This window comes from Rutidosis leptorrhynchoides, chromosome 9, assembly GCF_046630445.1.
Source record: "Rutidosis leptorrhynchoides isolate AG116_Rl617_1_P2 chromosome 9, CSIRO_AGI_Rlap_v1, whole genome shotgun sequence".
Taxonomy (NCBI): domain Eukaryota; kingdom Viridiplantae; phylum Streptophyta; class Magnoliopsida; order Asterales; family Asteraceae; genus Rutidosis; species Rutidosis leptorrhynchoides.
In genome coordinates this window covers 9,088,008-9,160,096 of record NC_092341.1, presented here as the reverse complement: position 1 = coordinate 9,160,096, position 72,089 = coordinate 9,088,008, and the positions used below count along the sequence as shown (strand labels likewise).

Below are 72,089 nucleotides of genomic sequence, written 5' to 3'. Positions count from 1 at the left end.
GCCACTGAAAAATTTCAAGCGTATGCCCAAGCAGCAAAACTTGCCACCCGCTGTGAGTGGTACGATTTATTATGCAAGCTTGGCGATCTTTTTCAACCTCTACCTTCTGACATGGCGAAAGAAATATGCGCCACAGATGATGCTCGCGAAGCACTTGAGAGAGCGAAGAAGGAGGTCGAGAAAGTTAGCATACCTGCCCTGGAGGAACTTAGTCAGCGCGAGGGAGTTTCATTCGCAGATATTGAAGCATTAGAGCTTTAAATTTGGCTTAGCTAGCTTTTGAATGTATTCTCGCAATCTTGAATTGCGTTATTTGTAATGACCAGCATTGTTTACACGTTTAATATTAATGACTTACTAACAATTCGCAGTTGCAACTTCTTTTATTTATATAGCGCTTTACATTATCGTATATTCATAATTCAGACTTGCCCTTTGCCATTTTCACATTCGTTATTGTGCACATAACAAAGCGTACTTTATGCGAAACAATCTTTTAATCATTATGAATCTTCTAAGCCCGACAAATCGATCCTTAGGCAAATTTAGCATTGCGAAGCATCTAAGTATTGGCAAGATCAAATACTTAGGAAATTTTATCCTTTCGCAATTATTAACACAAGTGGGCAATTTCATCACTTTGTTTTTAACAAATTATTTCGCAATGCATTTTTGCATTATTATAACATTTAAGTAGGCCATATTTAGCGAAGACCATGCCACTTTACTTAAAGTATCCGCAGAACAAACATTAACTTAGTGTTATAAAAGATAAGTAATTGTATGCTGTGAAATTATCACTACGTGTGGCCACATGCAATGCATTCGCTTTGTTAAAGAAACAACTACTAACACTGAAATTAACTTTGCCTCATTCATTATTGTTTCGCATTACAAAGTTCAAAAATAAACGCAACAATCATATTCACATTATTATATCATACATTGATGAAGTTTGCCTTAGCATCTCATTATAACTTTTAAGATTTCGCACTTATTCAGGATTAACTGAATGTCCTTCAAGACCCATATTCGCATTTGCCATGAACATAGCGCAGAATGGCTCCACCTCCGCAGAAATTAGCGTGCCAATTCCTTTATTTGCAAAAAATTTAACCATGCCATGTATAGTAGAAGGAATAGCGCCAAACATGCGCAGAGCAGTGCGCCCCAGTATCATATTGAATCGCGATTGATTTCGCATTATGTACAGATTCAATAAAGCTTGGCGCATTAGTGACTCATCGCTTTCATCAACTAGCTCCATTTGCAATTCCAACTGGCCAAAAGGCCAGGATGACTCTCCTAAGAACCCAGCAAGTGAAACCGCAGTAGGTTTCATCAAAGCTTGAATGTTCGCGAGCAGCTTGCTAAAACATTGTTCGTACATGACATCGACACTGCTACCAGTATCCACATGTACCTTCATTATCATTATACCAGTGTTCGCAATGCGGCATGAAACCACCACAGGTTTATCAACATTCGCGGTCAAGCTTGCAGGAGGAAAAGTAATGGAGGGGCACCTCCAACTTACAATCTGCTCAGAAATTTGAAGTACTGACAGTTCGCCCTGCACTTCTACCACATTAATTACTTGAATTCCGCGCTGATTTTTTTTCTTATTCACCATCTTTACTCCCAGATTTCTCACTGCGGGAGCCTTTCGCTCAACCGCATTTGATGCATTTGAGGTGTTAGCTTCTGTAGGCATTATAATCGCATTTGTGGTGTTCTGTGCAATTAAATGGTCCAGCTTGCCTTGCTCGTATGCTTCTGCAATAAATTCCGCCAAATCTCTACAGCGATTAGTGTCATGACCATAATCATCATGGAAAACACAAAACTTTGACCGATCGCGCCTGCTATTCTCGCCCAAAGGCTGCGGATCAGGGAAAGACTTAGCGACTCTTTCTTGTAACAAAATTTCCTTAGGCGTTTTTGTTAGCATCTGAATGATATTGAAAGATTCATTGTTCCACTTTCTCGTAGAATAGCGATCACGACGGCCATACCCATGGTTATCATTTTGCCCTTGAAACCTGTCATTTCGCGGGTATGCACCGCCGCTATTTTTCCGCGGAAAACTTGGTCCACGATAATTGTCACTGTTACCATCACGAAAAGAATCATTGTCATCTCGCCAACTTTTGTCTCTACCCCACCCACATGCAGGGGTTATAGTGCTATCCTCTCCACCGCGGAGATAATCATATGTTTCATGTTGAACTTTAGTAAAAATGTGCGGGACATCTCTTCGCAGCCTTCGCACCAGAGTTGGATGTCACTGCGGATTAATAGCATGCAAAAATCCAGAGATTTTTTGATGTTCGTGCAGGCTTGGAATCTTTTGACATTCGTAGATGTACCGCGTAAGTAACGCATTCAAGTTTCCTTGTTGCCTTGTTTAATATCGTGACATTCGATATGCGTCTTTTTCTGCGGTAGTAGATTTTGGAATTGTAACAAGAATTTTTCGCGAAGATCAACTAAGCCAATAATACTGCGAGATTGCAGACAATGAAACCACTCCCTTGCTGACCTTTGCAAAGCCATGGGGAATACTCTACACGCAACTGGTTCATCCCAGTTATAGGTGCTTACCACCTCTTCAAAGCGTTGCAGAAAATCTAAAGGATCGGTTAAACCCGAATAGACTCCCAGAGTTACCGGCACGATCGGCGGAGAAACAATTGGATAGTCAGAAATATGCTGGGCAAACTTGTCCGCAGCAGTAGTGATTTCTGTTGCCTTCTTTGTGCGAGTATCTGCATTCTCCGACAAAACTTGGTAATCATGTCTTGCAAAAAATTTGGCTGATCAAACTTATGTTGCATTGATTTTGGCGCAATGCTTCTGAAAGCATCCGCCAAAAAATTTTGAGCATTTTCTCTGCGGGCAGCATCATATGCTTCACCTTCTTCTCCATAACGAGGGAAAGGTATTGGTGGGCGTTTTCGCTTAATATGTGGAACTTTAACAAATTCTTCCACACTATTCGAATCATCAGAAAATTCGCTTTCCTCTCTTGGCGCCTTAGCCATTTTTGAGTTATATGCAGAATTCAAATTAACGCGCTCTTCTGCATTATCACTATCACTATCGTTTCGCTCAATAACTAGGCGATCGACCTGTGATCCTGAATCATTTAACGGCCATAGGTAAGTTCGCGGTATACGGGACTCGCGACTACATTTAGCATCTTTCTTAGCTTGTTCAATGGCGGTGCCACCAATTTTTTCAGTTCGCAGACTAGATTTTCCAGCCAAAGCCCTCATTCGCTTTCCTTCAGTAATTGTTTCATCGCGATTTTGCAGCAAAGTTCTGCGCGCAATCATTTTCTCAGCAGCAATTTCTGGCTGCGAATCACTAGCGTTGTTTACAGTGGATGTTTTAACAATCGGTTCCTGAACCGATTTTCCCGCGGTTATACAAGCATTTGTTTGCAACAGAAATACCATGACGTTCTGCAAATCGCCAGGCAGTTCATCAGCATTCGCAGAAATGCCAGTTTGCTTTGCATTTGTCATCGTGACTGTCAATCAGATCAACTGATTGCATATTCAAAAATTACCTGTAAATCATCACAACAAAAACACGATTGAAATTAAACCGACGAATTAGTTGTTTGATGGCTCGAAACAAAAAAATTTCAGTTTAATTTGTAAAACATGTCCCACGGATGGCGCCAATTGATCAATCCTTAATTAGCGGTTACTTAATTACGGATTGAGTGCAATAAGATTATAATGAAGGATGGAATTTTTGATGATTATTTTGGGCCCCGATGATCGTCTTTCACTTTAACTATCAAGTGATCAACCACCCCGACCCGGTCTTGATTGTTAATTAGCATAATTCACCTTTGCGCGATGTAAGAATCCCTTGGGCAAGATCACAAGTGGAAATTACAAAGGCCTGGGCAAAATGGCAGAGAATCAACAACCTATAAATGAGAGGCCATGCTCCATATTTATAGTATTCAAGATATCCGCGGTCTGCGAATTACCTAACCATCCACGAAAACTCAGCGGATTAAACCGCAGTCTCTTATTAACGTGGATACATAACTACTGCACTTTATTTTTAACGAATATTGCATATCTTGGCTTTAGGGTCCGCGTAATTCTGCTCTTGGCCTGTAGCAAATAAAATATACATATACAACCTATGTATATGATCACTTATCACTTCCTGAAGGCAGTGACGATTTTGTCATTTATTGCGATGCTTCGAAAAGTGGTTTTGGTTGTGTACTGATGCAACGCACAAAGGTTATCGCTTACGCCTCCCGACAACTAAAGATTCACGAGTAAAATTATACAACGCACGATCTCGAGCTTGGAGCCGTTGTCTTTGCATTAAAGCTGTGAAGACACTATCTTTATGGAACTAAGAGCACTATTTTCACCGATCATAAAAGCCTCCAACACATCTTTGATCAGAAGCAACTGAATATGAGACAGCATCGATGGATCGAGACACTGAACGACTACGATTGTGAACTTCGTTATCACCCTGGCAAGGCCAATGTTGTAGCTGATGCTTTGAGCCGAAAGGAGAGGATGGCACCTCTTCGTGTCCGAGCCTTGAACATCACCATTCATTCGAACCTCAATAGCCAGATCCGAGTAGCCCAAGACGAGGCTCTCAAGGAGGAGAATATATCTCATGAATACTTGAATATTCTCGTCTCATGATTCGAAGTTAAGGAGACTGGACTCCGATGCTATACCAGAAGAATTTGGGTACCTCGTTATGGAGATCTACGGAACCTTATATTAGATGAAGCCCACAAGTCGAGATATTCGATTCATCCCAGAACGGGTAAAATGTACCACGATCTTAAGGAACAGTATTGGTGGCCTAATCTTAAGAAGGATGTTGCAACTTATGTCGGCAAGTGTTTGACTTGCTCGAAAGTTAAGGCCGAACATCAGAAACCTTCTGGGTTACTTCAACAATCGGAAATCCCGCAATGGAAATAGGAAAGGATGACAATGGATTTCATTACGAAGCTACCAAAGACGGTGGGCGAATACGATACCATCTGGGTTATCGTTGACCGTCTTACCAAATCTGTACACTTTTTAGCCATGAAGTAAACGGATACGATGGAAAGACTCGCTCAACTATACATAAAAGAGGTTGTATCTCGTCATGGTTTGCCCTTATCGATCATATCAGAACGCGATCCCCGTTTTGCTTCCAGATTTTGGCGTTCTTTACAAGAAGCCTTGGGAACTCGTCTCGACATGAGCACTGCCTATCACTCGCAGACCGATGGACAAAGCGAACGCACGATTCAGACTTTGAAAGACATGTTGCGTGCATGTGTCATTGATTTCGGAAAGGCTTGGGAAAGGCATTTGCCGCTAGCCGAATTCTCTTATAACAATAGTTATCATTCGAGTATTAATGTCGCACCTTTTGAAGTGTTGTATGGCATCAAGTGCCTATTCCTATTTGTTGGGCCGAAGTAGGCGAAACGCAAATCACCGGACCCGAGATAGTCCATGAAACAACTGAGAAGATTGTCCAAATCCAAGCGAGACTAAAGACGGCCCGGGATCGCCAAAATAGTTATGCCAACCTTAAACGTAAAGACTTTGAATTCAACATGGGTGACTGTGTAATGTTGAAGGTCGCGCCTTGGAAAGGTGTGATCCGTTTTGAAAAACGTGGGAAGCTCTACCCGCGATACATTGGTCCTTTCGATATCTTAGAGCGTGTTGGACCCATTGCTTACCGTTTGGATCTTCCAACTCAATTGAGCTCAGTTCATCCTACCTTTCATGTATCGAATTTGAAGAAGTGTCTTGCAGAACCGTAACATGTCATACCATTGGAGGAACTTACAATTGACGACAAACTCCACTTCGTGGAAGAACCTGTCAAAATTATGGACCGTGAGGTCAAAACTTTGAAACACAACAAGATTCCGATCGTCCGAGTACGATGGAATGCCAAACGAGGACCTGCGTTTACTTGGGAACGAGAGGATCAAATGATGCAGAAGTATCCTCACCTTTTCCCGACTCCTCCGTCTACCTCAGCTTAAAATTTCGGGACGAAATTTTCTTTAATAGCTGGGTAATGTAACGACCCTGGATTTTCCAACGTTAAATTATTAATAATTTATTATTAATGCTTGTGTTTTAATAAACGTGTTCTTGTACGTGTTACTTGTTACCGTATTTAACTTTTCATAGCCCGACTTGTCTTTGTGACACGTGTACTTTTCACGAATAATATTTTGAATATTATTTACGTTCATGATTATTTATTATTAATCATTTTTAATTAACGAATGTTAATAGTTAATTACTTGGGCTTTGTTTATTTATTTGTTACATACTTACATACTTGGGCTTTATAAATGTACATGGACTTGGAAGCCCACCCTACTTCTCTTAATGGATTAATTAGAAGCCCATTTTGTTACAAGTGACTATTAAGGCTTAAGCAAGATTAATTAAGCCTATGAGAAGACTTGTCACAAGCATGCTTGCACCAAGCTCCCATGCACTTTAACTTTAATATATTTTGAGCTTACACCTTCTCCCCATGTATGAAAGTTAGCTTGTGACTTACCCCTTTGAGACCTCCATGACCGTCGGCCATCAAGGAGTGGGAGGGTCATTTTATTTTCAAATTTTGATTACTTATTCACTTGTATTTCCTCACTTTTACACACACTTTCATTTCTCTCTCATTTTCTCTCAAACTTGTAAGTAACAAAGCTTGGTTTTCTTTCTTTTTCTTGTCCAAAAACCGCCACCATCAATCATCATTTACTTGTCTTTGTTTGTTGTTTAATTACTTGTAGGTGTTTGTTGTTGTTAAGAATCAAACTTTCTAGTTTTATTCTTCATATTATCTTGTTATTTCAAGAATAAACAAGAACCAAGTGAGGATCAAGTTTATAGTTTGATTCCTCCATAACACTTGTTAAAAAGAAAGTTCATGAGTTTTATAAGCATACTTGTGTTCATGTTAGTAAACTTGAGGTTTACTTTCTTAAAGATCAAAGCCTTGGCTTGAACCTTTCTAAGTATGAACAACCATGAACTTATTACTTGTAGATTTAGTTTATATCTTCATTTTATGTACTTTAAAGTTGTGATGTTGTTAATTTGGTCAAGTATTACTAGTTAATCTTGATCTCATATTTCTTGAAACTAAAAGTTAACTTTATAAGTTCAAGAACATGGAAGTATAACTTTTTAATTATAACTTCATATACTTATGTTAGATCTAAGTTTATATAACTTATGGTCTTCTAATTTTGTTGTAAACAAGAGCTTATAAGCTTACATACACATTACAAGATTTAAAACCAAAGTTTCATGACTTATGGTTTCATTAAAGTTAAGATCCAAGTTATATAACTTAGGATCTAACTTAAGAACACTAGATCTAGACTTTCTAGTCTAGGATCTTTAAGATCTAGATAAGATCTAAGTTCTACAACTTAAGATCTTGTTCATTTAGTTTACTTTCAAGTTTATAGCTTAATATTACTAGTAGAACTCATGTATGTGTCGAATATAAGATCTTGATGTAACTTTAGTTCATCAAACTACATACAACTCTTAAGTGAGTTGTGCTACATATCTTAGACTTACACTAGTATTATGATGGTCAAACCTTGGTTAAAATGATGCAAACCCATCAACGAGTTGTACACTTGAGGCTATACGCATCAAGGATGAGAACCCACCGGAACACCTTTACTACTGTTTCTGGAACTGATCATACTACCTGGGCTACTGAAAAGTTGATTTTCAGTTATTTCGGTTCGAGTAAATGATTTTCTGTTTAGACCTCATCTTAATCCGAGTTACGGTTTAGGATCTATGGCCTCCCGAAAGTCACTACACCCAATTAACGTTGTGCTGAAATTTCTGACCTACTCGCACTTAAACTGTCACCACGGTCAAACAAGACGAGTTTGGTTATGGAAATTGGTCAGCCTATAGGGGACTCATATACGGATCCGTGGCCACTGGTCTCACCTCATTTCAGTTTGTATAGAGGCCGTGGCGACTGAACGAAGTCAGCCTTTATTTTAAACCCTAGTCTTGACTTAAAACTTATTTTACACTTTTTGTTTAATGATGAATGATGATGGTACTTAAGACCTAATTTACATACTTTTAAACCTTTGGGAATGATTTACTGACTTAGTAACTTTTGACTTAGGTTGAGGACCTTCCGGACCAACAATTTGCTTACTATTCCCGCGTATCGACTTTTACTACTTTCCACTGTGAGTTATTGCATCCCTTTTTTACTTTAACTATTTTGGGAACTGAGAATACATGCGCATTTTACATTTTACATACTAGGCACGAGTACTTAAACTTTATATATGTGTGGGTTATACAACGGCATAAACTTTCCCCTTAGCTCGGTAACGTTTAGTCATTGGTCTTTGAACCGGTGAACGCGAATCTTAGATATGGATCCATAGGGTTTGACATCCCCACTCGGGCTAGTAGCGCTAGCATTTAATGGGTGTTTAATACTTCGTAAACTTACGCACTCGCCAAGTGTACTTTTAGGGGGTGTTAATTACGTTAAGTTAGTTACCAAGTGCCCACGGTTATACATATACTTTTCATACTGTTTTGAAACGCTGTTTGAAGCACTGAAATCTCGTGGCCTACCTTACATTACTGTTATACTTAAACTATAGCTCACCAACCTTTGTATTGACGTTTTTAAGCATGTTTTTCTCAGGTGCTTAAGGTTTGCTTGCTTCCGCTGTACTAGTCATGCTTTGTAGACACCCGCTGCGCTAATTAGAGATGTCACCGCTTGAAACATTTATTTTGCATTCAAACTATATTACTTTTGAAACGATGTATTTGTAACGACCTATGGGTCACATACAATTATTGCTTGCTATTCGTAGAAGCATCCTTTTGGTTGTTAAACATTTGACGTTGGTTAAAACGTCACTTCATTTTATGAATGCAAACTTATTTTGAAACAGCATATAGTATTTGACCTTGTAATGATCATGTTGTTGATGATTCGTACACGATGGTTTTGTATGGGGCATCACAAACATTCTCAAATCCGTTTTCTTGTCCAAGACCCAATTTTGCCCGGAGTATGTCGGGAATGATAAAATGTTGAAGGAAGACTTCTATCGAATCTTGAACGATAGTTATCAAGATAAGATTAGTGTAAATGTGGTGAAGAGTTTTGATGAGTTGTTCAATATGGCCAAAGGTTTTGAGGCGCTTGTGTTGAGAAAGAGTGGCTTTACTTTTGGCAAAAGGAAGTTTGAAGCTACTAGTCATTCGAACTTTTCAAACAAGAAGAACAAGAAGGGCTCCGAGAGTGTTGGTAGTGTGAAGAAAGGTGCTTCCGGAGATTTTCCTTATTCTTATCACAATTGTGGACGAAAGGGGCATATGGCCCGTGATTGCACCAAACCATCTACTACAACCAAACTTACTTGTTACAATTGTGGTAAAGAAGGGCATCGAAGGCCGGAGTGTCCCGATTTGAATAATGATAATGTTAAGAGGTTGGAGCAGGCGGCGGGCACGGCTAAGGGGTGAAACTATTTGATGACCAATGATGAGGCCAAGCAATCCAATGAAGTTGTCTGAGGTACTTTCATGGTTAACTCTAATCCGGCAAGGATATTATTTGATAGCAGTGCTAATTTGTCTTTTGTGTCGCCTCGATTTGTGCCTAAGCTTAATAAACCACTAGCTAAGTTAAGTCATCTGGTAGAAGTTAAAATAGCGGATGGTAAGACGGTGCTAGGGGTTGATGTGTGTAAAGATTGTAATGTTGTGTTTGGTACCGAAACGTTTAAAATCGATCTCTTTCCGATGACCTTGGGTGAGTTTGATATTGCTGTTGGTATGGATTGGCTCGATCGTTATAGAGCTGATATTGCATGTCATGAAAAGTTTATTCATGTCAAGACCCCAAGTGGGGGAGAGTTGATTATTCATGGTGATAAACGAAGAAGACTCGTACCACAATGCATTTATGCACGGGCAAGACGTTTTCTTAAGACTGGTGGTATGGTTTTTCTTGCCCATGTCATTGATACTCGTGATGAGCTACCATCCATTCATGAAATTCCGGTGGTTAATGAATTTGAAGATGTTTTTCCAGATGAGTTACCGGGTGTTTCGGCTGAAAGACAAATCGAATTTCGCATTGAGTTGGTTCCGGGAGCTACTCCCATTGCTAAAACTCCTTATCGTTTAGCGTCGACGGAAATGCAAGAGTTGTTAAATCAAACCCAAGAGTTACTTGAAAAGGGTTTTATTCGACCGAGTTCCTCGCCATAGGGTCCTCCGATTTTTTTTGTTAAAAAGAAAGATGGTAGTATGCGGATGTGTATCGATTATCGGGAGTTGAACAAAGTGACGATCAAGAATCGTTATCCATTGCCTCGGATTGACCATTTGTTTGACCAACTCCAAGGTGCAACGTATTTTTCTAAGATTGACTTACGGTCCGGCTATCATCAAGTGCGGGTCCGTGAGGAAGACATAGAGAAAACGGCTTTCTGAACTCGTTACGAGCATTTTGAGTTTGTAGTTATGCCTTTTGGTCTTACGAATGCACCGACGGCATTCATGGATCTTATGAACCGAGTGTGCCAACCTATGTTGGACAAGTCGGTAATTGTGTTCATTGATGACATACTTGTTTATTCTAAGAGTATGAAGGAACATGAGCACCATTTGCATGAAGTGTTGAAGAAGTTGCGGAAGGAGAAGTTGTATGCTAAATTCTCCAAATGTGAATTTTGGCTAAGGGAAGTTCAATTCCTTGGCCATATTGTGAATAAAGAAGGTATTCAAGTAGATCCCGGGAAGATAGAAATGGTGAAGAATTGGGTAAAACCGACTACGCCTACGGAAATTCGAAGTTTTCTCAAGTCGGCCGGTTATTATCGTCGGTTTATCCAAGACTTTTCTAAAATTGCTTCTCCTTTGACGAAGTTAACAAGGAAGAACGTGAGGTTTAATTGGAAAAACGAGCATGAACTTGCTTTCCAATTATTGAAGGAGAAATTGTGTCAAGCTCCAGTGTTGGTATTACCGGAAGGAATTGAAGATATGACGGTTTATTGTGATGCTTCGTTAAATGGAATCGGGTGTGTTCTAATGCAAAGAAGTAAAGTCATTGTTTACGCCTCTCGACAATTAAAGGAACACGAAAAGAGATACCCGACTCATGATCTTGAATTGGCGGCGGTGGTACATGCGTTGAAAATTTGGTGCCACTACTTGTATGGTGTCAAGTGTACGATTTATTCGGATCATAAGAGTTTGAAACACCTCTTTAACCAACGAGATTTGAATTATTGTCAACGTAGGTGGATGGATGTGGTAAAGGATTATGATTGCGAAATACTTTATCATCCGGGTAAGGCGAACGTGGTCGCGGATGTGTTAAGTCGAAAGAGTCAACATCCGGAAATACGAGTAGGGTCGTTACGCATGATCATTACTAATGATTTTCTTGTAAAGCTTGGTGAGATTCAAATAGAAGTGTACGTTCACAACAAACATGAAGAGCGGATTGTGGGGCAAACGGAGTCTATTACTTTAGGGCCGCATGGTTTGTTGTCTTTTCAAGGAAGAGTGTGGGTGCCTAAGATGGGTGGCTACCGACAAGTGCTACTTGATGAAGCACATAAGTCAAAGTATTCCATTCATCCGGGTGCAACAAAGATGTACTATGACTTGAAGAAAGAGTATTGGTGGCCCGACATGAAACGTGATGTTGTTAAGTATGTTGAACAATGCGTCACGTGTTTGCAAGTTAAAGCCGTATGGTAAGTTACAACCATTGGAAGTTCCAAAATGAAAATGGGAGCACATTACCATGGACTTCATTACCAAGTTACCAAAGAAGGTGAGAACCCAATATGATACGATTTGGGTGATAGTTGATAGATTGACGAAGAGTGCTTTGTTTCTTCCCATTCGGGAAACGATATCGTCGGAGACTTTGTCCAAGTTGTTTATCAAGGAGGTGATATCGAGACATGGGGTTCCTATATCTATTGTTTCGGATCAAGATACTCGTTTCACTTCTCGGTTTTGGAATAAGTTTCATGAAGATATGGGTACTCAATTGAAAATGAGCACGACGTATCATCCTCAAACGAATGGTCAAACCGAATGTACGAATCAAATGTTGGAGAATATGTTAAGGGCGTGTGTTATTGATTTCGGTGGTAGTTGGGATGAGCACTTACCATTGGTGGAATTCTCGCACAATAATAGTTACCACACTAGTATTGGAATGCCACCTTATGAGATGCTTTATGGGCGTAGGTGTCAAACTCGTATTTGTTGGGGTGAAATGGGTCAAAGAGAAATCGGGAGTACCAATTTGGTTTTAGAGACGAATAATAAGATTGAGATGATTCGGGCTCTACTAAAGGCGGCGCAAGATAGACAAAAATCTTATGCCGATAAAGGTAGGAGACCGATTGAGTTTCAAGAAGGTGACATGGTGATGCTTAAGGTATCTCTATGGAAGGGTATTATCCGGTTTCAAAAGCGAGGAAAGTTAGCTCCTCGGTTTATTGGACCCTTCAAGGTTTTGGCTCATGTTGGTGAGGTTGCTTATCGACTAGAGTTACCCGAAGAACTTGCGGGAATTCATAACACATTTCATGTTTCCCATCTCCGTAAGTGTCTTGCGGATGACTCGACTTGGGTGCCATTAGATGAGATTACCTTGAACAACAAGCTAGAGTACGTTGAAGAACCGATAACTATTCTTGATGAGAAGGTTAAGATGTTGCGAAACAAGGAAGTTAAAACTTACAAAGTGCAATGGCGACATCGAAAGGGTTCCGAGTTTATGTGGGAATCCGAAGAGTTTGTTTTGGTTTATCTTCCGGCTTGTCATGCGGCTTGGACCGCGAGGACGCGCTCCGATTCAAGTGGGGGAGAGTTGTAACATCCCGTTTCCCCATACATGGTTAAAAGGTACGTATTTTACCTTGTAAACGTTTAATATTAACCGAGAATGAGTGTGCATGGTTTAAATGTAGAAAACGTTGAAAAATGGTTTGATCAGACGATCTGTCGCGTTTTAGTGTGTCCCATCGCGTTCTGGTTTGTCGCGAACCGCGACAAAGCTGTCTGGGACGTGACAGCTCCAGAACCCCACTTCTGTCAAGGTTATCGCATTTGAAACATGTTTGTCACGGAACGCGACACTGTGTCGCGAAACGCGACAAATGTCGCTGAAATGACTTTTTAGCCATTTTAAATGGCATCTTTTGGAGGCATATTAGTCTTTTCACTATGGCCGGTTTTGGGGAGTCTAAAACTGGTTCAACCTTATCCCATCCTCATTTATCACTTTCTCATCTACCCAAATTAAATCTAGAGAGAGATAAGGTTTTAGAGTGAGAGAGCTCACTTTGGTGAAGAAGAAGGCCAAATCTCACCCGAACCCAAGCTTTAAAGTTGTTCCCTACGTCACTAGCTACATTGTGGTTGTATTGGTAAGTCTTAACTCTATGTTTTGAGTTTTAATTGGTTTATGGTTAGGGTTTTGTTTACTTGAGTCTTGTATGACCCATTTGGGGGTTAAATGGGTGAATTTGGGTTATATTGATGAAAGGAAACCCAAATGGCTATAATATAGGGTTTGGTCATGTAAATTGAGATTTGTAAATGTTAATTGTGTTGTTAGGCACTAATACACTTGTTAAATGTTGAAAGATTGTAAATGGGTTAAGTTTGACCAAATTTTTAAGTCTAAGTGTTAAAATGGTTCAAATGGGTAATGTTGACCTAATTGGGTGAAATGGGTATGAAATACCCAAAGTTTGTGTTAGTTAGAGTTAGTAGACTTTAAATCACTAGCTTTAATGATTAAAGATGAGTCTTGGCCATTTATGGGCAGTTTTGGTGTAGTTGAGTTATTTAATGCAATTGGGTCATTAAATGCTCAAGTGTAAGTATTGTGGTTGGTTCCACAAGTTGCGTATTGAATGTGTACTTAACGTATTAGGTACGTTGCTTTGAAGTTTCGGAAGTGCATAATCATCATCTTGGTGTTAAGGTGAGTGGAATAATTATGCGTGTACGTATATAATGTATTTATTTGTGTAGCGTGGAATGTGGAATTGTCGCAGTGTTTAAGACACCACATTCTATGTAACGAGTGGAATTGTCGCGGTGTTCAAGACACCACTCATTGAATTGATTTACATGTGGAATTGTCGCGGTGTTCAAGACACCACATTGTCATGGGAGTGGAATTGTCGCGGTGTTCAAGACACCACTCATTGGTTGATTGACATGTGGAATTGCCGCGGTGTTCAAGACACCACATTGTCATGGGGTGAGTTAGTCGCGGTGTTCAAGACATCACCCGTGGGATTAGTAAATACGCGGAGTAATGTACATTAATGGATGTTACGAACTCCGACGGTCTTTCAAGTACCGTTCCCTTGTTCGATTGGTTAACCATGGTTGTGTGAAATTGTATTTAGCATATTAAATTGTGAACCATATGCTATTGTTATTGCTAGCTTATTGTGAATCGCGGATAGTAGTTTATGCATGATGTTTGTCTGGTTGTCGAATTGCTAGCTTGTATGCGGTATTGTGTTTGAGATTGCAAGTAAGTAGGTTTTATATGCATGTGTATACTTATTACACTCACTAAGCGTTAGCTTACCCCTCTTGTTGTTTATCTTTTTAGATGCAGGTGCGGAGAAGGGAAACGGGGTTGTTGGATACTAGTTCCCCATGTTGGATTTGTGTTGAAGCTTTTGAAGCCGACCTAGCGTTTTGGGTAGTTTAGCCCCAAACCATGCTCGGGTGTAGTTTGGATTAAAACTATCATTTTAAGTGGGTCAAACTTGTATTACATTTGATTAATGGCATTCTTGCCTTTTGTAAACATTAAACTTGTGATATTGTTAAATGGGATATATGTAACCGTTTAATTGGGTGCTAATGGTTTTTATTTTTTTTTTAAAAAAAATTACTCGTGTTTAATACGGGTTGGGTTGTTTCATTTAGTTATGCTTACTGTAAGATTTTCATCTCATTCTGAAAATTTTGGGAAAAAAATCATTTTCAGTTTTTAGTATCCAGTTTCAATTTCGCGTTTCAGTTTCATATTCCAGTTTTTAGTTTCGCTTTTCAGTTTACTTTCTGTTTAAGTTTCACGATTCAGTTTTAAATTTCACGTTTCTATTTTCAGTGTTGCGTTTAAGTTTTAGCTTCGCGTATTCAGTTTTCAATTTCAATTTCCAGTTTCAGTTTTTAGTTTCGCATTTCAATTTTCAGTTTTCAGTTTCGCGTTTTAGTTTCAGTTTCAGTTTCCAGTTTCGCGTTTTAGTTTCAGTTTATGTTTCAAATTTACGGGTTCATATTTGAGTTTTCATTTTCAGTTTCGCGTTTCAGCTTCAGTTTTCATTTTTGCATTTCAGATTCGCTTTTCGGTTCCAGCTTTCTGTTTCGCGTTTCAATTTCAGTTTTGAGATTCATGTTTCATTTTTAGTTTAGTGTTTCAGTTACAGTTTTCAGTTTTGCATTTTAGTTTTGCGTTTCAGTTTTAGTTTTTAGTTTCCCGTTTCAGTTCTTGTTTTGTCGTTTCAATTTCAATGTGCAGTTTAAGTTTAAAGTTGCGCGTTTTAGCTTTCAAATTTTCCTTTCAAATTATGTATTCAGTTTTAGTTTTCAGTTTTCAGTTTTGCATTTCAATTTTTGTTTTCAGTTTCGCGATTCAATTCAAGTTTTCAGTTTCGCATTTCAGTTTTTATTTTCACAATTTCGTTGGCAGTTTTTGGTTTTTCTCGTTTCAATTTTTATTTTTAGTTATGCTTGTTGAAAGATTATTATCTCATTTTGAAAAATATAGGGGGAAATGGATCTCGACCCAAACCCGACCCTGTCCAATTGGGTTCGACCCGTTTGAACCCGTTTTAAAAAGCTGACTCATTTGGGTTCGATCTAAACTCAACCCGGCCCGATTGCCAGATACATCTTACAACTCATATTAAGTCTAACTAGCTCGGAAAAAGTATATTAGCTACACCTAGCTAACCATGAGAAAACTTCATTACACAAAAGTGTGATACATAGTGAAGGTAGAGAGGGTTAACCGGCTCATAAAATTTGATTACTTCAAGGCAAGGTTGTAAAAGACGTGAGTCGGGCACGCATCGGCCATACCTAAAAAACGACGCGTCGGACGCAACAGTGACGCAACGGGCGTTGACTAACGTTGAATTTTTAAAATATTTTTATTAAATATATTTATATATAATATTATATAAACCGAATCTTAAAATATAAATTATATTTACTATAAACATGAACAATTAACAATTATTAACAATATTACAAAAAAATAAAAATAAAAAATTTGACCGACTTTGACCGACTTTTTCCGAATTTGACCGACTTTTGCCGACTTTGATCGACTTTTTACCTTTGACCGACTTTTTAGCAACGATGCATTGGCCATGCCTAAAAAACGACGCGTCGGCCAAGTCGAACGACTTTTGCAACAATGCTTCTAGGTATATATAATAATTTATGGGGCTTTGCAATCACAACAACAATCAATACTACGTTTTTGATAACGGGAATACAACCAATTAAAAGGCGAAACAACTATTCTATCGTAAATGTGGGGCTTTTTGAACATAGTTATTGCGAAGACACCAAATATTTCATAGCACCGAAATGACAATAACTCTGATAAATAACATGTTGAAAAAAAAACAAATAACTTATATAAATAAAATGATTTGCCCTTAAAATTTTGTACCTAATATATTTTACTTATATATCGGACCAGTGTTGTAAAAAACCTCATTACTCGCCGATCAATCTCCGATTAATCATTTGTAAGAGCAATTCGTTCCGATTTCTAAAAATCCATTTAATTAAACGGTCAACGTCAATTGATGGGTCAAAATCGAATTTAGTAATCAAAGTCGGTCAAAGTAAAAAATGGTTATCATTTTAACATGAATTTAAACTATAACTTTATATGAATAATTTTAGACAAATATGTTAAAGTTTATTTATATAATTATGTGTTTTTTTTCTATATTTACATATATAGTTTTTAAAATTTAATATTTAAATGTATAAAGTATAATCCGATTAATCCCCGATTAATCTCCGAATTACCGATTAATCATTCTAAAGTCCCGACCGATTAATTCTCGAATATCGAATTTTGCAACCTTGTATCGGACCATTCGGACGCTGATTACAGAAATTGTTGATCTATTATATTTATTGTTTCTAAAGTCTATGATTTTTTATTTTTTTTTTGTTTAAATAAAAAGACAAGGATGATGGTCCACTGTTACCCCTCGCAATCAGGAATTCAAAATCTCAAATAAATGTATTGCACTGCTGTTTTTTTCAACCCGTGTGTTTGCTAGGTTGTACACAATCCCTCACGATGTGGTGTGACCCTCTTAACACGTGAACCGCATGCTTTTATATACACATGTCTTAATCGTATAGGTTCATTCTCTACCCATTTATCTACGTGGCGTATCTGTTATTAGTTTTTTATGCTTCAATATTTTTTTTTATGCTTCAATATTATTGTAATCAAATTTTTTTAATCCCATGTTACCATGTATGCGCTCAGGCTTGGGACCAAACATCCTCTGCACCAATTCCAATACAAATACATACGGAGTAGATAATACTCCCTCCGTCCCAGATTAATTGTCCCCAGACAAAAAACACACAGTTTAAGAAATGTCATTATCACACTGTACTTTTTCTATACTTTTTTCTTACTTTACTGTTTTACCCTCAACTAATTAATTAAAAATCTCTCTCACCTTTGTAATTTAATTAATTCATTAGGGACAATATTGTAAACTTTATCAGATTTACTTTCCATATTTGGAAGTGGACAATTAATCTGGGACGTCCCAAAAAGGAATACTGGACAATTAATTCGGGACGGAGGGAGTAATAAATAACTAAAAACATGATGAAATAATGAAAATAATCACGATGCGCATAGTGGCAAACTTGACAAATAGATTACTATAGGGTGTTGTTACTAGATTAAATTAAAAGGAATACCGTTAATATATCTACAATCATGTACATTTAAGCAAATCATGAATGACGAGAATAATTTCGTTTTAACAAAAAGAAACAATCAATGTAATTTCATGAACACACAATGACGATTATCGTTGGGGTAATTTTCAAAAGATAATGACTATTGAAATAATTTCATTAAATATTACAAAGACCACTGTACATGTTGTATAGTTAAAGCGATGAAGCTGTAAAACTCGCAAATTTCCAATTCCCACATGTATATTAATTTCCAATTCCCAATTCCCAATTCCCACATGTATATTAATTAGATTATATAGTTATGGAGTAATATTCATGGAAACTTTGAAAGTTTGAATTCATTAAACACCCTTAATTTGTGCCCTTAGGGCACAAGTTAGCTTTTCCTCATTGGTTTCCCTAGAGTTACAATCATACATTTGTTTCTTTCATTTTTCGATGTGGGACACAATTTCAATCGATTAGCTTCAACATTGGTTCAATGGCTATATATTTCTTAATTACAAGGGCCCATGGGCAAGTCGGCAAGTCCCCAAAATCCATGGAATAATGTCTATATGCTAATATACCAACTTGTCACCATGTTATCAAGATGAAGTTTTCGATCAGAGATAAATGCAAAGGTTGCTATAATTGAGAACGTTCCATCGAAGCTATTTTCGACAATGTCAACAACGTTTCAATAATAGGACAAAACATGTAATAGTTCCATGAACCTACAGCGATGAATTTTCTTTCTTCATACACTCTATCGAACTAATTATATTGACAAAGACTCGATAGTCCCTAGGGGACCTCGGGACCTCATTATCTTGTCACACGCGGATATAAGTAAACGGATACATAGGAGTAATTTACTTGGGACAAAAAAACTATGATTATGTTCTTGACATTTAATGAGATTTAGAAGTAGACTCGGTAAAATGGTGGTGGATATAGAAAGTACTTTTGATGGTATCAAGTTGCAAATCAGAGCAAATTGTCAATGTTGGTACATATAAACAAAACCACATTTGGGCTTTGACAGAACAAATTCTTTAGCCCAGGTTGTTACCATTTAAGCCCAATTAAAACTCTTGCATGGTGATGATTAACGGGCTGAAAAATTATTTAAAACTTTAAATTAAAGTTAGAAATAAATAATTATAGGGATACTCCCTTTGGTTTGTTCAAATTTGTGAATATAGCCCTAAACTTTTTGCATCAATGGCCCTCGTGGTTTGCATTTTTTGCATGGATAGTCCCTTTGTTTAATGTTCGTTAAATTTTTTCGGTAAGTATATCATAATAAAACCGATCCTTTGGCGGCCCCACACCAACCGGTCCCACGACCAACATGTGAGAGAAAAATCGCGGAACCTATACTTAAAGAGACATGGGGCAGAGATTGAACTCTTGACCACCGTTTTATGCGCCAAACATGTTAGGAAGTTTCATCCTTTATCAGCAAAAAAAACTTATGATAAAATTAAACTCGTACAAAAATCAATATTTAGTCTTCCGTTAATCTGACCACCACCAGAGTTTAATGTGTTCCTGGCGATGCTGAGAAATCGACAGATAACTTTCCCGTTATCCAATAGCTGACTCGGTTATTTCGATAAGATTAAAGGCTCCGATAGTTAGGAAAAGCAATACCTCACGAACTCATCCCCGCGATTTTCGTTCAGTCACCGACAAATATTCCAATGAAGATTAAAGAAAAAAAACCCTAAAACGAAACATTAATTTCCTACTTCATCAGCGTAGTGATTCATCGACAGAGAGACGCCGAAAAATTCTTAGTCGAGATCTACCACTATCACGTCTGACACATGTCTTGAGGATGAACGACTGCCAAATAGAAGGATTATCCAAGCAAAAATTGCAAACCACAAGGTCTACCAATGCAAAAAAAAGTTTAGAGACTATCCGCAAATATATACAAACCACGGGGACTACTCGCGCAAATATGTCTCAAAGTTAATTAAAAAAAAATCATTATATTGTATATAAAATAATTTGCCCATGTATATCGGCTATTTTATATTCCAAAGGCATAAACAGTCGAGTAGAATTACTCTCTGGTTGTTTACAACCCTCCCTAACCATCACAAATATTTGTCCTAGGTAAGACTCGAACCGGCCTGAGACCTCTTACAATGAATTCAGGAGCCACATCCATTGAGCTATCGTGTGATGATTAAAGAGCATCATATAATATCGTTAAATCATTTAATTTATATGTTTGATATGTATGTATGTATGTATGTATGTATGTATGTATGTATGTATGTATGTATGTGTGTGTGTGTGTGTGAAGATCCAACTCTAAACATCTCTTTTGGAATAATAGGATAAGTAAATTTGTCGCTTTCAATTTTATTAGAGTTTAGATTTCAGACTATTTAATTTCTGGACTTAGTATTTACTGTTTAGAATATATTAAAAAAAAATATTCACAGCAGGTTATCTTAAAAATAATGTAAGATAACACAGATGATAACCAAAATTAATGAAAAATAACTACTGACTAATGGAAAACACTGTTTAGGATTTAAATATTATGATTTAAAATTTAGATTGAGTTTTTAACACGAACAATTAACTGTTTAAGGTTTCAAGTTTAGGGACTAAAATCAAAACACTATATTATCTTTAAAATTAAGCTAAAAAGAACTTTTGAAAAAATGTAAATAAAATAGGTAAGGTACTTATTCATAGGGGATACTTTGTGTTACTTGCTAATTAGTTCATGGACTATTTATGTAAGTTATAGTTGATGTAATTAAGTGTAAAACGTGTATGTTATTACACGCATCAAGTGCTCGATAATATCTCCGATCCGACACAGATTTTTAGCAAAAAGATTGGCTCTCTATGTTCCTAGTTTCACGACGAATGTACGATTGAAATATGCGAGTATATTTGGTTAAGACTACCGTACCGAATTCAGCAGAAGATGTTGAGGAACAACCATTTTTAGATTTATTAACACAAAAGTAGAGATACAAGACTCAGTCGTACTCAACCCCCATCTATATATATACCCGAAAACGTGTATACTTAACATGTTTTAATGCATGTATATTGGTTATGGTACGATTATTATGATGATGTGATCTCTGTTTCCATAACTTTTGTTAAAAATATTACTGAGGTGGTGAATTTTTGTTTATATGATATACTTGATTGATTTATACGATTTAATGTGTGTGATTTTGGGAAATTGTTTGTTAAATCGCTCTTTAATTTGTGATTACTTACATTGCTTAAGAAAGGTAATTAATTACTTGTTATCGAGATAATTAATTAGTGTATTGAGATAATAGTGATCATATATATACAATGGTGAATTTGAAAGAAGAAGGGAAAAAGATGGATCCTTTGTTTCCAAGGCTTCATATTAGTGATGCCGAAAAAGGAGGTCCAAGAACACCTCCAAGGAACAAAATGGCGCTTTCACAAACCACACAAAGGAGTAATTTTGGATCTATATCATCAATCTTACCTCTTTCGGACAACAATGGCGGTAGTTTGGGTCCCACGACGTCTTCTTTTCACGTGAGTCTTACTTCTTATATTTGTATCTTCACTCGTTTAGTACTTAGCTTAACTCATTAGTGGTTGGGGACATTCAACATAAAGCGGAGAGTTCAGTTCTGCCCATGCCTCTTTAATCATGGGTTAAGCGATTTTTCTTTTTTTGTGTTGGACGTGGGACCAATCAATAGGGGATCATTCGAGTATCGATTTTGCCCTCTCTTTTTAAGTTTCACACTAGTAGTCAAATTATTATATATTGTATTGTATTTGTTGGTCCTTGCTTAGGTATTGTGACTTTTTTTTCTTCATAATGTATATGAAATCTTTAGCATACTCATATGTTATGTTAAATTTTTGGAAATGTAGGATTCTAGCTACAAAAGAAGTGTATTTTCGTCTTTTGGACGCTCATGTGGATCGACAAGATTGGCTACACGGCTCGATTCTTATCACTCGAGTGGTATCAATTTGAATATATCACTAACGACCGTCAAACAAACTATAGAAACTACTAACTGTCAAACATTATGCAATACGAGACATATGAAATATGGTGATTATAGTTTATATAAACCTCAAGAGTTTAGTAGTACAAGAAGCAATAACTTTGAAGATGATGATGAATACTTAGTTCCAAGTTTGTCATTTGGAAACAGGGGAAAGATTCAAACTTTAAGTACAAACTCTCATATCAAACATCCAATTGTGTGTCAAAAAGTACTTGACCCGAACGAGTATAAGGATATTAGCCTAGAAAACAAAGTAAACACGACAACGATTGATGACATCGCAAAAGAATCACAAACAAGTTATTCTATGTTAAGTGAAGAACTTACTCATTCAAACATCAGAAAAAGAAGTATTTTGGTCGATGAACCAGATATGTTACACGATTCGAGCATTCATCTGCCACTCAAGAGAAAAAGTTGTCAAGAAAACACAACTTACAAAGATGGTACGAAAAAGGCATGGACTTCGTTAAGAGAAGATGACAAAATTGATACAGGTACTGATGAAGTTCTTGCTACGAACAAAAACGAAGATCATGTTTTAGAGACAAAGTTCTTATCAATTTATAATATAACCCCTGAGGAAGTTAAACAAATGATCGGTCCTGAACAGTTCTGCAGAGCAAGAAGAACTATGATTCAGTAAGTATCTCTATCTTGATGTTTGCGCATTTGTTTCTTTATAAGTGAATTGAGATAATCAGAATCAGATAATCAACTTAATTATTGAGGGTTCTAATTCAATGTTTTACAAATTCTGATTATTTAAGAAAAAAAGTAAATTGATCATAAATAGTCCTTTGAAAAGAAATTGTAACATGTCCCACATCGGTTTGGGATAAGAAGTTTGAGTGACATATAACCATAAAGTTGTGGCTAATTAATTTTTAGTTGAAACCTAAAGATATCTGGTTAGTCCGTTTCTTTCAAAGAAAAATTCAAAACACCTATAACTTGTAGTTTCTTCTACTTTTTATAAGTTTCAAGTGCTAACAAATGTTCGAATTTTACATGATATTTCAGACAGCAAAAACTGTTCCAATCACAAGTCTTCGAGTTACATAGATTGATCAAGGTACGTTTTATGCAACGAAAGTGAATCGCAACACTTTAACTTAATCGTTTTCTCATAGTTTGAAGTTCAAACAGGTACAAAAATCACTCGCAAGATCGCCATGTCTAAAGAAGCCGTGTTCTAAAGACATTTTTTATCAAGTTGATAAAAAACCTTCAAATTCCAACAATGATACCGAAAAAAGATACAACACGAGTCTAATAGACCTACCTCCAACACCATTACCACCTTTATCTAACCTAAATGGTCCCAAACAATCACCTTGGTGCTACCTCCCTCCACCACCTCAAGCGAACCAATGGTTAGTTGCGGTGTCACCTTCAGAGGGGCTGGTCTACAAGCCGTACACCGGACCTTCACCACCATCTTTTGGTCTCATGACACCTGCTTATGGCCTAAGCCTAACACCTTCAAATATGGACTTCTATAACACAAATCCGTACACTATCCCGACGTCTTACCATCAAGGAATCGGTCACGTATTTCCAAGCACTCCATTCTTTACATCGTACACTATGCCCGCAATAACAAAACCTAGTTGCTCTTCATCGAACGACGCTAGTTATAAAGAAAATGATATAAAAAGTAGTAAATTTTATGTTCCTTGTAACTTATTACCTCAAGAGAATTATAAAGAAGGTGAAAGAAATAAAGATGAACTACCACTTTTTCCAACTACACCAATGGTTCAAGATTTGGGTCAATGTAGAGAAGAAAAGGGATTTGATGATGATGAAAGGATTAAAGTGATTAAAGTTGTACCACATAATCCCAAATTGGCATCTGAATCAGCTGCACGTATATTTCAATTTATACAAGAAGAAAGGAAACTTAATGAGTAGAGATGTAAATTTATTTGTTTTGAATAATTTTTCACGAGTGATACTACATAAAGGTACAATTTTGTTTGATTTAAATAGAATGTGAGACGCAACACAAGAAGTTTTGGATCACATTACGGCTATCATAATGTTTATTGTAATGAGATTTTTGTTAATTTGTTTGTTCATTAAAGAAAAAGAGAAATAATAAAAGTGAGAAGGTTCTCAATTTCATGTTAGGATTATTCGGAAAGGACGAGTATTTACTCCGGAGTACGTGATTTAACAAGAATAATTCATGATTATTATTAAATGAAATAATGTGTTTAACATGAATTATATATACTTATATTAGATATTAGATACTATATTAGAATATATGTAACGCCCAATGCATTTATGTAATGGGCTTGGTCCATCTAGTTTATTAGGATTAGGACTCTATAAATAGTGGTTATGTAAGACAATGTAAACCCCCGTAAATATTATTGTTTACATAGCCACTATTTATAGAGTCCTAACCCTAGAAAACTAGATGGTTCAAGCTCATTATATAATTGCATTGGGCGTTACATATATTCTAATATATTATCTAACAACTTATACTTTATACTCATAATTAATTTCTTAATGAATTTGGTTTCTGTTAATATTTATGATTCTCAATCTTTCTAACTTAGTATTATAGTTTATTTTCGTCGTCTTTCGACGAAGAAAATTAAATAGGTGTTTGTATTAGAGATCGAGATGAGACATAATTTTAGGTCGTAGGACCGAGTTCTTTAAAATATTTATAAATTATGAGCGCTCCAAATTTTTTCGTTTAGTTATTATGAATATTTTAATTTTAATGTTAATGTTAATGTCAATATTCAACTAAAAAGAATTTAATAAATCATCAAGATCTTTGCTATTGCACTAATAATAATATACAAGAAAACACCTCATCTTTCCTCGCAAACTCGCACCATGCATCAAACATCGCTGACGGTGCGTGGTGTTTAGTGTCAAAATGTCATATCTTTGAATGGACTTATCTTTTGATTTTGAAAAAATACATGATATAAAAAAACGGTGATTAAATCGGAACCACGAGTCAAAAGATATGTACATTCAAAGGTTTTGTCCAACAAGCACCAAACAACATGGAGACATGCACCAAGCACCATGCAACAAGTATCAAGAACCAAGCACCACACAAGGTGCATGTTGCGTGGTTTTTAGAGCGTGTTTACGAGAAAAAGGGTGTCTTGCTGAATTTTTCGAAAGCACGCATCGCACACGGGTTTGCACGCATCATGTGTGATTCATGATGTAATCAGGAACATTTTTCGTAATTTTGATACTTTAAGGTCATAATGTTACTCCTTCCGTCCCATTACAAGTGTTCAGTATGATTTTTCAGAGTCTTTTTTGTTTAACTTTGACTCTAAATAATTTTATTCGTAGTATATAATACTTGAGGAAATTTATATCCATTAAAATACGATTAAAAAACAATCCATTCATATCATTTTCGTAAAAAGTTACATAACAAAAACAAAATTATTTAGAGTCAAAGTTAAACTAAAAGGATTCTGAGAAGTTAAACTGGACACTTGTAATGGAACGGGGTACGGGAAGAGTAAAAACTATTGGATTTTGCACAATTTCCCTTTCTAACGTACATTCTATAATGGGCCACAAGTTACTAGCCCATTTGGTCGTTAGCATATAGTCAATTAGTCAGCGCCAAAAACTGTATAACAACAGAACATACGGAACCCTAGAATTGCTGCCGGAGAAATCGTTTCGCCGGAGTTTACACAGGTTCTTCCTCAGAACCGATCCTTTCAATCCTGTTTGGTGAATTTAATAAATTTTGTTATGATAGATAATATATTTTTATAGTTATCACTGAAATTGATCGCAGTTCTGCAATTATGATCGACTTACATGCTGGATAAGTGATAAATGTGTTGATTATAATGCTTACAGTTTTTGATTCTTTGTTGAATCTCATTCGCTGGTTTAAATTTAATTGTTAGTACGATTTTATGGTTTTGTATTCTGTTTTGAGATAGGATTATTCTGAAATTATTGGCTTGTATGAATATATGCAGTTATGTATCTATCAATTCATATATCTCTGTTTGTGCTAATCATCATACCCTGCATGTAATCAATTTATATGTATAGATGTATACACTAAGGTAGGACACGTCTTTTTTTTCTTTTTTTTTTTTTTTTACTTATTTTCCGAATGTGTGATCTGTATAACTATACTCGAGGTTGCAAAATTCGCTACTCGGGGATTAATCGGGACTTTGGAATGAGTAATCGGCAATTCGGGGATTAATCGGGGATTAATTCTAAATATTAAGTTTCAAAAATTACATGTGTAAATATAGAAGAAAACCATAAACATAAACATATACTTTAACATAATTGTCTAAAATATTTTATTTTGTTCGAAACCTCTAAAGCTCTAGTTTAAATTCATGTTAAAATTGTGACCAATTTTGACTTTGACCGACTTTGATTACCAAATCCAATTTTGACCCATCAATCGACGTTGACTAAGTAATCAAGCCGATTTTAAAAAAAACGGACTGCTCTTAAGAATGAGTAATCAGGGCTTAATCGGTGAGTAATCAGGTTTTTTACAAACAGTGATATACTTGGTATTAAATAATGATCTACAAGTGTTTGGCTTCTATGTGATGTTTTTTTTATTTATATTTATTTTTCGAATATGGAAAGTAGTTTTTGCAGCATACACTAAAGTAGCTTGGTATGAACAGGCAAAATGTTTATGAAACGGATGATAGTCGATATGCAACTAAAGAGAAAATTTAAGAGAAAAAATTGGCTTGTTTCAAGAGTAGTAGTCAGGTGTAGAAAGAAACAGAAGATTGAGAAGGCTGAAAAAGTGGGTCAAGTAGTTGAGCCCGCGGATCTAATTTCGGAATTACCCGAACACATTATCCACCATATCCTTTCTTTTCTACGTCACCCAAGTGACGTAGCTCGAACAAGTGTGTTGTCTAAGAAATGGAGATCCATATGGGCTTCATTCTTCACATTTGAATTTGACCAGAAAAAGTTTTTAAAATCAGGTGCAGATCCTATTAAGAAATTTATAACTTTCGTTGACAACTCATTAACAACCAGACTTGGAGCAATGCATACTATACAGAAATTTAAGATTTCTTTTATTCAAGGTAGTATCGAGTTGGAACGTCGCGTTAATAATTGGATAACTTTTGCTTTGAACAAAAATGTCAAAGAGCTAGAGATTCATGTGAAAGTGAATAATAAAAAAAGATATTTTATGTTGCCTGATTCTGTGTTTAGTGCCACGTCACTAACTTCATTGAGGTTGTATGGTTGCGAGATCAATCAATTTGTTGCTGTTAATCTAATTAATTTAAAAGAGCTCTCGATTAAAAGTACTCGTGTTAATGAAGATGTGATAGAGAGTTTCGTTCAAGGCTGCCCGTTATTGGAGGATTTGAGGCTAGTAAATTGTAATGGGATAGGTCGTCTGCATATTTCAACTCCTGTTAAGCTTCGTACGCTAGAGTTACATGGCTGTGATGGGCTCATGTGGGTCAAGGTCGACCAACCTAGTTTACTGACCTTTGTTCATCGGGGGAAGGTCGGGTGTAACCGTCACGTAGATTTGAAAGGTTGTGAAAATCTTAAATATTTGACAATGGAAGATCCAAATTTGACAGATGAGTCTTTTCAAGATTTGATTAAAAAGTTTGTGAACCTTGAAAGAATTGTTCTGATTAAATGTATCGATCTCAAGCGGATAACCATTTTGAGCGATAAAATTAAGGAACTATCCGTGATTCGTTGCAGTTTTCTTGAGGAGGCCAACATCGATGCACCAAACTTATCTTTGTTGGAGTATTCAGGTGATATGATGCCTTTTTCGTCCGTGGATGTTGCAGGGTTGCATGAGGCAAAACTAAATTTGGAGATCGGAGAAAACAGACTTGAACCTGAGAAGCTGAACTTTTTAAAGAAGTTTGAGAATGATGGAGGTTGGAATTTGATTGTTAGCTCAAATAAGGTATCAATATATATTTTTTTAAGGGGATAATTGCATAAATATGTGAACAACTTGTGTTCAAATAAATTATCTAAAATAACCAACTTTTTCTATGCTAGAAAACCCAACAAAGTTCCGAGTAATTTTGATTTAAGGTCAACCATCTTTTATATAGGCAGTGTTGTAAACGATGTCCGTTGCGACGTTCTGGTGACTAGCCCGTCTCAACCCTGTCCCGTCTTCTAATAAGTCGGTCAACGGTCAAATGCGGGAAAGATCGGGTCATCTCCGGTCAAAAGTCAAAAATTCGGTTAAAATCACTCAAAAGTCGGTCAAATCGATCAAAATGGACGTAGTTTAGTGTTACTTATTTGTGATATATTAACGAAATAATAGCGATTGTATGTACAAACTGGTCAACGAATGTTATGCTGGAAAAAACAGACAGAAAAACACTGACTAAAGGTGGTTCCTTTTAGGCAATCAACACATCCTTTTACGATATAAATTCCCACCCAATTTATTGTTTTGCGAATCAATTTTTTTTATTTTGCTTCCGTGGCGTTTTTTTTACAGAATATAACTATCCTCGAAGACTTACAGAAAATCCCGCATCTGTCATCAGCAGATGATATGAAACTACAACTTACAAAGTCACCACTGAAGTTGAAGGGTTACGTTGATAACTTGCTCCGAATGTCTCGACCTAAGTCTCTGTCATTGGTGTCATCTTCCACTAGCGAGTTTCTAAAGGTAACGTGGCTTACTCTTTATATGATGATCAAGTTTTTTTTTTTTTTTTTTTTTTTTTTTTTAAGTATGTATGGTTAAATATAAATAATGTGTTGTTGATTGGTTAATGTGTTTTATTTTTCTTTTAAATTAGTATGTCAAGGAGAAGATAATGTCAAGAGAAAAGGATCCAAAATGCTGTAGATATTACGAGAGGAAATGTTGGCTTCATAGCATTAATCATGTAACAATGATGGAGGAGGAGGAGATTGAAGGAATTGGGACATCTCAAAATCATCTACAACAGAAGACTACATTCAAGTTTGACTGGCAGTGTAATAAATTGAGATATGGATGGTACTTAAATACCTGCTAGCTAGTAGTACATTTTTCAAAATAACTGTCTTTGATATTATTGTCCACTTTGTAGATTTCTAAAGCGGTGTGTTTTTATTAGTGAAAATATTTGACTTTTATCTCATTAATATTCTTTGAGGTTCAGTCTGATTAATTGTGTCACTCTTGTCTTGGTATTTATGCAAAGAAAAAGTGTCAGTGTTGACACATTTAGTTAGCAAAGGGTTGTTTCAACAAAATCCACATTCGTGAGATAGGGTATTGATAATGTGGGGTTAGGACGTCATGGCAGGGGCATTGTGGGTGTGGATGTTTGGCCTGAGTAGTAAGCATAACTCAATTTATTTGTTAAAATGTGTATATTATAGGCGATATCAAAATGTCCATATAAGATAATCAAGATGAGGTAAATGCAACTTACATAAGTATTGATTTACTTACATAAAAGCTCTTAAACTAGTGGTATATGAATATATACCACTTAAATTAAACAGCAACATAAAACCTTCACATGATAAATTAACATGAGATACATAAAAATAAAAAAATAAAAAATAAAAAAAATTAACAAAAAAATTAACATGAGAATGCAGCGTTAGAAACGTGATTTAATCACCATTTGACCCATATGAGATAAAAAATAAATAAATAACCCAAATAGAATCCATTCTTAAGAATAAGGATTGAAGTTGGGAAACATAAACACTTTGTAAAGATCTTTTCATAGCATTAGTTGTTTAATTCCATTTGTCAACGTATCTATGCAAAGAAAAGCAAGATTTAAGGATTCAGTGTTCTAAAAGGTTCATATTCAATGTAACAAACACCTGCAGTTTAAAGAGAATGGAATCAGAATCAGAACATGTTTAATGCAACTAACACCCGATTATTAATATATCAAAGAGATTGTAAAAAAATAGTACTGAGTTTCAATAGAATGGAATCAGAATCAGTGTAAATTTTATGCATGTGAATCACATGCTTAATTAGCACAGCAGTACCTTGTTTGCTCCCTTTAAATATACACCAATTTCTGTGCAAGAATATCAATTAAGTATACAGGATTGCATACAAAGCTACACATAGAAACATATTTGTTTACATAATTTGTTAAACCAAATTAACAATGGTAAGAAATCACATACCTTTGCTTAAATTTTGTTACATTGTTTAGTTTCTCTTCTATTTTTATTCTTATTGGAAAATGATCGTTTGATATTTGAATTTTACAGGGTAAAAGCGTACAAGTTGGACCGTGGGGAGGAAATGGAGGGAATCAATGGGATGACGGAGTACATAACGGAGTTAGAGAAATCAGTATTTTATACGGTACTAGCATCTACGCTATCCAAATAACATACGATAACAATGGTCAACCATTTCAGGCCGAAAATCATGCAGGCATTTGCCGTCATACCAAATCTGCTCAGGTACACAGTCACCCGTATCTCTCCGTGCTTTATTTATGGGTTAACTGTCTTAAAGTAGCAAACTTTACCCAAAAATTTCAGATTAATCAAAAGGTTAAATTATCACAATCATTTTACATGACAAATAATGAAAAGTTTGATAGATGCTACAGAATTTGGTTAAATTCGATATGTTTTCAGACACTTGACAGTTATCTAACTTAAAGCTAGATTTAGTTTATATGATCTGATTTTAATGTGGACTAATTTCAGATTAAGTTACAATTTCCGGATGAGATGTTGATAAGTGTTAGCGGGCGCTATTGCCCTGCGGTCTATGGAGGTCGGCCTGTGATTCGATCAATCACTCTTAAGAGCAATAAAAGAACTTTTGGGCCTTTTGGATTTGAAGAAGGAACACCCTTCAATTTCTTGACAAACGGTCAAAAGATTGTAGGTTTTTATGGAAAAACGGGTTGGTTTCTTGACTCATTCGGGCTCCATTTATCGTCATATAAACCAGCCATCTTCAGAATAAACCCGATGAAGTTTACAGGATTTTATCATCATGCTAACAAATATGTTGAACAACAGAAGACAAAGAGCAGCTCTAAACTATATTTTTGGGGCAAATGAGTATCTACTGAAATGTATTGTATAATGTTTGTGTTCATTTTGTTGAGTCTGTGTGATGTCTATCGTATTTCATGTTGTACAAGTTTTTATCTTTCAATAAGGTGCTGCAATGATTTCTTGAACCTTATAGATGCTAAATTTACATATCCAATTTTTATTTGTTCATTGTTGTCAACAATGCTTCAGGTTGTTATCGTAGTTGTTATTGTGTTTAATATGTAACCCGTAGATGCAATCGTTTATATACAATCTTTTGTGATCGCGTTCGTTTGATAATACAGATTCATATCATTTGGTAAATGAGTTCTTGAGTTCTTTCATTTTGTTGTTCTTAATTTTACAATAGCATGCTATTGTAACTTTTATTAGAAACATATATAGTAAGCAAAAGAATCTAGAAATGCGGTATATTCCATCTGTGTATTGCTTGTAGTGACTATTCGAATATGCAATCTAGAATATAATATATCAATTTGGACGACTAAAGTAGTTTGATTCTCAATAAAGTGAATGGCATAAAGAATTTACACGTGTAAGGTGAAATACCCCGTCCCACATCGGTAAGAGAAGGATATTATGAGTCCTTATAAGCTCAAAGTTGTAGTTAATTGTTATCTTCTATCAAGGTTTTTAGTTTAAATTTGAAGATACCCGGTTATTTCACTGCCCCTCATCATGAGGGGTGATGAGGGGCTGTTCGATTCATTTTTTATTTGCACACATGTTTTTATTTCTTTTTCAATGTATGTTACCTTCACACAAAATTTGCTTATGGTGCACACAGCCATACAAAAAATATGCGTGGTATGTAAATACTACAGGACATAGTATTAGGACCCATAGTAACATATATGTTGGACACAGCACAATACAAAATTGAGTTGTATTCACATATCCAATTCAAAACAGCAAATAGTATGCGAAATCTAAAAAACTCACTTTTGGAGACTTCATCGCAGGGGCATTTGTGGGTGTGGAACTGACCGGAATAGCATATATAACTCGATTTTTTGGTAAAAATGTGTATATTAGTAGTATTATCTTTATATATGTATTGAAAAATTTAATGTTCACAAGGGTCCATTTTTATATCCGAAACATAAAAATTAATGACACGACCCTGCTCATTGCTCATAAGAAGCAACATAAAACCTTTACATGATGAATTAGCAAGTATATTTTGAGCTAATAGACACATAAAGTTAATATTCATCATGATGAGTTAATATTCATCGGGCCAAGGTAAAAAATAGAAAATGATGAAAATACCCCTCCGTTTTTTTCTAAGCTGATGTAATCCTGGAGTTGAATTTTTACTTTCTATTCTCTACAAAAGTACTTTTACATTGATTACAACTAGGTGTCAACTTCAATCCATATTCTTAAGAATGGATTCCATTTGGGTTTTTTATATATATATCTCAAATGATTTGAATACTCAATTGGGTCATATGATGACATAAATATAAATGTAGATATAATGATGAAATCTCACGTTTTCTAATTGATAAAGTAATGCATTTATTTTATAATGTTGTCAATGTATATGTATGCAAAGAAAAGCAAGATTTAAGGATTCAGTGATATAAAGGTTCATATTCAATGTATATGTTACCAGGAGTTTAAAGAGAAGGGAATCAGAATCAGCACATGTTTAATTCAACTAACACCTAATTATTAAATCAAAAAAATTGCTCCGTACATGTTTTATGTATTAGAATTAGATGCTTAGCACAACAGTACCTTGTTTGCTCCCTTTATATATACAACAAATTTGGTGCAACAATATCAATCAAAGTATACAGGATTACTTACAAAGCTACGTAGTAACATATTTGTTAACCCTAATTTTGTTGGACTTTTTGAAAATGGTAAGAAATCTCATTTATCTTCTTAGATATTGTTAACCTTTTTTAATCTCGATTCTGATTTTTTTAAGATTTATGGGTTTAGTCTGATCACCATTTTTCTTTATTGAAAATGATCGTTGGATATTTGAATTTTTACAGGATAAAAGAGTACAGGTGGGACCATGGGGAGGAAATGGAGGGAATCAATGGGATGACGGAGTACATAACGGAGTTAGAGAAATCGGAATTTTATACGGTACTAGCATCTACGCTATGCAAGTAACATACGATAACAATGGTAAACCATTTCAGGCAGAAAATCATGCAGGCATTTACCGTCATACCAAATCTGCTCAGGTCACGTTCACTCCTATCACCCCGTGGTTTATTTATGGGTTAACTGTCTTAAAGTAGCAAACTTTACCCAAAAGTTCAGATTAATTAAAGGATTAAATTATCAAAGGTCATTTAACATGACAAATTATGAAAACTTTGCTACAGAATTTTGAACTTCTATACAACAGATCGAATTTTGGTAAAATTCAATTGTTTTCAGACTTAAAATTTTTTTATGTAGCTTAATGCTGGATATATATAGTTTATATGATCTGATTTTAATGTGGATTAATTTTCAGATAAAGCTACAACATCCAGATGAGATCTTGGTAGGTGTTAGCGGGCGTTATTGCCCTGCGGTCAATGGAGGTCAGCCTGTTATTCGATCACTCACTTTTAAGAGCAATACAAGAACATTTGGGCCATTTGGATTTGAAGAAGGTGTTGGGGTGCAAACCTATCCCACATAGGAGGGAGACAAAAACAAATGTATGTATATAAGTCTAAGGGGAAGTCCCTCTAATACCAATTTGTTTTAGAAAAGGATGGACTCTTGGGCTTATATTGCAGGAAATTGTGTTTGGGCTATGCGATCTTACAAATTGTTTCAGAGCTAGGCTATAGCCCGATGTGGTGAACAACGCAGTGGTGGCGCACCCCTAAGCGCATGGTGCGACATGGCACACCCCTCAGTTTGCCAACGATAATGGAGCCATGGTGCCTTATATCGAAAGTCTTCCTTCCCAAGACGTGGAAGTGCGGCGTGTCCCGATGGTGAAAGAAAAGTGAAAGAAAGAGATCGGCGGTATAAGAGGCGTGTCCCGGTAGTGAAAGAAAAGAGACCGGTGATATAAGATGGCGGGAGTATCGTTGAAGGGGAGGAAAAGAAAACTTCCCAAGACGTGGAAGTGCGGCGTGTCCCGATGGTGAAAGAAAAGTGAAAGAAAGAGATCGGCGGTATAAGAGGCGTGTCCCGGTAGTGAAAGAAAAAAGACCGGTGATATAAGATGGCGGGAGTATCGTTGAAGGGGAGGAAAAGAAAAGAGACCGGTGATATAAGATGGCGGGAGTATCGTTGAAGGGGAGGCGTGTCCCGGTAGTGAAAGAAAGGCTCGGTGATGTGGTCTTCGGTTTGAGGGGAGGATTGTTGGGGTGCAAACCTATCCCACATAGGAGGGAGACAAAAACAAATGTATGTATATAAGTCTAAGGGGAAGTCCCTCTAATACCAATTGGTTTTAGAAAAGGATGGACTCTTGGGCTTATATTGCAGGACATTGTGTTTGGACTATGCGATCTTACAGAAGGAACACCCTTCAATTTCTTGACAAACGGTCAAAAGATTGTAGGTTTTTATGGAAAAACCGGTTGGTTTCTAGACTCAATCGGGCTCCATTTATTGCCATCTAAACCAACCATCTTCAGAATAAACCCGATGAAGTTTACAGGGTTTTATCATCATGCTAACAAATATGTTGAACAACAGAAGACGAATAAGGGCTCTAAAGTTTATCTTTGGGACAAATGAGTATCTCCTGACTTTGTATGTTTGTGTTCATTTTGTTGAGTCTGAGTGATGTCTTGCTTATCTCATGTTGTACAAGTTTACATATTACGTAATAAAATATGCTTTGATCAACTTTTGACTTATTTGACCCATTTGACCCGTTCCTTACGGAATATTTTTACTATATATACCATATGATACGTTAAACATGAAACTTATTACAAAACATTCAATCCATGAAAACTAATTCAAACTTCGACCTCTAATATAAAATGTAAGGGTGCAAACCAAAGTCCCACGTCGGTCATGGGACAAAACAAATGTATGTATGTAAGTCTAAAGGGAAGTCATTTTATCATCAATTGGTTTTAGAATAGGGATGGACTCTTGGGTTTGTATTTCAGGACATTGTGTTTGGGCTATGCGATCCTAACATTAACGTGTCATATCTTAATGAATCTGTCTTCAAAGTTCGCACATTACACTCAAAATGTTTTCACCTCACTGCATACTTTGGCTGTATTATTTGTTTTTTGTAAATGATCAGATAATGCCAAAGAAGAAAACTTAAATGCTCTGTACATTACTTCTTGAAGAAGTACTCACATGTAGCGACCCCGACAAATCGTCAAATGACGGCGTCATCTACGTATGGTCCCATTACATGGTCGTAAGTCTTTATAACAAAGTTTGACCGAAAAGTATGTCGCATTCATTTCATAACTAAGGGTGTTTCAAAGTTTACAAAAGTAGTTCCCATAACAAGTACATAACAATGTTTAAAGTTTGTATGAAACACGTGCGACACGATTAAAAGTAGTCAAAAAGACGCTCCACGTATGCAAGTATACTCGACATCCAATGCAAGTATCAAATAGTATGAGCGGAAGCATGTATCACCTAAGTTCAAGGACCTGAGAAAAACATAGAGAATCTGTCAACGAAAACGTTGGTGAAATCATAGGTTTAAATAAGTAAATGAGTAATAGTAAGTTAAACCACAAGATTTGCAACATCGATAAAGCCATAGTACATTCTAAAAGTTAATATTCACGAGCACCCAATTATCAAAGCTTAACGTTCCGTCCGTTGAATACCCCATCAATTAGTGCTAGAACAACACTGTTCCCGAAAATATATTTCATTCGTAAACGGTAGCGAACCGTTTGAATGAGGGTTTGTCAAACCCATATGGCCATATAACATAAGTTCTCGCTTACACCATCTGATGTAACTAATGATAATCGGATTGAGGATTTTCGTTCTAAACTCGTATGTAGAATGTTTGTTTTCCCGTTCTTGTGTTCACTTAGTTCAAAAGAATCGTTTATGTTTTCTCATCCCAAAAGTAAGTTTAAAAGAGTAAAAGTGGGACTATGATCTCACCTTGTATGCACGAACCAAAAAGTACTTCGACAAGTAACGTGTGCAAAGAACAATGCTAGTCTTGACCTAAACAAATAGGTTGTATCAATAACGATAGTCACGAAGGGTCAAAGATGTTCAATTAGTCCTATGGCTCAATACGACTCGATTAATATAGCATGTGAAGCAAATTGTCAAGTTTCATGCAAGATACAAGTATAAAAGCATGTTAGGAAGATTGCATAATTAATTGGTTAAGTTTGACAAAAAGTCAAACTTGGTCGGGTCAAAGTCAACGAAAAAGTCAACATGTTCGGGTCGGGTCCCGGACAAATTTTCCATGCTAATTATTCATATACAAGTATATTAAAACAAGTTTCATGTGAATCGGAGGTCGGTAGCTAGTCAAACATTTCACGTTAAAAGGGACATGGAGGTCAGAATCTGTCCAGGCCAGTTGGCGCGCCGCGCGGGGTATGGTGCGCGCCGCGCGACCTGTAGTTCAGCTATTTTTCTGTTTTGCAAAACTATGCACGAGCCAAAATCAATTTTAACGCAAAACTTGACCCGTAAACACTTATAACGCCTATCATACATCGTTGGAAAGGTATTTTGACGAGGAATGCAACTAAACACATATCATCAATCAAACTTGCACTTAAAACAACCGAAAACCGCAATTAATGTTCCATAATCAATGCATACAAGTCAAAATTGCAATTTAATGATTTGGCAACCAAATTACATGAACGATATGCCGTTTCGAAGGTAATTAAGCATACAACACAACCTAACACTTACAAGTAACATTAACAAGCATTTAATGCATCAAAAATTCAATTTACTTCTATCAAACCCTAACCCCAAATCACAAATTCAACAATCTTGCATATGAAACTAATCCATGTCAACCTACATACCAATTTGAAGCTAGTGATGTTAGGAACACAATTAAAACATGAACTTTCATCATTCAACAACATATGAACACCTAAAACTCAAGATTAAGCAAGCATTCTTTCAATATGAACTAGTTACACCAAGATAGCAAGAACAAGCATACAAATCACATAATTATACTAGACTTGAGCCATAGACACTAATTAACAACCTTTTAACTCAAAAATCTCAAGAACACATAAAATTAGTGGTTTTAGAAAGTTACCCAAATTTGATGAGGTCGGTATGGAATCGAAGAGGAGATCACGAGGAGTTCAAATATGTAATTTGTTTGGCAAGATGACCGCTAACTCGATTTTGGATGATGAATCTTTGTATGGAAGTTGAGAGAAAAGTTGAAGTAGTAAGAGTGAAAGAGATGAGATTGAATGGATGAGGATGAGGGTTGACTCTTTGACCTAGTCAAAAGTTTCAACCCTTGGCAAGTTTGGTCCCTTAACTTTAAACCGGGTGTGGGAATTACCTAAACGAGATAATTCAACGCATATTAACGGGATGTGTTATAAACATATAACGGAACTTAAATAGTTAAACGGAAAAGTAAACGGAAAAAGGCGGGATGTTACATTACCTACACCTTAAAAGAAATTTCGTCCCGAAATTTAGGTAGGCGTAGTAGTCGTTGTTTCTTCCTCGGAATCTGACGTTTCCGGAACCGGGAATAGATGAGGGTGTTTCTTTCGCATTTGATCTTCTCTTTCCCAAGTAAACTCGGGTCCTCTTTTGGCGTTCCAACGAACCTTAACAATCGGGATCCAGCTTTGTTTTAATTCCTTCTCGACGTAGTCCACAATTTCAACCGGTTCCTCCACAAAATGGAGTTTGTCATTAATAGTAAGTTCCTCGAGAGGAACGACGATATCGGGCTCGGCAAGACATTTCTTCAAGTTAGATACATGAAAAGTAGGATGGACGGAGCTTAGTTGAGGCGGAAGATCCAAACGATACGCAACGGTTCCAACACGTTCTAAGATTTCGAAAGGACCAACGTACCGCGGATTTAGTTTCCCACGTTTCCCAAAACGGATGACACCTTTCCAAGGTGCGACTTTTAACATGACGCGGTCACCGACTTGAAATTCGAGGTCTTTGCGTCTTTTGTCGGTATAGCATTTTTGACGACTCCGGGCCGTCCGAAGCCTATCTCGGATTTGAAGAATCTTCTCGGTGGTTTCGTGAATGAGATCGGGCCCGGAAATTTGCACGTCACCCACTTCGGCCCAACAAAGAGGAGAGCGACATTTTCGACCATATAACGCTTCAAAAGGTGCGGCCTTAATACTCGCGTGATAACTATTATTGTAAGAGAATTCGGCGAGAGGTAAGTGATTGTCCCAAGCTTTTCCAAAATCAACAACGCAGGCTCGTAACATATCCTCTAAGGTTTGTATTGTACATTCACTTTGCCCATCGGTTTGGGGATGATATGCGGTGCTCATGTCCAAACGCGTTCCCAGCGCTTCTTGTAACGTACGCCAAAATCTAGAAACGAAACGACCATCTCGGTCGGAGATAATCGATAAAGGTACACCGTGTCGGGCTACAATCTCCTTAATGTATAGTCGTGCAAGTTTCTCCATTTTGTCGGTCTCTTTCATGGCGAGAAAGTGCGCGGATTTGGTGAGGCGATCGACAATGACCCAAATAGTATCATAATCGCCTGACATTTTTGGTAGTTTGGTGATAAAATCCATCGTGATCCTTTCCCACTTCCATTGCGGGATCTCGGGTTGTTGAAGTAACCCGGACGGTCTTTGGTGTTCGGCTTTGACTTTAGCGCAAGTCAAACATTTGGCAACGTAAGTAGCGACTTCCTTTTTGATGTTCGGCCACCAATATCGTTCTTTAAGGTCGTGGTACATCTTATTGGCGCCGGGATGAATCGAGTATCGCGATTTGTGGGCTTCGTCTAGGATGAGGTTTCGTAAGTCGCCATATCTAGGCACCCAAATTCTTCCGGCGTAATATCGAAGTCCGGTCTCCTTAACTTCGAATCGGGAGACGAGAATGTTTAAAAGTTCGCGTGCGATGTTGTTGTCTTTAAGAGCCTCCTCTTGGGCTACACGAATTTGGCTATTAAGGTTGGAGTGAATGGTGATGTTTAAAGCTCGGACACGAAGAGGCACCGCTCTTTCCTTTCGACTTAAGGCATCGGCCACTACATTTGCCTTTCCGGGGTGATAACGAAGCTCGCAATTATAATCGTTCAAGGTCTCAATCCACCTTCGTTGTCTCATGTTTAGTTGCTTTTGATCGAAGATATGTTGGAGACTTTTGTGATCGGTAAAGATGGTACTTTTGGTACCAAGAAGATGATGTCTCCATAACTTAAGTGCAAAGATGACGGCACCGAGTTCAAGATCATGTGTCGTGTAGTTTCGTTCATGGACTTTGAGTTGTCGAGAGGCATAAGCAATGACTTTCTTTCGTTGCATTAATACGCATCCATAACCGTTTTTCGAGGCATCACAATATACAACAAAATCATCATTGCCTTCGGGAAGTGACAAGATAGGAGCGGTGGTTAGCTTAGTTTTCAAGATTTGAAAAGCGGTTTCTTGTTCGGATGTCCAAATGAATTTTCGTTCCTTGTGAGTTAACGCGGTTAGAGGGCGAGCGATTAAGGAGAAATCCTTGATGAATTTACGATAGTAACCGGCGAGACCCAAGAATTGACGAATTTGAGTAGGAGTAGTAGGAGTCTCCCATTTACTAATGGCTTCGATTTTCGCGGGATCGACTTTAATGCCTTGATCACTTACAACATGACCGAGGAATTGAACTTCCTTCAACCAAAATTCACACTTGGAGAACTTGGCATAGAGTTGTTCTTTTCTCAAGAGTTCAAGCACGAGTCGGAGATGTTCTTTGTGTTCCTCTTCGTTTTTAGAATAGATCAAAATATCATCGATGAACACGATAACGAATTCGTCGAGGTAAGGTTTGCACACGCGGTTCATGAGATCCATGAACACCGCCGGTGCGTTAGTGAGACCGAAAGGCATGACAAGGAACTCATAACTACCATAACGAGTCCGGAAAGCGGTTTTGGAGATATCTCCCCCCTTAACCCTTAGTTGATGATAACCCGAACGGAGATCGATTTTTGAATATACACGAGAACCTTGTAGTTGATAAAAGAGGTCATCGATGCGAGGAAGAGGATATCGGTTCTTAACCGTCAATTTGTTTAGTTCACGATAATCAATGCACATTCGTAGGGATCCGTCTTTCTTCTTGACGAATAAAATCGGAGCGCCCCATGGTGAATGGCTAGGTTGAATGAAACCACGGTCAAGTAACTCTTGGATTTGACTTTGTAATTCTTGTAATTCGGATGGAGCGAGTCTATACGGTGCACGCGCTACGGGTGCGGCTCCTGGAATAAGATCGATTTGAAATTCAACCGGTCGATGAGGTGGAAGACCCGGTAATTCGTCGGGAAATACATCGGAAAAGTCACTAACAATTGGCACATCTTCGATACGCTTTTCGTCGGCCTCGACTTTCTTAACGTGAGCAAGAATCGCGAAACAACCCTTGCGAAGTAGCTTTCGGACTTTAAGGCACGAAACGAGATTGAGTCCGGTGCAATTTTTGTCGCCATAGACAATCAATGGTTCACCATTCTCGATAGGAATTCGAATTGCGTGAAGATCGCAAAGAATGTGAGATTTATTTTTGACCATCCAATTCATACCGATTATTACATCAAAACTCCCTAATTCCATGGGTATCAAGTCAATTTCAAATTCCTTACCCAAAATGTTCAAAGTACACCCCCGGTAATATGTGTCGGCACTTAAGAGTTTTCCGTCGGCCACTTCGATAGAATAAGTAGTATCTAAGGGGTGTGGTGGAGTGCAAAGAGTAGGAGCCAAAGTCTTAGACACAAAACATTTATCGGCACCCGAATCGAATAAGCAAGTAACATAAGTGTTGTTGAGAAGAAACGTACCCGTGACTAGTTCATTGTCATCTCGGGCTTCCTCGGTGTTGATGTTAAAGGCTCGGCCTCGGTTGTTGGGGTTGGTTTTCTTTTTCGGGCATTCGTTCTTATAATGGCCCGTTTGGCCACATTCGTAACAAGTGACCGTTTTTGGAGGATTGGGCCCCTTTCGAGCAACGGGGGCGGTGCTTGTGCAATTGTTGGCCCTATGACCAACTCCTTGGCAACGGTGACAAATTAGCTTGTTACATTCGCCGTAATGATGTTTGTGGCACTTGTTGCACCAAGGTAAGTTTCCGACATAACCCTTCTTGCCGTCGTTGTTGAAAGGCTTTTTGGTGAAGGTGTTGTTGTTGTAGTTGGTTGATGGAGTGGCTTCCCATTTCCTTTTGTTGCCACCCGACTTGTCCTCGGCCTTAGGAGCCGGCACTACGATTTCGTCAACCGTTTCGATTAATTGACGGGCCATGTTCATAGCGGCTTGATGAGTAGTGGGTTTGGATGACATCACCCCTTGTTTGATGCTTTTTGGAAGACCGAGCATGTAGAGCTCAATCCTTTGAGATTCGGGGTTAACAAGATTAGGACACATTAAGGATAGTTCGGCGAAGCGTTGATTATAAGCCTTAAGATCGTTTCCGACCGCTTTCAAAGCTCTTAGTTCTTCCTCGAGCTTTCGGGTTTCTTCGCGCGGAAAGTATTCGACAATCATCTTTTCCTTCAAATCGGCCCAAGAGAGGGCATGAGCTTCATCGGTACCCACCGATTGAACATAGGTGTTCCACCAAGTGAGAGCAACACCGGAGAACGTGTGGGTGGAGTATTTGACCTTGTCTTGATCACGACAACCGCTTATGCTAAAGACGGCCTCGGTTTGTTCAAACCAACGAGTAAGCACAACCGGTCCACCGGTTCCATCATAAGTGTGAGGTTTGCACCCCATGAAAGCTTTGTAGGAGCATCCCTCGTTTGAGTTACCGGCCCCATTGTTGTTGTTGTTGTTGTGGTTGTTGTTATTGTTATTGTTGTTGGAAGAGTGACCGGCCATGGCCGCATCTACGGCGGTAGCTATCATTCGTTCGAGAGCTTGTTCGGGAGTTTCGTTGCGGCGTACACGACGAGGAGCCATTGTTCCTTCAAAACAAAAGAATACCGTTGGTTAGTATTCTAAATAATACTAACCGCGATATGGAATAAAGATAAAGAGAAAATTATCCTTGACTCGCCTTAGATTCTTTATGGCATAATGTCGGTATGTTCATATGAGTCACCGTAATATAATTTCCGGGAATTATATTACCCTAATTCATATGTGCATTCGACATTACATCATATAGTCAAGGTGGCGTGTCAATTAAATTATACAACGCAAGATTTAGATAGAATAAGAGTAGATATGAGTAAGAGAGTTCGAGTATAAATGCACAAATAGTCAAGTAATTCCTACGTCAAGTCTATATGCCGGTTGTAGTCTAGACTCACCAATGTACCCTAAGACTCGGGGTTGACACCAATGAACTCTAAATCCCTACAACCAAAGCTCTGATACCACTTGTAGCGACCCCGACAAATCGTCAAATGACGGCGTCATCTACGTATGGTCCCATTACATGGTCGTAAGTCTTTATAACAAAGTTTGACCGAAAAGTATGTCGCATTCATTTCATAACTAAGGGTGTTTCAAAGTTTACAAAAGTAGTTCCCATAACAAGTACATAACAATGTTTAAAGTTTGTATGAAACACGTGCGACACGATTAAAAGTAGTCAAAAAGACGCTCCACGTATGCAAGTATACTCGACATCCAATGCAAGTATCAAATAGTATGAGCGGAAGCATGTATCACCTAAGTTCAAGGACCTGAGAAAAACATAGAGAATCTGTCAACGAAAACGTTGGTGAAATCATAGGTTTAAATAAGTAAATGAGTAATAGTAAGTTAAACCACAAGATTTGCAACATCGATAAAGCCATAGTACATTCTAAAAGTTAATATTCACGAGCACCCAATTATCAAAGCTTAACGTTCCGTCCGTTGAATACCCCATCAATTAGTGCTAGAACAACACTGTTCCCGAAAATATATTTCATTCGTAAACGGTAGCGAACCGTTTGAATGAGGGTTTGTCAAACCCATATGGCCATATAACATAAGTTCTCGCTTACACCATCTGATGTAACTAATGATAATCGGATTGAGGATTTTCGTTCTAAACTCGTATGTAGAATGTTTGTTTTCCCGTTCTTGTGTTCACTTAGTTCAAAAGAATCGTTTATGTTTTCTCATCCCAAAAGTAAGTTTAAAAGAGTAAAAGTGGGACTATGATCTCACCTTGTATGCACGAACCAAAAAGTACTTCGACAAGTAACGTGTGCAAAGAACAATGCTAGTCTTGACCTAAACAAATAGGTTGTATCAATAACGATAGTCACGAAGGGTCAAAGATGTTCAATTAGTCCTATGGCTCAATACGACTCGATTAATATAGCATGTGAAGCAAATTGTCAAGTTTCATGCAAGATACAAGTATAAAAGCATGTTAGGAAGATTGCATAATTAATTGGTTAAGTTTGACAAAAAGTCAAACTTGGTCGGGTCAAAGTCAACGAAAAAGTCAACATGTTCGGGTCGGGTCCCGGACAAATTTTCCATGCTAATTATTCATATACAAGTATATTAAAACAAGTTTCATGTGAATCGGAGGTCGGTAGCTAGTCAAACATTTCACGTTAAAAGGGACATGGAGGTCAGAATCTGTCCAGGCCAGTTGGCGCGCCGCGCGGGGTATGGTGCGCGCCGCGCGACCTGTAGTTCAGCTATTTTTCTGTTTTGCAAAACTATGCACGAGCCAAAATCAATTTTAACGCAAAACTTGACCCGTAAACACTTATAACGCCTATCATACATCGTTGGAAAGGTATTTTGACGAGGAATGCAACTAAACACATATCATCAATCAAACTTGCACTTAAAACAACCGAAAACCGCAATTAATGTTCCATAATCAATGCATACAAGTCAAAATTGCAATTTAATGATTTGGCAACCAAATTACATGAACGATATGCCGTTTCGAAGGTAATTAAGCATACAACACAACCTAACACTTACAAGTAACATTAACAAGCATTTAATGCATCAAAAATTCAATTTACTTCTATCAAACCCTAACCCCAAATCACAAATTCAACAATCTTGCATATGAAACTAATCCATGTCAACCTACATACCAATTTGAAGCTAGTGATGTTAGAAACACAATTAAAACATGAACTTTCATCATTCAACAACATATGAACACCTAAAACTCAAGATTAAGCAAGCATTCTTTCAATATGAACTAGTTACACCAAGATAGCAAGAACAAGCATACAAATCACATAATTATACTAGACTTGAGCCATAGACACTAATTAACAACCTTTTAACTCAAAAATCTCAAGAACACATAAAATTAGTGGTTTTAGAAAGTTACCCAAATTTGATGAGGTCGGTATGGAATCGAAGAGGAGATCACGAGGAGTTCAAATATGTAATTTGTTTGGCAAGATGACCGCTAACTCGATTTTGGATGATGAATCTTTGTATGGAAGTTGAGAGAAAAGTTGAAGTAGTAAGAGTGAAAGAGATGAGATTGAATGGATGAGGATGAGGGTTGACTCTTTGACCTAGTCAAAAGTTTCAACCCTTGGCAAGTTTGGTCCCTTAACTTTAAACCGGGTGCGGGAATTACCTAAACGAGATAATTCAACGCATATTAACGGGATGTGTTATAAACATATAACGGAACTTAAATAGTTAAACGGAAAAGTAAACGGAAAAAGGCGGGATGTTACATCACATCCTTAGAAATGTTAGTTAATACGAGTAATAGTGATAGTGATTAAGTTTTAAGAAGTATTTTCTTGAGTTTGTTTGATGTCTAGCCTATATTGTAATAATTTTAAGAAACATGGATGCTAAGCAAAAGAATCTAGAAATGTGGTCAAAATTCCATCTGTGTATTGCTTGTAGCGACAATAGCGAATATGCAATCTAGAATATAATATGTCAATTTGGACAACTTAAGTAGTTTGATTTCTCAATAAAAATAATGGCGTTAAGAATTACATATAATCATATTCATTTTTAATTTGCACACATGTTTTTATTTCTATTTTAGTATGTTACTTTCACAAGTAAATGTTTATGATGCACAAGAAATTGTTTTGGGTGTGTAAAGAGTACAGGTCATGTTATTAGGACCCATAGTAAGAGAACATATTTGAGTTGTATTCACATATCCAATTGAAAACCGAAAATAATAAACCTAAGCCATATGCGAATTAAAAAAAAAATCACTTTTGGAGACCTCATGGCAGGGGCATAGTGGATGTGGATGTTAGGCCCGAATAGCAAGTATAACTTGATTTTTTTTTTTTTTTTTTTTTTTTTGTTAAAATGTGTATATCATAGGCGATATTAAAATGTCCATTGCAATAATCGATATAAGGTATATGGAATTTTTATAGGTACTGATTTCCTTACATAAAAGCTCCTTCAATAGTGTTATTTGAAGCAACACAAGTTATAAAAGTTGACTCATAAGTAGCAACAAAATACCTTTACCTGATGAATTAGCAAGTACTACCTCCGTCCCACTACAAGTGTCCACTTACTTTTTGCACACAGTTTTAGGAAATCCCACTAACTCCATTCTCAACCAATCAGAAATCTTCTCTCTCCAGAATAACCTCTTCTCATTGGTTGAAACACAAAGTGGACACTTGAAATGGGACATCCCAAAATGGAAATGTGGACACTTGTAATGGGACGGAGGGAGTATATCATTATTGAGAAATGGGTAAAACGGGTCAAATGATGATAGAAATATAGATGTAGATATAATAATGAAGAAATCACGTTTTCTAATTGAAATAGTATAATACATTACTTTTATCATGTTGTCAGGGTATGTATGCAAATTGCAAAGAAAAGCAAGATTTAAGGATTCAATGTTCTAAAAGGTTCATATTCAATGTAACAAACACCTGCAGTTTAAAGAGAAGGGAATCTGAATCAGCACATGTTTAATGCAACTAACACTTGATTATTATTATTATTAATAGAAGATATTAAAAAGACTGCATGTTTTATGTACGTGAATCAGATGCTTGGCACAACAGTACCTTGTTTGCTTCCTTATATTTACAGCAATTTCTGTGCAAAAATATCAATCAAGTATACCGCATTACTTACAAAGCTACACGTAGTAACATATTTGTTCGTACTAATTCTTTGGACTATTTAACAATGGTAAGAAATCCTTTACATGTGCTTAGATTTTGTTAACTTTCTTAAATCGCCATTTTTCTTTATTGGAAAATGATCGTTCGATATTTGAATTTTTACAGGATAAAAGCGTACAAGTGGGACCATGGGGAGGAAATGGAGGGAATCAATGGGATGACGGAGTACATAACGGAGTTAGAGAAATCAGTATTTTATACAGTACTAGCATCTACGCTATCCAAATAACATACGATAACAATGGTCAACCATTTCAGGCCGAAAATCATGCAGGCATTTGCCGTCATACCAAATTTGCTCAGGTACACAGTCACCCGTATCTCCCCATGCTTTATTTTTGGGTTAACTGTCTTAAAGTAGCAAACTTTACCCAAAAGTTTCATATTAATCAAAGGGTTAAATTATCACATATCATTTTACATGACAAATAATGAAAAGTTTGATACTTACTACAGAATTTTGGTTAAATTCGATATGTTTTCAGAGACTTAAACAATTATCTAACTTAAAGCTATATATAACTTATTAATTTTATATGATCTGATTTTAATGAGGACTAATTTCAGATTAAGTTACAATTTCCGGATGAGATCTTGATAAGTGTTAGCGGGCGCTATTGCCCTGCGGTCTATGGAGGTCGGCCTGTTATTCGATCACTCACTTTTAAGAGCAATAAAAGAACATTTGGTCCATTTGGATTTGAAGAAGGAACACCCTTCGATTTCTTGGCAAACGGTCAAAAGATTGTAGGTTTTTATGGAAAAACAGGTTGGTTTCTTGACTCAATCGGGTTTTTATTATCGCCCGTTAAACCAGCCATCTTCAGAATAAACCCGATGAAGTTTACAGGGTTATATTTTCATCCTAGCAAATATGTTGAACAACAGAAGACGAACAACGGCTCTAAACTTTATTTTTGGGGCAAATGAGTATCTCCTGCATATGTATCATGTTTGTGTTCATTTTGTTGAGTTTGTGTGAGGTCTAGCCTATTTCATGTTGCACAAGTTTTTATCTTTCAATATTGTGCTGCAATGATTTCTTGAAGCCTATAGATGCTAAATAAAGTTACATATCCAATCCTTATTTTGTTCATTGTTGTCAACAATATTTCAGGTTGTTTATTATATAAGTTGTAGATGTAATCTGTTGAATTCAATCTTTTGTGATCGTTTTCGTTTGATATTACAAAGTCATATCTTTCGGTTAATGAGATCTTGAATTCTTTCATTGTTTTGTTCTTAATTTTACAACAGTATGCTATTGTAACCATTTTTAGAAAAACACATACAAACACACTACACACACTAAGCAAAAGAATCTAGAAATGGGGTCAAAATTCCATCTGTGTATTGTTTGTAGTGACTTCGCGAATATGCAATCTACAATATAATTGTATAATACTGTATGTCTATTTGGACAACTAAAGTAATTTGATTTCTCAATCAAAAGAATGGCATTAAGAATTTACATATATCATATTCATTTTTTTTTTTTTTTTTATATGCACACATGTTTTTATTTCTATTTTAGTATGTTACTTTCACAAGTAAATGTTTATGATGCACAAGAAATTGTTTGGGGTGTGTAAATAGTACAAGTCATATTATTAGGACCCATAGTAACATATGCATATGCATAGGTGATAGGACACTACAGACAACATGATTGAGTTGTGTTCACATATCCAATTTAAAATAATAAGTCTAAGCCATTTGCGAAATAAAAAACCTCACTTATGGAGACTTCATGGCAGGGGCATAGTGGGTGTGGATGTTAGGACCAAATAGCAAGTATAACTCGATTTTTTTTTTTTTTTTTTTTTTTTTGTTAAAATGTGTATATTATAGGCGATATCAAAATGTCCATTGCAAATAATCGATATGAGGTACACGGAATTTTAATAGGTACCGATTTCCTTACATAAAAGCTCCTTCAATAGTGTTATTTGAAGAAACAAATTATATAATTCGACTCATAAGTAGCAACAAAAAACCTTTGCATGATGAATTAGCAAGTATATCATGATTGAGAAATGGGTCAAACGAGTCAAATGATGATATAAATATAGATGTAGATATAATAATGATGAAATCACGTTTTCTAATTGAATTAGTATAATAATACATTTCCTTTATCATGTTGTCAATGTATGTATGCAAATTGCAAAGAAAAGCAAGATTTAAGGATTCAGTGTTTTAAAAGGTTCATATTCAATGTAAGTAACACCTGCAGTTTAAAGAGAAGGGAATCAGAATCAGCACATGTTTAATGCAACTAACACTTAATTATTAATAATAGAAGATATTAAAAAGAGTGCATGTTTTATGTATGTGAATCAGATGCTTAGCACAACAGTATCTTGTTTGCTTCCTTTATATTTACAGTAATTTATGTGCAAAAATAATCAATTAAGTATACAGGATTACTTACTTACAAAGCTACACGTAGTAACATATTTGTTCACACTAATTTGTTGGACTATTTAACAATGGTAAGAAATCCTCAAATCCCATATATGTGCTTAGATTTTGTTAACCTTTTTAAATCGCCATTTTTCTTTATTGAAAATGATCATTCGATATTTGATTTTTTACAGGATAAAAGCGTACAAGCGGGACCATGGGGAGGAATCGGAGGGAATCAATGGGATGATGGAGTACATAACGGAGTTAGAGAAATCAGTCTTTTATACGGTACTAGCATTTACGATATCCAATTAACATACGATAACAATGGTCAACCATTTCAGGCCGAAAATCATGCAGGCATTGGTCGTACCCATACCAAATCTGCTCAGGTACAAGTTCACCGTATCTCCACATGGTTTATTTATGGGTCAAGTGTCTTAAAGTAGCAAACTTTACCCAAAAATTTCAGATTAATCAAAAGGTTAAATTATCACAGATCATTTAACATGACAAATAATTAAAACTTTGATACATGCTACAGAACTTCTGTACAAAAGAATTTTGGTTAAATTCAATATTTTTTCAGACTTAAACAGTTATTTAACTTAAATCCGGATATAGTTTATATGAACTGATTTTAATAAACACTAACTTCAGATTAAGCTACAATATCCGGATGAGATCTTGGTGGGTGTTAGCGGGCGCTATTGCCCTGCGGTCTATGGAGGTCGGCCTGTTATTCGATCACTGACTTTTAAGAGCAATAAAAGAACATTTGGGCCATTTGGATTTGAAGAAGGAACACCCTTCAATTTCTTGACAAACGGTCAAAAGATTGCAGGTTTTTATGGAAAAACTGGTTGGTTTCTTGACTCAATCGGGGTCCATTTATTGCCTTCAAAACCAGCCATCTTCCAAATGAACACGTTGAAGTTTACAGGATTTTATCATCATGCTAACAAATATGTTGAACAACAGAAGACGAAGAAGGGCACTAAACTTTATCTTTGGGCCAAATGAGTATCTCATGCATTTGTATGTTTGTGTGTTAATTTTGTTGAGTCTGATTGATGTACAAGTTCCAATCTTTCAATAAAGTTACGTATTCGATATTCGGTCAATCTCATCCTTATTTTGTTCATTGTTGCCAACCTAATCAACTAGTAGAATATCAAACATCCAGCAGAAACCACTTAGTTCATTCATTCAAAAAAGCACATACAAAATGGTATTTAAGCGAAAAGAAAGCATGACATAACACAAACCTAATCAGTTAAGTTTTTGATTTCCATCCGAAATCATAGACTGATATGTCATAACTAAAAACAATATGACAAAAAAGGTAAAGATTAGTAAAAGTCATAAGTATTTTGTTAGATAAGTCAACAGAAAGTCAACAATACTTCAGGTTGTTATCGTAGTTGTTATTGTGTTTAATATATAACCGTAGATGTAATCATTTGAATTCTTTCAATTTGTTGTTCTTAATTTTACAACAGTATTTAACAATTTATAGGATCATAGATACTAAGCAAAAGAATCTAGAAATGTGGTCAAAATTCCATCTGTGTATTGCTTGTAGTGACTTTGCGAATATGCTAACTTGAATATAATATGTCAATTCGGACCACCCTAAAGTAGTTTGATTCGATTCAAAATAGAAAGAATGGCATTAAAAATTTACATATATCACATTCATTTATTATATCCACACACGCTTTTAGTTATATTTCAGTATGTAACTTTCACACAAGAAATGTTTATGATGCACAATAGTCATACAACATATGTTTGTGGTGTGTAAACAGTAAGTACATCTAATTAGGACCCATAGTAACATATGCATAGGACACAGCATGCTTAAAACGTCAACAATAATGTTGGTGAGATCATAGGCACACAACTAAATTACCTGACGAAACGGAACCATAAGATCAGCTCCGTTATGTTGAGGTGTGGAGACATTTAAACAAAAGCTGGAAAAAAAAAAAAAAAAAAAAAAGTGTCACTAAAAACTGTTTAAACATTTGCAGATTTCGGTAAGCGTGAAACAGAGCAAAACAGTGCAAAAACAGAGAAAAATGATGGTGCGCGGTGATGGTGCGCGGCGCGCACCCTGCGCGCACTAGGTGAAACTTGATCAGAAGGTTTGCTCGAAGAATCAAGAGTGCACGGCGCGCACGTTGTCTGGCAGTGAGCTGTCAACATGTTGATCAACTTTTGCACATGGGATCCGTATTTGGTTGTCCAAGTTGTCACTTTAGGTGCATGTGGGCTACTTTACACCTTGTTTTAGAGCTGTGATCATGCTAATACAAGGGTGTAAAGAGGATCAAGATGGCTAGTTGATGATTACTTGAAGCATGCTTATGTATTCTTGTTTTCCTATAAATGTTCCTGATTATAACTCATTGTAAACTCACCACCACGAAATTTAATCAATAAGAACACTCTTTGGTTGGCCGTGGACTAAAGCAATCACAAACGATTGCATATAACCACGTTAAATTCCCGTGTTTTTATCATTCTTGCTTGTGTTACGATTATCACTATATTTTTCGTTTGTTGGAAGTGGGTTAGATAACTTGGGTTATCTTGTCTTGTTTGGGCTCACCTAATCGGGTTTCCTAACACGTTAACTCCTTTAGACAGAATTTATGCTGTAGAGGTAGCTAATGGGTCCAAAGTAGTGTACCCTCTTTTGAACACTGAACGGTTAACATGAGTTACCAAAAATAGTATGGGTGTGAATGCATAATTAGTATCCTGCTTGCAGTCTGACTACAGGCATACACGTTCAGACGGCTCATCCAATTGAGCTAGTATTCAAATATCCAATTCAAAACCGAAAATAGTATGCCATATGCGGGAAAAAAAATCACTTTTGGAGACTTGGTAAGGGCATTTGTCGGTGTGGATGTTTGGCCCGAATAACAAAAATAACTTGATTTTTTGTTAAAATGTGTATATTATTAGTATTATCATTTTATATGTATTGAAAGTTTAACGTTTATAAGGGCACATTTTTTATATCTCAGACAGGAACCTATAACTCAATGAGACGACACAACTTATAAGAAGCAAAATAAAACCTTTACATGATGGATTATCAAGTATATTTTGAGTTAATTGACTCTCGTAAAGTTAATATTCATCATGATGAGTTAATATTCGTGTGGCCTAAGGTAATACAAATATAAATGATGAAAATATCCCTGTGGTTTTTCTAAGGTGATGTAATCGTGGGGTTTAGATTTACTTTCCATTCTCCGAAAAAGTACTTTCAGATTGATTACAACAACAACAACAATACCTAATCATGCGCATGCGATGTATAAGAATGTGAGATGTAGACAATCCAACCTCTCCCCTAGAATAGAATAGAAGTTGTTTCACATCCCACGTGTAGAGAAAGAATTATCCACTCATGGGTACTTTCAGATTGATTACTCCCCTATAAATATATATCATAATTTTTGATTTTATGTTGTGAATTTTGCTGTACTTTGTTTTATTGATGTTAATTAATATGCTAATCAAACCGATATGATTTTTCCTACATGATATGATTTTTAGATCACTAATATAACAACTAAATAGATGTCAACTTTAATCTATATTCTCAAGCATGGATTCTGTTTGGGTTAACTTTTTTTACATCACATGATTTGAATAAACACATGTTGACCATCTGATATGGAATGGGCCAAATGGGTCAAGTGACGAAATAAAATATACATATAGATATAGATATATAGATATAGATGTAGATATAATTATGAAATCACGTTTTTAATAATATACAATACATTTCTTTTATCATGTTGTCAAGGTATGTACGAGAGGAAAAAAAAAAAAAAAAAGGCATGATTTAAGGATTCAGTGTTCTAAAAGGTTCATATTCAATGTAACGAACACTTGAATTAATTTAAGGAGAAGGGAATCAATATCATCACATGTTTAATATAATGCAACTAACACCTGATCGATTATGCATAGAAAAGATTTAAAAAAAAAGTACATTTTTTATGTATGTGAATCAGATGCTTCGCGCACAGCAGTACCTTGTTTGCTCCCTTTATATTTACAGCAATTTCTGTGCAAAAATATCAATTAAGTATACAAGATTATTTACAAAGCTACACGTAGTAACATATTTGTTTGCGCTAATTTGTTGGACTATTTAACGATGGTAAGAAATCCCATACATTTTCTTAGATTTTGTTAATCTTTTTTTTTTTTATCTCTATTCTGTTTCTTTCTTTCTTTTTTTGTTGTTGTAAGATTTGTGGGATTTTTTTAATCTCACCGCCATTTTTATGTATTGAAAATGATTGTTCGATATTTGAATACAACAGTATAAAAGCGTGCAAGTGGGACCATGGGGAGGAACTGGCGGAAATCAATGGGATGATCGAGTACATACTGGAGTTAGAGAAATCAGTCTTTTATATGGTACTAGCATCTACGCTATACAAATTACATACGATAACAATGGTCAACCATTTCAGGCTGAAAATCATGCAGGCATTGGCCGTAATACCAAATCTGCTCAGGTAAATGTTCACTGTATTATCCCGTGCTTTATTTATGGGTTAAGTGTCTTAAAGTAGCAAACTTTACCCAAAAATATATTCGTTTCTATGTATTAAACTTTTGATCACTAATATTGCATTTTAGATATCTTATAGTTGTCAAATGGTAATGTGGCTTCTGTTTTGATTAATGTTTTCATTTTCAGACACTTACAACCATTTACCTAACTTAAAGCTAGATAAAGTTTATGTGATCTGATTTTAACGTGGACTAATTTTCAGATTAAGCTACAATTTCCTGATGAGATCTTGATAAGTGTTAGCGGGCGCTATTGCCCTGCGGTCTATGGAGGTCGCCCTGTGATTCAATCACTCACGTTTAAGAGCAATAAAAGAACATTTGGGCCATTTGGATTTGAAGAAGGAACACCCTTCAATTTCTTGACAAACGGTCAAAAGATTGTAGGTTTTTATGGTAAAACCGGTTGGTTTCTTGACTCAATCGGGCTCCATTTAATGCCCTGTAATAAACCAGCCATCTTCCATATGAACACGTTGAAGTTTACAGGATTTTGTCATGCTGACAAATATGTTGAACAACAAAAGACGAAGAATGGCTCTAAACATTATTTTTGGGGCAAATGAGTATTCTCCTGCATATGTGTGTGTGTGTTCATTTTCTTGAGTTTGTTTGATGTCTAGCCTATATTGTAATAATTTTTAGAAACATAAAAGAATCTAGAAATGTGGTAAAAATTCCATCCGTGTATTGTTTGTAGAATTGTAGTGACTTTCCGATTCCCTTTTTTTGTCAAGGTATGTGACTTTTAAAGTAGTGACAACTGTTATCCACCCTTTTGGAATGCAAAATTTGGGGATTCTGTGTTATGGAATGTAAATGTTTTATGTAACAAACAACTGTGTTGAATAGAAGGGAATCGGAATCGATGCGTGTATATGCATGCGAGAGTATAACAAATTTGGAATGAGATGTAAAGCACAGTTGTACTTTGTTCGCTCCCTTTATGTTGGCAGCAATTTGCTTAGCAAGGCAGTATTTTTGAACGACGATATCAACATCGAATGCTCTCATTTGTCACCCACACAAGCGATAGGAGGAAACCTAATTCGCGACGATGTAGGTAGTACCATCGAAGGTTGGAAAAACCCGTCAAAGACCTTCCCAAATCGCATTGACGTTGACACTACCATCAAAGGTTGGAAACTCCCTCCTTTGAGTGAGAATCGAATCTGGGTTGGCAGTACCCCCAAGTTGGATCTCACCTCAAAGCACTCAAGCCAATCACCTCATACAGCAAGGCAATATTTAGTTTGCTTCCCATTATATCGAGAATGTTTTGATCAGCACGGTAGTAATAATTTATTTGTTCCCTATCAACCCAACTTCTGTTGTTGTAAGGTTTTCCCTGTTCGGGTTACCCGGAAAAGGCGAGTAATCCGACCCCATACTCTAGTGTACGCAGCCCATCAGGAATACTCCCTGGCTGTTTCCAACCCTTCCCTGGCCACCCCAAGAATTGAACCTGAGACCTCTTGCAAGGATCTCAACCCAACTTCTGTGAAGTATACAATTACTATTTACAGGTACATGATATTTGAATATTTCATTAGACTAATTGTATGTCACTTTGTATGTCACTTCCATATACAGTAGTTGCATTGACGCTATTTATATAAACATGTGATAACAATGTAAACCAATTCCGGTTAAAAACATGGAGGCATGAGCGAGACAAAATCTGCTCAGGTAAGTTTCACCAAATTTTTTAAAAAGTTGGATATGGACTGATATAATGGGATAAATTTCAGGCTAAGCTGCAATTTTACGGATGAGATTTTGGTAAGTGTTAGTGGGTACCATTGACCCATGGTCTATGGAGCAGGCCCTGTGATTCAATCACTCACTTTTAGGAGCAAGAAAAGAACATTTGGCCATCTGGGGTTGAAGAAGGAACACCCCCTTCAACTTCTTGGTAAACTAAGGCCACATTGTAGGTTTTTATGGTAGATCCGAAGGATGTTCGCACGATTTAACCGTCTTGCTATCAGAGATGGCAAACAACAGTGAACTAAGGCCTCTAAAGATTATAGTTGTGACACATGACTAAATTGAATATGTGTGTGTGCAATTCACCAGGTCAGTGTGATGTTTTCTTTAGCCTATTGGGTGTTCTACATAAGTTATAAACTTATAATCTTTCAGTATGGTATATTTCGTGGTCAACCTCTTCTAATGTTCAAGAAGTCTAAGAATCTCACATTGTGTTTTTCTAATTTTCGGTCAAAAATTGCATCCATATGTTTGTTCTTGATTGACTTTGCAACTATGCAAATATACCAAAATCTCAATTTGCATTTCATAACCTACCAAAACTAGTACAATTTAAAAGAAGAAAAAAGGAATGACATACAAACAAGATGCATAATTTCCTACTTATAGGCGCAAAAGACGTAGTTTCAAGCATAGCATAAAGGCATAACACAAAATAAACATACACCCGTCAAATTTACACATTCAATCCAAATTAAAAGTTATATAATAGCCATAGATATAACCAAAGTGCTAAAATCCATGAAAAACGCTTTCAATTACCCACGCGCTTTAAGCTCAGCAAGACGCCTAGTCAGATCATCCTCCTCAACCTTCTCATTGTTCTTGTTCGCCACCGCATGGCCCGCAGGCTGCGGCAACCCAACCGAAACCTCCAAACCGTAATCATCAGCAACTTGTTGCATCAAACTATTAACCTCACCTTCAGGAGTCGAAAGCGAAGTACTTCCAGCCATCGAACTCTCCATAAACTCAGCTTGCACTTCCATATTAACAAACTGTTGTTCAAATTTATCCATTGTTTCAGACATCTTCTGCAAGTTACCTGTAGCTAGCGTTGACTCAAGAGACTTCACAATTGTTCCCATTGACTTACTGATCGTAGTCATCTTAGCTTGCGTATCGAGGCGCGCAACGACAGCATCGAGTCGCGATGATAATCGGAGGTAATTCATTTGTTCGCTACGTTTACGGATCGCGTTTTCAGCGTAGATCCGTGCGCCGTCCATGTTTCCTTTTTCGATCGCTTTTTTTACTTTAAGTTTCTCTGATTTCTCGTCTTTTTCGCACTTTCTGGCTTGTCGTTGAAGACTTTTAGCGGTGAATTTGAGCTCCATGATCTGGTTCATTAATTTCTCGGCTTGACCCATGATAATCGATTAATCAGTTGATGAATTGATAAAATTGAAGACGGAGTTCAAAAATTGAGAGCGTGATTGTTCGATTTGACGGTTAAATTGTGATTGGTGGTGAAGTAAAGCCCTAAATCAAGTTAGGGTTTGATAGAATTTGGGGGTTTCTGATAGTAGTTGGATACGGAATGGCGTGTTTTTATAATATCTGTGACTGATAAAAGACCGTTCAATGTGGGTCCGGATTCATACAGGGATGTCAAGCATCTAAAAAAAAAAATTCGAGATCTGCGGATACCCGCGCCTGTGATGGGTGGATAAAATCCAAAATCTTTACCTGCGGGTGGGCGATGGATGTAATTTTGTACCCGCATACGGGTCGCGGGTGGGTGATGGATGTAATAGATCCGTTGAGGGTAAAATCCGATCTGAAAATTCGTAACACCCGTTTGAATAATCCGCGATATACCCGTTTTAAATGAGTGAAAATAACTTTAGTAATTCGTCAATGTACTTTATGATTAGTTTTAACAACTAAATTTAAATTGTTAATTTTAAACATTCTAACTTCGCATATATTAGTAAAGAAAAGTATAACTAATATTATATGTTTATTCATTTTATTATATCATAAACATGAATATATTATTGGATGATGTCTTTTATGTCACTTTTATTACGTAATGATATTTATTTTTAAATATTTTAATTTACATATACTTCATGAATAAGATCCGCGGGTAAACCCGTGACCCGCGAATATTCGTGAATACGGGTGATGGATCTAAAAATAAATCGTTAACCAAGATCCGCGGATTAATGGATCGTAAAAAAATTCGCGGGTGCGGGTTATGGATGCAGAGGATCCGCGCCCACGACCCGTGGGTGCCATTCCTAGATTCACACGGTATACATTTTTGAAATATTTTTTTAAAGAACGTTTAGGTTATAAAAAAAACACTATTTATATACTTTCAAAAAGGTATTCTAATGTAGACTATTGGTAACCAGTTATCTGCTGAACCGGTAAACTTAATTGTTTAACATCTTTTTGCCTTTTATATGATTACAAATAAGTCATATACTTTCAGTTTGTTAAGATGTACGCTATATAAAAAATGTTAGTTTTGATGTATTACCAACGTTATTCTTCACAAAGATGCCACATCATCGTAGAGTTTTTTATCCGGTTAATAATTTTTGTCCGTTCATATTAGTACACAGAAAGTATATAGTCTAGAGTGTATTTTTGTTGGGGTATATAGTTTACATTGAACAAAAGTGAAAGTTATAACATATTTATAGCTTTAACCCTAATTTAAAATATTGATGAAATATCAATTACGAGTAACTACTTTATTTTCGAAAAGCCATAATATATTAAACACGAAAATGGGCCAAAAATGGGGTCTAACCCGTTACAGGCATAAATATATCAAGTTACAGAACTATACGAAAAAAAATATAAACAAAATACAGGCAAACTAGTTGCAGAGATCGCAACTGCAGTCGACATACATGTAATGCTCAGGACCAGGGATCAGAGTTCCATGCTAACCAATCCATCTTCCTATTCTGTGACTACCTGGAAATTTCTGACCAAATTTAAACTTAATCTTTATATGTTTCCGACATGATAAGTAATGAATTATGACAAGTTTTAAAACTTTTGAAAATGAGTTTTTATATAACGGTTGACCACCCTGTTTGTCCGACGATTCACGAACATTGTAACTTGTAATAATTATATAATTGTGTGTGTGTGTATATATATATATATATATATATATATATATATATATATATATATATATATATATATATATATATATATATATATATATATATATATACGAAAACATGCGAATAATATTTATATACGAAATGATAAAAATTTACTATTAAATGATGCAATTTCAAATTGAAAATTTTACGTATATAATTGTTTTATTTTTATGATGTATTTTTTTATAATTTATAAGAAAAACGCAATTAAATTAAAGATGTACAAGATGTAAAGCACAACGTACAACAATGTAACTTAAATAGTTGAATCGAAATTAAATTAATTCATTCACTATTCATATGAATAGTAAATGAAAGAAATTAATTAATTTACTATTCACATGAAAGAATTATTAATTATAAATTACATAATATACCCCTAAAGTATTTGAGAAATACGACTTTTTAAAAATTATTCTAAATTTATTATTATATTATTATATTTTATTTCAATAATATTATATTATTATATTTATTATATTATTATATTTAAATTAATATTATATTATATATCTTTGTCCAGTCAAAAACTAGGAAAACACATATTACGCTTATAAACTTTATAAACGAACCTTTTTACAACTAATTTTATAAAGCTTAAGACCAAAACAGATATATATGTATTCAAATATAAAAAGTGAAATTTTTACTCATACTTTTACCCGCCAATTATTAGCAACAAGAGTACGAAATACCGGTCCGTGAAAACTGTCGGCAGATATTATTGAATTCTAATTCACACGTTTTTATTTTCATATTATTATATTATTTTAATATTATTATATTATTACTTTATTATAATTATTATATTATTATATTATATATATATATATATATATATATATATATATATATATATATATATATATATATATATATATATGTTGATGGTTTGCAATCGAACACACACATATACATATTCATATTCTCCATATTAATATTATTATTATGAAGATTATTAATTAATATTATTATTATTAGTAATATACATAAAATACTACAACTGGGTTATGTTCAAGTGTTTTCAAAACGGGTTTTCAAATGAGTCAAAGCTAAGGAAATTATGGGTTATGGCTATGGAGGTTATGGGTAATGCTCATGGGCATTGTTCGTGAGGCCAACCTAGCATTTATTATTTTCGTTGCGTCTACGTACTTTCCTGCAATATTGAATCACAATATTGATACGTGAGCATTCTTATCTTATCTTTTATATATTAATAGTGTATCCATGTCTAGTGCTCGAGTATATATGTTTATGCATGCTTGTATGCTTTAATTTTGTCGTTAGATAGTTTATGATGAATCACAAATTTGATACATATGCTACTGATATAAAGTATATGATATGCATGTCGTTGGAAAGCTATCGAAAAATTAATAACTTTTCATTTAGAAATCGCGTGATTTTGATGAACGGATTAAAAGATATGGTCAACTGAATTATGTTTGACGTTAATTGAAATTGTGTTTGAAACTGTAAATTAATATTTAAACAACTTGTCTATGAGATTGATAAATTGAATTTTTAGATATTAATCGAGTAAATGAATTTCTATATAGGGCACGTCTCGTTTTGTTGAATAATTGTCAAAATTGACTGTCTTATCATGTTTTAAAATTTTATAAACACTATAATCTGATTTTACAAGTATTGGAAAACTATGTGAAATAATAAAATATTTTCGATTGCCATGATAATTCAAATATAATATAGCTCCTGAAATAAATAATATTTTGAGTTTGATAAACTATAAATTCGTTCAATTATCAAGACTTATACTATGTTAATATAATAAACATGTATAGATTTAAAGATCATATTGGGTCAGGTTGACTTTTGAGATGACTTTTGTTAACTTTTGCATGTCGGTCTCGAGCATTAGGATTGTGATACACTATGACCTGACCTAGCTTGTTATATGTTTTAATATATATATATATATATATATATATATATATATATATATATATATATATATATATATATATATATATATATATATATATATATATATATATATATATATATATATAATATAGGTTCGTGAATCCGAGGCCAACTCTGCACTTGTTCAGTGCCGTCATATGAATAATTGCTACGAAATACAGTATAGTGAGTTTATAGATCCCTTTTTAATTGCTTTTGCAGTATATATTTTTGGGCTGAGAATACATGCACTTTATTTTAAACGCAATGGACACAAGTACATACTTAATTCTAGGGGTGTTCATCAAACCGTTTAAACCGGCTAAACCGGCCGAACCGGGGTATTTGGATTGGTTTGGCCGGGTTGAGGTGTTAGATTATGGTTCGACAGTTTAAGTTTTTGTCAAACCGGGTTTCTTGGTCTGACTACGGTTTGAGAAAAATTCTAACCGTCAAAACTGGACCGGACCGTTGACATATACATATATATATATATATATTAATCACCACATCTTCTTTGAATAGAAAAATTGGTTGATTTTATTGAGGAACTAAAATTAAAAAACCACACTGTGACATGTAAAATCTAACATGATCTATTTATAATCACATATAATTAATCCACATGAATTTACACCATCTACGAACTCTTACTGTACGTAATTTCAAGTCAATATAAGTTTGCTCAGGGCTAGTAATTTGATGCCAAAACAACAATTTGAAGCCAAATCACCATTTTAGCTTCCACTAGCATATGTTCAGATTATTTATTTTTCAAATCTAAGGGATAGAGAAACCAATTTTTGAAATCATGTTGTCGTTAATTTCATATTTTTGTTTTGTCCCCAATCCATAAAAAAAGAACTCAAAACCGTTAAACCGGCCAAACCGGACAGGACCAAACTGGACCAAACCGGGCAGCAAAACAACTTTCTTGGTCTGGTCTGGTTTCATATATGTTGAAACCGTGGATGCCGGTTTGGTTCGAGATTTAGTCGAAACCGGACCAAACTGGACCGTGAACACCCCTACTTAATTCTACACTGAGTTTGAACAGAAAATCCCTTAGCTTTGGTAACTAGTAACTGCCGGTTATAAGAACTGGTGGGCGCGAGTAGTTGTATATGGATCCATAGGGCTTGACATCCCCGTCTGTTCCAGGTATAGAAACCCTAGCATGAACTATAAAAAAGACGTATGCTATTTGAGTTTAGTACACGTTGGATTGCGTGTATTGTACATGTTGGTTGCATGTATATTAAAACAGGAGTACTTATTATAACGTTAAAGTTTAGTTACCAGGGTGCTCAATTTCGTAGAATATTTTGATAAACGTTTCTGGATGAAATAACTGAAATCTTGTGATCCACCTTTATATACAGATTATGCGCAACATTAAAACTATGAACTCACCAACCTTTGTGTTGACACTTTTAAGCATGTTTATTCTCAGGTTCCTAGAAGTCTTCCGCTGTTTGCTTATACGTTATACAAGCTATGTGCATGAAGTCATACATGCTTTATTAGAGAAAACTTTGCATTCACAAAATCATCACCATGTATCTTATTTGACTGTATTGTCAACGGATGTATTGTTAAAAACTATTATATACGGTGATTGTCTATACGTAGAAATCATCAGACGTCGAAAACCTTGGATTTATATATTCATTTATGGTGTGCCTTTTCAAAAGAATGCAATAGTTACAAAACGTATCATATAGAGGTCAAAACCTCACTATGAAATCAATGAATGATGTAATCGTCCAAGTGGATTTGGACGGGTCATCACAGTTGGCATCAAAGCTTGAGGTCATAGGAAACCAGAATTTGCATTAGTGTGTTTAACCGGTAATTGTTAGGATGCATTAGTGAAATGCCCCGTTCATATTAATTATAAACGTTTCATATTAATTGGTTTCTTTGCGAGGTTTTGACCTCTATATGAGACGTTTTTCAAATCTTGCATTCGTTTTTAAAAACAACCATAACCTTTATTATTGAATAAAGGTCTTAATGACATAATTTAGATTGTCTATCAAAGACAATCTCCTCAAATAAATAAGTTTTTACACAACCCATTACAATATGATCAAATATATTACAACAAATACTCCGAATGCAAGTTTAAACAATATAAACAATTATGCCGACTCCAAATCTTGACCTTGGGTTGGCATACGACAGCGGAAGCATTTTTAATATTCACCTGAGAATAAACATGCTTAAAACGTCAACAAAAATGTTGGTGAGTCATAGGTTTAATTTCTATATAATAATCATAACATTTAATAAGCCACAAGATTTTATTTAATCAAATGCGCAGGATCATTACAACTGCAAAAATCATTCATACGATGAGTCGCCTGGTAACCGACCTTAACATAGAGTGCTTAAGATATCTGGCATCATACATTCCACTATTCAAATGTATGACAAGAACCCTTCGAAGTACTAAAGCATTTCCACTATTCGAAAATGGAGGTGGTTGGTGCCCGTAGATCTACCTTTAGGATTCGCGTCAATTAGTGTTTTTCACTAATTCTTAGATTACCAAGCATAATAATAATAAGTACAGATATCCGGTATAACAAAACAGTCGTAGAATGTAGTTTCATGAACTTGTGCTTATTTTGTAAAACATTTATAAATTTGCATGTATTCTCATCCCAAAATAATTTAGATAGTAAAAATGGGACTATAACTCACTTTCACAGATTACTAATTCGTCAAGAATTAGACTTGGCCACGGGTTGATTTATGAACCTATAACAATATATACATATATTAAAATATGATCGAAATATATTCACAATATTTTCTTTATTACGTGTTGATGATTTTAGTTGTCCAGTTAGCAGTCCAATGTTAGTAGTCCATAATTTGTCGTACATGAATAACTTAATATATATCTTGAATCAATCCACGACCCAGTGTATACATATTTCAGTATTGATCACAACTCAAACTATATATATATATATTTTGGAATCAACCTCAACCCTGTATAGCTAACTCCAACATTTGCATATAGAGTGTCTATGGTTGTTCCGAAATATATATATAGATGGGTCGACATGATAGGTCAAAACATTTTATACGTGTCTATAGTATCTCAAGATTACATAATATACAATATAAGTTGATTAAGTTATGGTTGGAATAGATTTCTTACGAATTTTCACGTAGCTAAAATGAGTAGTTTTTACCAATTTTGTTTTACCCGTCATTTCTTCGTTTCAAATCCGTTTTGAGTGATTTAAGTGGCTACGGTTTCATATTGAACTTAACTTTATGAAACTAAACAGAAAAAGTATAAGTTTATAGTCAAAAATATAAGTTACAAGTCATTTTTGAAAGAGGTAGTCATTTCCGTCGAAAGAACGACATCTTGATGACTATTTTGAAAAACATACTTTCACTTTGAGTTTAACCATGATTTTTGGATATAGTTTCATATTCATAAGAAAAATCATTTTCCCAGAAGTATAGCTTTTAAATCAAAGTTTTTCATAGTTTTTAATTATCCAAACCAAAACAGCCCCCGGTTGTACTACGACGGCGTATATCCGGTTTTACGGTGTTCTTCGTGTTTACAGGTTTTAAATCATTAAGTTAGCATATCATATAGATATAGAACATGTGTTTAATTGATTTTAGAAGTTAAGTTAGAAGGATTAACTTTGTTTGCGAACAAGTTTAGAATTAACTAAACTATGTTCTAGTGATTACAAGTTTAGCTCTTCGAATAAGATAGTTTTATATGGATGAATCGAATGATGTTATGAAGATCATTACTACCTCAAGTTTTCTAGATAAACCTACTGGAAATGAGAAAAATAGATCTAGCTTCAAAGGATCCTTGGATGGCTTGAAAGTTCTTGAAGTAGAATCATGACACGAAAACAAGTTCAAGTAAGATTTTCACTTGAAATAAGATTGTTATAGTTATAGAAATTGAATCAAAGTTTGAATATGAATATTACCTTGAATAAGAAAGATAACCTACTGTAAATAACAAAGATTTCTTGATCTTAGATGATGAGTTGGAATGGATTAGAAAGCTTGGAAGTAGTCATGAAGACTTGATATGATTCTTGAAGTGTTCTTGAAAGATGGTTGTTTTTATGATGATTAAAGCTTGTAATTGAAGCTAAAAGATGGTGAAAATACTTGGAGATGATCAAGTATGATGTTAGGAGTATTTTGAGAGAGAAATTGGAGTGTAAGTATGAGAAAATGGAGTGAAGAAATGGTGTACATTCATGAATACGTTTTTTACATTTTATAAAGAAAAAAAGATACTTAAGTTTGTTTTCTTGCTAAATAATTCATGCAAGTTGATAAATGATGGTTCCCACATGATCCTTAATAATTTAAGGCTGCTAAGGAGCAGATTTTTATTAGTATAGATGAATAGTAAATACATCTAGAAGCTGCGTATTATACGAGTACAATACCATACATGTACGAGTAGAATTTTTGATGAAAATGAATGAGAATGTAATTGTAAGCATTTTTGTTAACTAGAAGTACTTTGATATGTGTCTTGAAGTCTTTCAAAAGTGTATAAATACATCATAATACATTACATGTATATATATTTAACTGAGTCGTTAAGTCATCGTTAGTCGTTACATGTAAGTGTTGTTTTGAAACCTTTAGGTTAACGATCTTGTTAAATATAATTGACCCATTGTTATTACACTTAAATGAGATATTAAATTGTTATGTTAACATGTTAACATGGTGTATTATCATATCTAATATCATATATATATGTGTGAAATACTATTACAACGATAATCGTTACATATATGTATATTGTTTCGAAGTCTTTAAGTTAGTAGTCTCATCTTATATATATAACTCATTGTTATTATACTTAATGAGATACTTAAATATCATTTAATCAAATCATAAATATATATATCCAAATATATAATCCTTTAATTAATTATTACTGTATATGACGTTCGTGAATCGTCAGACAGACTGGGTGTCCAAACGTTTGTATAAAATTCATTCCAAATAATCAAGTCTTAATGAGTTTGATTGCTTAACATGTTGGAAATGTTTAATTATGTAAATATTAATCTTATATATATTAGCGGAAAAATCCGGGTCGTTACATTATACACCCGTTAAATTAAATTTCATCCCGAAATTTGGAATAGTACCTAGTTAACGTGCGAAATCGGTAAACAGATGTGGATACTTCTGATTCATTTGGTCTTCTCGTTCCCAAGTGAATTCAGGTCCTCTACGAGCATTCCACCGAACCTTAACGATTGGTATCTTACTTTGTTTGAGTCGTTTGACCTCACGATCCATAATTTCGACGGGTTCTTCGACAAAATTTAGTTTCTCGTCAATTTTAATCTCGTCTAAAAGAATAATAAGATCTTCGGTAGCTAGGCATTTCTTCAGGTTTGAAACATGAAAGGTGTTATGAATCTTTTCTAATTGTGGAGGTAGCTCAAGTCGATAGGCCACTGGCCCAATACGTTTTTCAATCTTGAATGGCCCAATGTATCTTGGGCTCAATTTCCCTCACTTTTCAAAACGAATAACCCCTTTCTAAGGTGATACCTTAAGCATAACCATATCACCCTCCTCAAACTCTAAAGGTTTCCTTCTAACATCCGCGTAACTCTTTTGCCGACTCCGGGCTGTTTTCAATCGTTGCTGAATCTGAATGACCTTGTCGGTAGTTTCCTGGATAATTTCTGGACCTGTAATCTGTTTTTCCCCCACATCACTCCAACAAATCGGAGACCTGCACTTCCTCCCATAAAGTGCCTCGAATGGTGCCGCCTCAATACTAGAATGGTAGCTGTTGTTGTAGGAAAACTCAGCTAACGGTAGATGTCAATCCCAACTGCTTCCAAAATCAATAACACATGCTCGTAGCATGTCTTCGAGTGTCTGAATCGTCATTTTACTCTGCCCATCAGTTTGTGGATGATAGGCAGTACTTAAATCTAGACTAGTTCCCAACGCTTCGTGTAATGCCTGCCAGAATCTGGAAGTAAATCTGCTATCACGATCAGAGATAATAGAGATTGGTATACCATGTTTAGAAACAACTTCTTTCAGGTATAATTGTGCTAATTTCTCTATACCATCCTCTTCTTTTATTGGCAGAAAGTGTGCTGACTTAGTAAGACGATCGACTATTACCCAAATCATATCATAACCACCTGCGGTTCTTGGTAACTTAGCAATGAAATCCATGGTAATGTTTTCCCATTTCCATTCTGGGATTTCAGGTTGTTGGCGTAGACCCGATAGTTTCTGATGCTCAGCTTTGACTTTAGAACAAGTCAAACATGCTCCTACATATGTGGCTATATCGACCTTCATTCCTAGCCACCAAAAGTTTCTCTTGAGGTCTTGGTACATTTTCCCCGCTCCGGGATGTATTGAATATCTATTTTTATGTGCTTCATCTAGTACCACTTTCCTCAAATCCCCATTCTTTGGTACCCAAATTCTTTCAGCTAAATACCTGGTTCCGTCTTTCCGAATATTAAGCTATTTTTCTAATCCTTTGGGTATTTCCCTTACAAAAATTCCTTCCTTCAAAACCTCCTGTTGTGCCTCTTTTATTCGAGTAGTAAGATTAGTATGAATAATCATGTTCATAGCTTTTACTTGAATAGGTTCTCTTTCCTTTCGACTCAAGGCATCGGCTACCACATTTGCTTTCCCCGGGTGGTAACGGATTTCACAATCATAATCATTTAGCAGCTCAACCCATCTACGCTGCCTCATGTTTAGTTGCTTTTGATTTAAAATATGTTGGAGACTCTTGTGGTCAGTGTATATGATAAACTTGACCCCATATAGATAATACCTCCACATCTTTAATGCAAAAACAACGGCGCCCAATTCCAGATCGTGTGTGGTGTAGTTTTGTTCATGAATTTTGAGTTTTCGAGAAGCATATGCAATCACCTTCTTCTGTTGCATAAGAACACACCCAAAACCCATTCTTGATGCGTCGTAGTAGATAACGAAATCTTCCATTCCGTCAGGTAACGATAAAATAGGTGCCGTAGTCAACTTCTTTTTCAACAATTGGAAGGCACCCTCTTGTTCGGAAGTCCATTCATACTTCTTCCCCTTATGTGTCAAGGCAGTTAAAGGTTTGGCTATTCGGGAGAAATCTTGAATAAATCTCCTATAATAACCAGCTAAACCCAAAAATTGACGTATTTGCGTTGGAGTTTTCGGGGTTTCCCAATTTTTGATGGATTCGATCTTGGCGGGATCAACTTTGATTCCATTACTACTGACTACGTGACCAAGAAATTGTACTTCATTTAACCAAAAAGCACATTTAGAGAACTTAGCATAAAGTTGCTCTTTTTTTAACAACTCTAACACAAGTCTCAAGTGTTGTTCGTGTTCTTAGTTATTCTTCGAATAAATAAGGATGTCATCAATAAAGACAATAACAAACTTATCTAAATATGGACTACATACTCGGTGCATGAGGTCCATGAAAACTGCGGGTGCATTGGTTAGACCGAATGGCATAACCATGAATTCGTAATGGCCATAACAAGTTCTGAAGGCTGTTTTTGGTATATCGGCTTCTTTAACCCTCAGTTGATGATAACCCGACCTTAAGTCGATTTTGGAGTATACGCTCGAACCTTGGAGTTGATCAAATAGGTCATCGATTCAGGGTAAAGGGTATCGGTTTTTGATGGTTACTTTGTTCAGCTCACGGTAATCGATACACATGCGAAAAGACCCATCTTTCTTTTTAACGAACAAAATTGGAGCTCCCCATGGTGACGTACTCGGTCGGATAAAACCACGTTCTAATAATTCTTGTAGCTGACTTTGTAATTCTTTCATTTTGGTAGGCGCAAGTCTATATGGAGCACGAGCTATTGGTGCGGCTCCTGGTATAAGATCTATTTGAAATTCAACGGATCGGTGTGGAGGTAGTCCCGGTAATTCGTCCGGAAACACCTCAGGAAATTCTCTTGCAACAGGAACGTCATCGATTTTCTTTTCTTCTTTTTCAACCTTCTCGACGTGTGCTAGTATGGCATAGAAACCTTTTCTTATTAGTTTGCACGCCTTCAAACTACTAATAAGATTTAATTTGGCATTACCCTTTTCTCCGTACACCATTAAGGGTAACCCGTTTTCTCTCGGAATGCGAATCGCCTTCTCATGACAAACAACTTCGGCTTTCAGCTTGGACATCCAGTCCATTCCAATAATTACGTCGAAGCTTCCCAATTCCACCGGTATCAAATCAATTGCAAACGTTTCGCTAACTAAACTAATTTTTCGATTTCGGCAAATTTTATCAACCTTAATTAGTTTACCGTTTGCTACTTCAACTATACACTTTTTATCCAAAGGCGTTAACGGGAAATTTAATTTGGCACAAAATTCTCTACTCATAAAACTTCTATCGACACCCGAATCAAATAAAACATAAGCAGGTGTATTGTTGATAAGAAACGTACCCGTAACAAGCTCCGGGTCTTCCTGTGCTTTCTCTCCATTAATGTTGAAGGCTCTCCCACGGCCTTGCTTATTTCAATTCCTGCACTGGTTTATGGTATGGCCCGATTTTCCACATCCATAGCAAACAACGCCGTTATTATTTGTTCCGGCATTATTTACTCCTTGGTTTCTATTTGGTCCGTAGACTTCACACTTTGCCGCAATATGGCCATTCCTATTACACTTGGTACATAATTCTCTACAAAACCATTCCGGATGAAACGTATCACACCTGGGGCATATAGTTCTTTGCCTTTTGTTATCGTTGTTGTTGTTGTTGTTGTTAGGGTTATTGTTGTTGAGTCATTTGTTGTTGTTATTGGGATTGCTGTTGTTGTTATTATTATTGGGATGGTTGTTGCGGTTATTGTTGCGGTTGTTGTTGTGATTATTGTTGTTGTTGAGGTGGTTGTGATTGTTGTTGTAGTTGTTGTTTTGATTGTTGTTGTTGTACTGGTGACCCTGATCACTGCTTTCCTCCCACTTTCTTTTTCCCTGTTTCATTATGGCCTCCTCGGCCGCTTCTTTATTTATCCTTCCTGTAATTTGGCCTATCAATTTGTGGGCTATACGGCTCGCTTTCTGCATTGTTGCAGGATCGTTAGCACCTACATGCTCTTGGTTTCGTTCCGGCAACCCTTTTATGAATGCTTCAATTTTTGCTTCTTCGTCCTCAAATGCTCCAGGACACATTAAAGCCAGTTCATTGAAACGTCGCTCGTAGGTAGTGACATCTAACCCTTGGGTTGTCAGTGCTTTAAGCTCTGTCTTGAGCTTGTTGATTTCGGTTCTGGGACGGTACTCTTCCGTCATCATGTGCTTGAAAGCGGACCATGGAAGTGTGTAGGCGGTATTCTGTCCTACGTAATCCATATAGGTATTCCACCATGTCAAAGCAGTACCCCTGAAAGTATGTGTGGCATATTTAACGTTATCCTCTTCTGCACAGTTGCTGATTGCGAACACGGCTTCAACCTTCTCTGTCCACCGCTTTAGTCCAACGGGTCCTTCAGTTCCTTCAAACTCATTGGGTTTGCAGGCCATAAAAGCTTTGTATTAACATCCTACCCGGTTGCCATTGTTTCCTCCACTGCTGGAACCCGATTGGTTATTTTTGTTCATTGCATTCACCACTGCAGCCATATTTGTAGCGAAAACTTGAAGTTCTTCTGTGTTCAATTGTTGTTGTCTAGTAGCTGGAGGAACCATTTCCTTCAAAAATAGCAGACTGAGTTAATCATATAGAATTTTAGAAGTAGCCAAAAAGTATTTTGTAGCTTAATATGAACTTATTATTATAAAAGCTTTTTCTTCATATTAGCGTTTTATAACTATAATAATGTTCATACTTAGCAGCTAACACACAAATTAACTACTAAAATTCTAATATGAAAAACTATGGTAAATTATTACGTTACTACGTAATAATAAGTTGTAATAATAATAATAAACCTTCCATGCTTATTCTTATTATTATACAATCATAAGGAAAATTACATTGCGGATTTTCTTACAAACTTAAACACACAATATAATACATATTATACAATGCATGGAATACAGGATAGCTGTCGATGGTTCAAGAACGACGAGATTTCTTAGATGTTGACGTTGTTTCTTTCTCAGCCAAACGTTTGGATTTTCGTTTGGATAGTTCTTTTTCCAATTCCTCCCAATTGGTTCTTTCGGCTAATTGTTTGGGGGCAAAACCAACAGTCATTATACGAGCGGTCATTTTATAAACTGGTCTCTTAGGTGGTTCAGGTGGATTATCATAAACATTTTGGGTCATAATAGGTTCATCGGGTTTGGGATCGGGTATAACAGCCAAAGATTTTCCCAAATCACGTTGTGGTTTGGTAATTTTCACAACTTCTTCAGGATCCTCTTCTTCGGGTTGCTTTCGGGATCTTCTTCTGGATCCTCTTCTGGAACCTCTACTGGCAATTGTGAATCTTCCCAATTTTCCCAACAATTTTCCACTTTAATGGTAGCACCAAAAGTTAACTTTTTCGTTGGTTCATAAGTCGTACGCTTTGACTCAGCCTCCGAATCACTTGATAAGTAAATGAAATCTGAATCACTAGAGATGCTTATATGATCGGATGAAGTCATCTATCACATAATAGCAGGCACGTTAAGAGAATGATATATCTTATAATATTTATATGTTAATAATCTTATGTTTCCAACAATTATATTAAGCAATCATTTTTAAAATAATTACGGTCGAAGTCCAGACTCACTAATGCATCAAAAATCAGTTAGACACACTAATGAAAAATTTTCTGATTCTCTAATACCAATGCTCGGATACCAACTGAAATGCCCCGTTCATATTAATTATAAACGTTTCATATTAATTGGTTTCTTTGCGAGGTTTTGACCTCTATATGAGACGTTTTTCAAATCTTGCATTCGTTTTTAAAAACAACCATAACCTTTATTATTGAATAAAGGTCTTAATGACATAATTTAGATTGTCTATCAAAGACAATCTCCTCAAATAAATAAGTTTTTACACAACCCATTACAATATGATCAAATATATTACAACAAATACTCCGAATGCAAGTTTAAACAATATAAACAATTATGCCGACTCCAAATCTTGACCTTGGGTTGGCATACAATAGCGGAAGCATTTTTAATATTCACCTGAGAATAAACATGCTTAAAACGTCAACAAAAATGTTGGTGAGTCATAGGTTTAATTTCTATATAATAATTGATAATGCTAAAAACGAACATATATTTCATAGCATTATTCCTCAAGAAAGACAAGCTTTTAGTTGCAATTGTTCTATTTACAAGTGATATTCGTTTAAATAATAAAAAGTGAAGACAAAAGGCAGATTCGACGAATTGAAGACGCAAACGACCAAAAAGTTCAAAAGTACAAAATACAATCAAAGAGGTTCCAATTATTGATAAGAAACGTCTCGAAATTACAAGAGTACAAGATTCAAAACACAAAGTACAAAATATTAAATTGTACGCAAGGACGTTCGAAAATCCGGAACCGGGACCAGAGTCAACTCTCAACGCTCGAAGCAACGGACTAAAAATTACGAATCAACTATGCACATAAATATAATATAATATTTAAATAATTCTTATAATTATTTAAATATTATAATATATTAAAAATTCGTCGGCAAAGAAAGACTCCAAAGTTGGTGAGCTTGAAAATCAAACTCCGCGACTCGCGGAGTTTGAA

The 72,089-nt window shown here is 35.8% G+C and overlaps 5 protein-coding genes across 5 annotated transcripts; 4 read left to right on the top strand and 1 right to left on the bottom strand.

Annotated features, from left to right (window-relative positions):
• The first annotated feature begins 23,149 nt into the window (after nucleotides 1-23,149).
• On the top strand, nucleotides 23,150-24,055 carry LOC139867724 (protein HEADING DATE 3B-like). The gene is made up of 2 exons (XM_071856087.1): nucleotides 23,150-23,194; nucleotides 23,288-24,055. Exons 1-2 carry the CDS (start codon nucleotides 23,150-23,152, stop codon nucleotides 24,053-24,055), a joined length of 813 nt encoding a protein of 270 aa, XP_071712188.1.
• A 1,695-nt stretch (nucleotides 24,056-25,750) lies between these two features.
• LOC139865927 (uncharacterized) lies at nucleotides 25,751-29,324 on the top strand. Its single transcript, XM_071854036.1, has 4 exons — nucleotides 25,751-25,843; nucleotides 26,818-28,097; nucleotides 28,653-28,829; nucleotides 28,963-29,324. Exons 2-4 carry the CDS (start codon nucleotides 26,823-26,825, stop codon nucleotides 29,182-29,184), a joined length of 1,674 nt encoding a protein of 557 aa, XP_071710137.1. The 5' UTR covers nucleotides 25,751-25,843; nucleotides 26,818-26,822; the 3' UTR covers nucleotides 29,185-29,324.
• A 684-nt stretch (nucleotides 29,325-30,008) lies between these two features.
• On the top strand, nucleotides 30,009-34,924 carry LOC139867723 (jacalin-related lectin 3-like). Its single transcript, XM_071856086.1, has 6 exons — nucleotides 30,009-30,029; nucleotides 30,398-30,595; nucleotides 30,848-31,027; nucleotides 33,220-33,417; nucleotides 33,696-33,837; nucleotides 34,704-34,924. The coding sequence occupies exons 1-6, from the start codon at nucleotides 30,009-30,011 to the stop codon at nucleotides 34,922-34,924; spliced, it is 960 nt and encodes a 319-aa protein (XP_071712187.1).
• An 11,061-nt stretch (nucleotides 34,925-45,985) lies between these two features.
• Nucleotides 45,986-49,898, top strand: LOC139867722 (agglutinin-like). Its single transcript, XM_071856085.1, has 8 exons — nucleotides 45,986-46,021; nucleotides 46,129-46,245; nucleotides 46,372-46,473; nucleotides 46,572-46,769; nucleotides 47,034-47,235; nucleotides 48,318-48,355; nucleotides 49,067-49,267; nucleotides 49,536-49,898. Exons 1-8 carry the CDS (start codon nucleotides 45,986-45,988, stop codon nucleotides 49,896-49,898), a joined length of 1,257 nt encoding a protein of 418 aa, XP_071712186.1.
• Nucleotides 49,899-55,981: 6,083 nt separating this feature from the next.
• LOC139866466 (ESCRT-related protein CHMP1A) lies at nucleotides 55,982-56,808 on the bottom strand. Its single transcript, XM_071854701.1, has one exon. The coding sequence runs from the start codon at nucleotides 56,633-56,635 to the stop codon at nucleotides 56,024-56,026; it is 612 nt and encodes a 203-aa protein (XP_071710802.1). The 5' UTR covers nucleotides 56,636-56,808; the 3' UTR covers nucleotides 55,982-56,023.
• Nucleotides 56,809-72,089: the final 15,281 nt, after the last annotated feature.

Coding starts and splice junctions, on each gene's coding strand:
- LOC139867724 (XM_071856087.1), top strand. CDS start 23,150: ATGATATTTCAGACAGCAAAAACTGTTCCAATCACAAGTCTTCGA. Junction 23,195..23,287: donor TTCCAATCACAAGTCTTCGA/GTTACATAGATT, acceptor AAGTTCAAACAG/GTACAAAAATCACTCGCAAG.
- LOC139865927 (XM_071854036.1), top strand. CDS start 26,823: ATGTTTATGAAACGGATGATAGTCGATATGCAACTAAAGAGAAAATTT. Junction 28,098..28,652: donor TGATTGTTAGCTCAAATAAG/GTATCAATATAT, acceptor TTTTTTTTACAG/AATATAACTATCCTCGAAGA. Junction 28,830..28,962: donor CCACTAGCGAGTTTCTAAAG/GTAACGTGGCTT, acceptor CTTTTAAATTAG/TATGTCAAGGAGAAGATAAT.
- LOC139867723 (XM_071856086.1), top strand. CDS start 30,009: ATGGAATCAGAATCAGAACAT. Junction 30,030..30,397: donor TGGAATCAGAATCAGAACAT/GTTTAATGCAAC, acceptor TGAATTTTACAG/GGTAAAAGCGTACAAGTTGG. Junction 30,596..30,847: donor GTCATACCAAATCTGCTCAG/GTACACAGTCAC, acceptor GACTAATTTCAG/ATTAAGTTACAATTTCCGGA.
- LOC139867722 (XM_071856085.1), top strand. CDS start 45,986: ATGGGACGGAGGGAGTATATCATTATTGAGAAATGG. Junction 46,022..46,128: donor ATATCATTATTGAGAAATGG/GTAAAACGGGTC, acceptor TCATGTTGTCAG/GGTATGTATGCAAATTGCAA. Junction 46,246..46,371: donor GGGAATCTGAATCAGCACAT/GTTTAATGCAAC, acceptor TTATATTTACAG/CAATTTCTGTGCAAAAATAT.
- LOC139866466 (XM_071854701.1), bottom strand. CDS start 56,635: ATGGGTCAAGCCGAGAAATTAATGAACCAGATCATGGAGCTCAAATTC.